The 72,089-nt window shown below is 38.4% G+C and overlaps 1 protein-coding gene across 1 annotated transcript; it reads right to left on the bottom strand.

Moving 5' to 3' along the window:
• Positions 1–12,139: 12,139 nt before the first annotated feature.
• On the bottom strand, positions 12,140–62,313 carry LOC124171884 (omega-amidase NIT2). Its single transcript, XM_046551268.1, has 7 exons — positions 62,202–62,313; positions 61,880–61,964; positions 61,520–61,666; positions 53,199–53,383; positions 39,916–40,084; positions 30,373–30,606; positions 12,140–17,693 (listed from the first exon to the last, which is right to left on the bottom strand). The coding sequence occupies exons 2-7, from the start codon at positions 61,962–61,964 to the stop codon at positions 17,602–17,604; spliced, it is 912 nt and encodes a 303-aa protein (XP_046407224.1). The 5' UTR covers positions 62,202–62,313; the 3' UTR covers positions 12,140–17,601.
• Between the last annotated feature and the right edge of the window lie 9,776 nt (positions 62,314–72,089).

Raw genomic sequence — 72,089 nt, 5'->3', positions numbered from 1 at the left:
TGTTAACTCAATAAAACTATTAATTAGAACGAAATATAATATTAAAATCATGGTCTCTCCCTCCTACTCCATGGCAATCTAGATTTTCAAAACCAAGCGAAGCGTAAGCAGTCGAAATAAGTTCGTAGATCTTGACAGATAATCAGTTGCTTTCCGGTGAATGCTCAGGCATACTAATGCCGGCCAAGCAGGTCTCTTTTCATCCGCGAATCGACTCATTTGACCTTACAAGATTTCTGGACACTTTCGAAATGCTAATCGCTGAATTATGACACTGACAAAGTGTTGAAAAACTTATTCCGACATCAATGAATATATTACTAAGGGACTTTGAAGATAATAAAACGTGACATGCAGCAGGGACAATGAGTTCGAATTGGCCCATTACCAAAATTTGTTGAGACGCAAAAGCATATAAAATTGGACGAAATCACCTGATAACATACAATCAAAGGCTATAAAGTTCACTTGACAAAGAGAATTATTTCCTTTTCCGATGATACCTATACTAATGAGAAGAGATACAACGCACTTCTAAAACAACTGTCACACCAACTAATGATATTAGTATGGTTTTTGAAATTAGGTACTAGGTAAATATATTCCTCAACTAAATCCATCTATTAAATTGAATTCAAATTGTGATAAATGAAATAATCCATAAAAATTTTCGTATTTTTCCAATGAAAGACAGTTTTTCTTGATTTCTGTAGCAATTTCTATCACCTACGTGTAAATAAACCGAAGCAGCTCAGTTTAAAATACATCAACCAATTTGGGGGACATTTTTACCATAATTTTTCACGTCGTTATTGACAGTGACAATTTTTCCGCGCATCATGAGCAATATCACGCCGTCTCAATATCAAACGCACCGTCGACGACTGCTTTGCCGCTGTAAACCAACATCCGAAGTAGCCGCTACATCACCAAAGGTAGTAACTCATTCGATTACTCAAATCGAAAGTCCTTTGGTTCATAAAGTTAGAGTTTACCCTTAAGTTAACTACGGGTCTGTCAGTCCCCAACGTTCAGTGTAGGGAGCCAATTCCTTTCCCTGGAATACCTAGTACCGCGAGATTTATGATGGGGAATTTGTATTTTGTATTCGTGTAAAAGCTTTGTGACGCTCTGTGCTAGATCGCAGCCTTTTTGACGAATCGCGCAGCTTCCCTTTGTATTTTATAAAGCACGTGGATTAAGTCGGATCCCATTTGCTCGCCGCCTATTCAGGACGCGGCTTCACGGGAGCGAATGACCATCTCTCTTTCACTATTTCATCCGAAAGCCATTCCTCTACACGCTTGACAAATCCTATCTTCTTCAGGGCTAAGCCACAAGTATTTCTTATACATGCTCCGCACGATTGGTTAGAAGATATCTGAACTTACAGATATTTGAATTCATCGGAAGCTGTTATGTTAATACCAACCACAATATATAGATGAAAATATTTGGACGTCCTACGCAAGAAATTTACTACCCTACCAAAATTTATTCATAAATCATGATAATTTAGTGATTGTAAATAGTAAAAAGAGAATAGAAATAGGGTAGTTTCCTTCATCAAAGAATTCGAAATGAATTGATTGTGTTTCCTTACCCACCATTAGTGTATTCATAATATACAAATTATTTAGTTTTAGAAATCCCAGTTTAGGCGAATGGCAATGGTCAATTTTAACCGCATCTGGAAAAGGCCAGAATGGTGCCCATGCGATGCCACTCCACGTGACGTCACAGGGACCTAGTTTCTATACGAGTAGATAGGAGTTCTACATCGTCTGATATTACCAATGCATGCATGAGGCACAGAGCTCAGGGAAACATCTCTCAATAATCACACATTAAAATTAGCTAAGTTCGAAAAGTTTTCTTCGCTTGATAGAGTAATAAAAATCCTTATTTAAACCAAGCGCTACCTGCTAGCAGGGTACTCTTCTACCTGCTAGCAGCCTGCGTCGTATCAGCGCTCAAAGCCTCGCCCCAAGGTCGTCGTCGTCGCGTTTTAGCGCGCTTGAAAATTTTCACTTTTCGTTTAATCGCGAAAAATAGATATCGTCATTCAAAAATCTAAGAGCGTGAAATGCGTACTCCAGTAGTAATAATCTTTCAATTTAGGCAATGAAAAAAGTACGGGAAACCGCCCTATTGTAATAGAAAGAAACGTTAGGTCAAAAATTCTAGCTAGGGGTTGCGCATTGATTTCAATAGAGCGCCTTCGACTGTAATTGTAAATCGCATCACTTGCCGCTCCGTGAGCAGTGGCTGCTGCGCATTTGTTTGGCGCAGCCCGGTCGCTTTACTCTGATGTACTCGCAGCGAGCTTCCGTTCGCTATCTTATCCTCTCGCGCCACTACCGCATCTTTCGTCCGCGATTCTCAGCATGCAGTCCAATCTTTGTTAAGTCTCTTTTCCGGATTATGCTTTCTGTTGAGGAGCTAACAAGTCTTCTTGATTTCTCAACTAATCCGAAACACAAGGCCATAAGGAAAAAACGTATTTTCTGTTTCCGCTCATGCGTTTTCACAGGAACAGAAAAGGTGTGCAAGATTTAAAAATCATGAAGTACGCAAAATTATGAGACGCACTGACGAATTGAAAATATTTTGGAATATTTCAATATTCTCACTCGAGAAAAAAGTAGAACATAAAATAAAATCCACATATTATTACACTAATATAGCAGTGAAAACTAAACTTGATATATAATTTCCCCTGTAAAAAATATTATCTGGCATTGCAATATGTGATATCACAATTTAAAAATTGATATTGTATTGAGGTTTGAAGTTTTATTGCCATACGCTGTAAAAATGCAGTTTTCACTTTTAACGTAAGGATTGAATAATCGTTTTACAAATTCACCAATGAAGGAAAAAACCTATTTTGCCCACCCCGAACAATATTGTTTCGCAACTTAGCTCCTTCCTTGCACACATATACAACTGGAGCTACAAATGGATAACTTTCATACAGCATGTGTTACAAACATGGACATGAAAGTAAGCTGAAATCACGAAAACAGAATAGAAATGCTGACTAAGTAAGATCACATCGTCCACGCAATAAACAGTTTCAGAACAGGAACTGTAATATAAACGGGAAAATTCATAAAGGAAAAAAATCATAGAGTACAACTTTACAGGAACGTTTCATTTGAAATAAATATGCATAATCTCAAACTGTGAAGTAATTATAACAGTGGTTTCAGCTACCAAAAGACACTTCCTTTCATTAATGACTTAATATTCCTAGGATCCGTACAAAATAATAAAAATGAAAGACAAAATTGTCTCCTTGTTACAAAGGAAGTACATAGTTACATTGTTAATTTCTTAAATTACATAAAAGGTCGTCAAAAGCTAATCAAATAAATGGCAGGAGATGCATTTAAATGTTGCTTTTTAAAATTTTTTTTCGGAGACCACTGCATCAACTAGAGAAGACCGTTAGAGCAGAACATTTGAAAAAATCACATAATGCATTCGCGTTACACAACAAATAAGGGTGAAGGTTTTATTCCTCAATATGTATGATACTCACAGAAAGTTATCATCGAATTTTCAATTCACGTTATCGTAATCTAGTCCCACCATCGTAAATTTATGCTCTGTTGTCAAAGGTACTCCTTTTGTAAATTACGATTATTGCATTATGTTTCATTAGATCAGATATCCAGCTTTTAGTGACAGCCAAAAAACAATTAAACGTAATTTTCAACTCTTTCTCCACCGGTTGAGTCGCAGTGGGCGATTCATCGTGCGAACGAACCTATGATTGGGCATCGGTGTAACCCTCCCTTTCTCAAGTCGGATGGCTTTCGATATTCAAGCGCGCTTGCATCACGAAATAAATGCTAAACTATAACGAATTATGAACCATTTCCGAAAAGATGCCATTAGTGGTCTCATGATGATGAAGTCAAGAACAAGAAGATAGCCTAAACGGCGAAATCGTTGCGTTAACGAAACAGAAAATGATAGTTTTACATTTCGGTCGGTAACTGAAATACCAATGAAAGAGATAACGTAAAACATCGAGTGGCTATTAAAAATATTGCACATACAGCATATGGAAAGAAAATTTTCATATCACAAAATGCGCTGACATTTAGTGCTCAAGCACAAAATGAAATTTATATTGGCATCAAAATATTTTTCATACCATCAATGACACACGATTAAACGAGGTACGATTTGATTTATTTTACCTTAAAATATAATTGGCCTTTGAGATACAAGTCTTCAAACTCGGGTGACAGAATTTTCCAACGGATAGTACCCACCATTTGAAGTAAGATTTGAAGCGCCTAACTTTTTTAAATTTGCAACCCGCAAGACACAACGAACTTGAAATTGCGTGGTGTCGCGGCGCTAATGGGTTTTGACTCCCCGTCCGCGAGCTAGTGGTCGAATAAACGGTTGCCTTGGTATCAATTATACATCTTCCGAGTGACTGAATATTAACGACTGCGGATCCCACTCAACACTTAAACCATAAACAGAAAATAATACAAGCCAGCATATGGGAAAGTAGACGATGCATCCGAATGATTCCACATATCAACACACAATGCTCGTACCATTTCCAAGGGTGCAAATTTTCCTTCAAATTCCGAAGGAAATCAGATTAATTAAACTATAAAATATCATTAGATCACATCCACTACTGAATTGGTACAGAGTATAACATGTCAATATCAAACAAGGCCGCCCCCGGTAAGAAATAGTCGCACTAATCGGTAACAGCATTTCAAATGACAATGGCGCACATTGCAGCTTAAGACAACATGACTAGGAATGACACCATTTTTGCGCTACAAACATTATAAAATTAAAAAAAAAAAGACTTGTACATGGTTTACTTAATAGTTAGTGTATTGACCGTTTATTTGGCGGATGCAGAGGCTTGTTAAGTGGCGGGCGCGTTCTTCGCTGGTACTCTCCCTCGATGCAAACTTTGTAATGGCATGATGGCTATCAATATTAATCCAAGGCATGATTAAAATAATATCCATAAATGAAAGAGATACATTGTAGGGAAACCTGAATATTTTGCACCTGTTGTGGGTAAATAATGTTATAAAAGCTGGTTTTCATTTGGCACCACATATTACCATTATTACCAATTTCTGGTCAATGCATTAATAGAAATTTCTACGGTTCGAAGTCATACCGAGGCAGTCAAGAAAACGCCTTCAATATCCTGGTAACACGATATTTTTTTCCAATAAATCCAAAAGGGACATGAATTATTAAAAGCATGAGAAAGGAGGGATTTTATGCTTTCCAATTTAAAAATTGAATAATCAAAATTTCTAGTCTTCCAAATACAAGAGATAAGATTTGCATACTATAAAAAGGTATCTAATATTGGTTAGCTCTGGCAAAAATAGAGTTACAGCAGAACGTATGTATTTATTATTTTAGACTAGAACTCACGGTTTTTTAAATATACATTTCCTCGGGGCATCACCACAGCAACCAAGGCCAACATTTCTAAATAAAATCGAAACTAAATAAACAAGCGTTCAATGTTTTTTAAAACAGAGAAAGGAATATCCAGAGTGCTCACTGCACAGCACGATAGCGTACGAAAAATGGAGCGAGCTCCGCCGCTGAAACGCAAGTGGCTTCCTATCGAGTCCGACGCCTAACATGCTTCTTACCAACACTACGGGGCACCATGGTGGCAACCTATGGAAACGTCTTTCTAAGTTGTGCTGTGACCTTCTCTGGATTTAGTAGTTGGTAGTGGAGCCACTAGAACCGTATAATCGTTTCGGGTTCTCCTTTGATTTGCTTTCGAATAACTCTTATTTAATTCTCTGCTCGTTACAAAAGTAATATGCCTGGTGACAGGCGAGTGTATGTACATGGGATGCGGATTACCTTCTCGGTCTTTCTCGCCTGTTTCCTTTCATCATTTTTCTCAAGGAGACGACGACCTCCGTGAGGAGTGAGGGTGTCTGGCGGCATGGGTGACGTTTAAAGTTTTATGTTAGGGGTCCAGAAAGCCTGTCGGGAGTTTTGGGGTATTCCGTAGTCCCCAAGTGTTCTTGGAATATTTTTTAAATATCCCATGAAAACAACATTTTAGGCATTATGTCAGACAAAAATTTATTTAAGTTTTTGATGCTTTTGTTTTCATTGTATTTGAATGTAGAGGTTTCGTACTTGTTTCGGACAAATCACCATTCAAATGAGGGGGCAGGCTCCCCCTGTCCCCCAAAAATCCGCCCATATCTGGCGGAAGCGTCACTCTGGGAAACAGCTCAAAGGTGTACGTCTCGTACGTAAGTGAGGTAGTAGGGGAGAGTTGGCTGCTTCATCTGCACTAGCAAGCACCCTCAATAAAATGAGTCAATCGGTAATTTTCTTCAACTTTCCCAAACCTGAAGAGCGATGAATGCGTTCTTTTCCACCCATCAGTGAAATTAATTTCTTTACCTTATAAATTATTAATTAATGATTTATATAAAGTTAGGAATGCATTACCCTTGATTGAAAACTTTATTGCACGATCCCTGTTCCCCTCCTACCTCTTTCCTGACAACGTACCTTCTACCAGTTTTCTGAATCATTTACTCTCCATTACTACATACATTTCTGACCACAGCCTCCCCCTTATCTCCTCCAGCATTCTCCTTCATTCACCCTTTTCTTCATTTGCAAGGGCACAAGTTCACAATCTGCAAGAGATGGGAAAACTTCAGGGGATTCCTAATCCATGCTTGGGTCCATTGATGGGTATTGGATGGCACTTGAAGAACCACACCATCTGTTGAATGAGACCTTAAGCCAATGCCTTCTAGTTACCCTCTATTAGCTCATCAGCTATGCCAGCTAGACTGTCTTCCACCAGAAAGTCTTCCACTCTATACAGACTCTTATTTCTGCCGGGTAAAACACAGGTAAAGGTTCTAGGTAAGAGACCCTTAAACCCCCTTTTCTGAAGGCCCACGGGGAAGAAAGGACCCCATCAACTATGGGACGGATTAGAGGAATTTTGGAAATTCAGTGAAATTATTTCATTGGGCAAAATCTACAAATAAAATATAATATGAAGTTCAATTGTAATTTTTGGCTTCATTTGATACCAAACACCAACAAAATCGGTTGATATGGACCTTATTGGTTCAAACTCTTCTTTGCATGTCATCTCTCGCATCCAGCCACCAGAGCACAATGAGAGCATAATGGAGGGACAGGCAATACCTCCAGAGAATGGAATGCAACCCATGACAAGCAAGAGAGGCACAATTTTGGGTAAGAAGGGAGGGCTGTCCCATTGACTCAAACAAATTTCTGGTCCCAATCCATAGGTCCTCGCGTATGGCGGGATCATATATATGCACCTTTGCCCGCTCATTTAACGCCCTTTCGGATGACCAGAGACGCGATTGGTCAAGGACGAAGATGATCCGACAGCTGGCAAAAAATGCAACGTGGCCTGACTGCATTATAATAGAAATGTATCTGCCATTATAATTTTTACTGATGCCTTTATTCCTTTATTTCCGTATTGATAACCTTGTAAAGAGAGTCCTGGCCCAAAGGAAGAGGGGCCCAAGGGAAGAGGGATTGTGGCCTCATCTAGGCCAGGTAAAAGAAATAAAGCCAATCAAATCAAATGGGATGCAGACTTTCCAACTTCTAAAATCAAGTCTAACTTTTTGGTCCAAACTGAATGCAATAGGGAATTGACTGAAGGCCACAGGCAGTCTGGTGACCAAGTCAAGAGTATTTCTGGTACATGCGGAACAGAGAAAGCAGAAATCCTTGAGGATTAGCGCTAATTAGTGGGTTGATTCTCTTAAGACAGCTAAATGAGTGTCAAGATTACCCCTATTACAAAAGCTAAAGAAAGAACTGAAGATCCACAGGATGAGGTAGTGGTCACCTGCGACACTTGCTCGCCTGGCCACCATGACATCTTACCATAGCTTATATTCTTTTGGATTTAAAAGTTCTTAGCAATTTTGAATGCCCTAGTTGAATTGAATAAAACATTTATGAAATTGTTTACAAGTAACCTTTGCAACTAAAGAAAAGATACATGAAGATATCGTACAGTCTACTTGTTTTAATTTCAAAACACACATCACAGTGCTTTGAAATTAAAATAAGTAGACAGTACGATATCTTTGTGTATCTTCTCACTGTGATGTTTTACAATATCTCCCCCGAAAAAGTGGAAATTTGTATCTGAAGGGTTTATTCTCAGCAAAGTCAAAGTCATTTTATGGTAGAGAATTAATTAATTAGCAGTTGTTAGAAAAGGAAGATCTAATAGAACCAAAGAATGATAAAAAGAGTAACGCATAAGAATATGGTGAATGTGAATGGTTCTAAATCCAAATATCAAAAGGTTAGGTACACATAAGAACAGACAAGCTGCTTAAATATCATACAAGCCAAGGTGTTTTAACCTGAAAGATTGGACAGTAAATAAATAATGATAATAAATGATGAATAATGTATAACAGAGTTAAAGTTGGGTATCAGGTAGAATACAGACTATAAAAGCAGGGAGCATTTTGAGTATTCATATTTCTCCCAAAGACAGGGATCTTTCATGCCTATTCCAAACCCTGCAAATTGTTCTAAGAGCAGAACTATAGAAGATGAACATACAATCAGTCCGATGGCATGTTGAAGTATGGATACCTTGACAAATATCAAAGCACCAGGACTAATAATATAGGATTCGGATCAAGCACACACTGGTATAAAATTCTTAATTCATAAGTTGATACTCCAAGTGACTATCTAATCCATGGAATATGCATAGGAAATTCAGTTTCTGGATATTCTTCCATGCAATCATCTCTCTAAAAAAGTATGTAGTTCCCTGTTTCATTCATCATTTTTAGCTCCACTAATATTTATTTTCAATATATGTATTCAGAAACTTAGTTTTTCACTGAAATTAATGCCAGCAACAGCATGCATACAAAGAATTTTAATTCTTCAATTAATTCACATTCTTCCTCTGCAATTATAAGGCAGTAATCTTCAGCGCTTACAAAGCCTTAATAGACTTCAGCACTTACAACCCCTCTCAACTCTTACAACTCAATTCCAGTGCATAACAAAATTTGGTAAATGAGTTTTGGATATGCATTGCAAATCAAAGAGATGGTGCAGCTCTACCCAGGGGCGCAGCTAGGAATTAAGGCTGGGGGGGATTTTGTGCAACTAATACCAGGGTGCGTGGGGGTATGGAGTGCCCACCAGGATAAGCGGTTGGTGCGAGATGAATAAATTGCAGAGTTTTAAGATAAATGGTTCAAAATGGTGAGTTTCACATCTTTCTGAGGGATATTTTATTAATCCTTACACTATTCTATTGGAATTATCAATCCAATTAAGTAAAATGGATTAAACTTAAAATTTCTCTGAGCTCTGGGGGGGTTTTGTCCCCCAAAACACCCCCTTGCTGCACCTCTGGCACTAGCAAAAGTTTAAGGCTAAACTAAGTACACTCTTTTAGTCCTTATAGTGCCAGCGGGCCGATCCACCGGCCCGGGAGGTATATGCGAGATGTGCCGAAGGCTGATCTATCGGGTGGGTTTTTTTTACTCCCACACGTCTTATTTTTTGTGCTTCATTTAGGTTTTTAAAACAATTTTGTAACATCTGTCATGATTTAACATACCCGTGAGTAGGGATGTGAGTAGTACTTTTCTCAAGTCAAGTTGAAAACTACTCGCGAGCATCAAGTTGAATATGGCATTTAATGAACTAGGCAATACATCCATGCATGCTCCAACATACTCTCTTTTTTCCAATCCCTTTTATCTATTCTGAATGCTTAGCTTTTTCTAAAAAGGAAAAGATAATAAGGAATTGCTTCACAGCATACACTTCAGGATACGATAAATGATGCTCCATTAAAAATTTGGATGATGGTCTTTGCATTTGAATGACTTATTCACTTTTAAACTATATTATTACCTGAGTTTCACAATAGTGCCTCCAGTCGGCAGATTTCTGAACATACAGATTTATGTAACACCTACTTGACTCGAATTTTCGAGAACTCGCACATCCGTACCCATAAGTATTGACAGCAAATGAAAAAAATTAGTTTCTGAAAATGCATACAAGGCTTTATATAAATATTTAAGCGCAAGCCTACAAAGTCGCCAAAAAAAAGTCCTGGCATTCTTCAGCATACCAGCAAAATGGGCTGGCACGAAAAGGGTTCAATAAAATGCAGTACAAATTTCCTGAAAAGCTGTTTCATTGAAAGGGAGAAAACATCATGAGGTTTAGCATTTGTATTAATTTTTGTCGCTGCTTATAATATGCTGATTGATGCCCTCGACCGTTAACCAAAGTAGGTTATAGAGGGAGTCAGTGGTGAAAAATCCCTGAAGGGACTACATAGGCATTTATTATTTATGCATACCATCTTGTTCTCACCATGGATAACTTAGGGACTCTATGTCTATTCCTCACTAGTTGACTTCTACTGGCATGTAAAAACTGATTGTTGCAAGTTCCAATTTTTATGCATCTTGTGATTTCCCAAGTAAATTGATACCAAACACAATACATATTACCATGCAAAGTAATTTTCAGTCATAGGGGAAGTGATCAAACATGCATAGAGCAATAAATTGAAAGACTGAAACCAACACCCCCTTGTAATTTCTGGAAAAAATGAAAAAATTGCTATCCTTATAAACTATCCTTATCTTGAAGAATAATGGCTAAAATAGTTTATGCATATCTAAAAGTCACTTGTCCATGCAAATCAGACCTCAGAGGAATTAATGCTGGAAGTTATTGCATACCAACATGGCAACACAGAAAGCCACGAATCACTCCAAAACACAACTTTAATCCACCCCTGGCAGAGTCTATCTAGGCAGATGAGTTACCTTCAGTTTAGAGTCAACTTATAGCATCCTAAAAGCAGCACCCCAGAATTCATTTTCTTTTGCATTGATGTTTATGCATAGTGATGGAAACTGGGGCCTCTTCATTTAGCTTACCCGTTTACAAGTAAACTAAATGTTTTATTTTCATTTTTTCGTCATTAACCCACAAGGAAATCTGATTCTATTCACCAGCAAAATACACAGGTTTATATAAGTAGGTATATTTCCCAGATTTCTCACTACGATTAATTTGAGTATATGGTCACATCATTTCAAAGGCTAAGTTTGACATCATCGTCAAGTAGAAAAACAATAGCAGACTTGGCCTCCAAAACATTGGGACCACATACCAAAATCAACAACCCGTAGAAAACCTGAAAAAATACTCCTGGAAACTAAAAACCAGGAAAAACTGAAATTTTAAATTGGTGATTATAAGACAACTAACACAAGGCTACAATGAGAGAAATTGGAATAAAGGGTCAAAGCAAATAATGATCAAATTCAACTCCTAAAACATTGGGGGAGGAGAGGCTAAGGTGGGGCGCAACATCCTCAAGGGAAAGAAAAGGCAATGCAATGACGTGGAAGGATTGAGTACACTAGAATGTTATCCCTGCAGTAGCCAATGAACATGCATGAGAATATTCCCAAACACTGGAAGGTTGATGAAGTCTGAGTTAACTCCTTGGGAATTATCTAAAGCATTAATGGTCATAAAATGAGTTACAATATAAAGCATATTTTCCCCTTTTTAAATGCTCACACAATTTCAATAGGTACTCATCGAAATGTTTCCCTTGAAATTTAAACTAAGAAGGTAAAATCAAGGCCAAATGCAGATAACTTATAAATGAACTTTTACACCAACTTTGCTAACTGAAAAACAGACCCCAAGCAAGGATTGCTATAGGATTATGGGAAAGCATGCAAAACTAATCACCATAATTCAAAACGGTTAAACTAACATTTCCAGAGTAATAGGAGATGATTACCTACTTTGCAAAATGACACAACTCACAGTCATACAACTTTGTGTCGATATTGAAACGTGACAATGGCTCAGAAGATCGTATGTATTGAGTAGATCAACTCCCAAGTCATTTATTACACTTCTGATGAAACTTTTAACCCACAAAAACTTCCCACAGCAACATTATTGACCTGATTCAGTCTATTACAAAAAAAAGGAAAGGCTTCATTAAAAACCGTTAACCAATGATGAACCAAAAGAAAATATGCTCTCACATCATCAACATTTATCACATTTTATTAACAGTTAACTACAAGATGCAGCCATAACTAGAGCCAAACAATAACACTTGAACACAAAGGATTATGGCACAAATTTTAAAAAATACATCATTGTATTTCAGTCATCTTAAAAAAAAATTAAAATCTGACCTCAGCATTAATAGCAAACCACATAAATAAATGTCAGCAACAACATAGAAAGACAGTATAATCAATTTAATTCATTTAAAAATGAAATAAATGGAACAAAATTACATACATACACCCTTGGAAAGCTATCGAGAGGCAAAAATAATGAAATACATATATTTTTCCATTGCATACATGAAACTACACCATTTGCTCAACTTGGAGCAAAAAATATACTCACTTTCGTGCATGCAATACCTGCACCTTTTTGAGCAATAAGAGCACATGATGTCATATATGGGAGCCAAATGCTTCAAAATAAACAGCTGGTCAAGAAAGAAGCATTCATTTACTATCTCCTGCTCAGCTAAATTTAACTACCACAAGACAGTCATTTTCACCAACTTCGATCCAGTAGTACATGTATCACATCCAGAGCATATTACACCAGGTGTAACAATTAAATTTTATAGCACAGGATATATACCATTTGAAATGTTGTTGCTGATACCACCACACATACCATGAAAATTTCCACACCACGTGAGATGAGCAAACCTTTAATAATATGAGCTGATGAAAAGTTTCATTCAAAGATAAACATATTCCAAAATATGAGCCAAATGCTTGGCCAAATTTCATATCAATTTCTGCTCACAAAATTTCGATAAAAATATTTTCATAGATTTCCCAAGAAAAACTGCCCAGCTTTTCTGATCAAATGTAAACCCACTTGAACCTCAAGCAATTCTCCACATCAATTAAATTACAGTCTCAATATACATCCACATAAAGCAATCTACTCGTGCATTAATGAGAGTATAAGAGTAGCACTTTAAAAACAAATTTCCAAATAACAGTAACAATATCTTCAATATATATAAGCAACTGCCTCTGTAGAAAATGGATTTTAACATTATAATATCAGATAAAACTAAAATAATAAGCTTGATGATATACTGAGCAGTTTCTTTTAAAGAGTTCATACAACAATTTCTCTAGACTTCAAATATATTCATAGACAAATAGACTACAAGGCTTTATACGGTCTACATTTAACATGTAAATCCAGATTATGACAACAATATGAGACACATATTATGTCACATTAGACGGCATAAATTACTTTTGGACTCCAGAAATATTATTTCAGTACATTAATTTTTATAGACCTATTTCTGTACGGAACCAAATCAGCATTATTTTTGAGAACGTATTTTATAATAGCCTTTTATCCTATCTTCCCGCATTTGATTTAATTTCAGCACACCAACATGGCTTTGTAAGAAACAAATCTACATCCACCCTCTGTGCACAGGCCATTAATGCTATCTTGTCTTCTGTAGATAATATGGAGGAAACAATTGGTATGTTCTTTGACTTTTCCAATGCCTTTGGTTCAGTTCTACATAGTATCCTACTCAGTAAACTTGATAGCTTTGGGATTAGAGGAGTTCCAAAGAATTGGTTGAGTTCATACTTGGAAAAGCAACAACAGTTTGTCAGTATTTTTGTAAATGGTAATAAGCATTACTCCACTAGTAAAAACATAACAAGAGGTGTTCCACAAGGATCTGTTCCGGGTCCAATAATTTTTTTTACTTTTCATTAACAACCTGCCTACTATAACTAAAACATACGATCCATACCATACAGCCAGTTCTCTATGCTGATGATACCAACTTTATCATTTCAGCCCCCTCATTTGATAATTTGGTACACACTTGTGAGCTTGTGACCCAGAATTTACAAAATTGGTGTACCATGAATTCCTTGGATCTCAATGTGGGGAAATCACAAATTATCCATTTTGGTAATATTTATGAGCCAACTAGAAACTTTTTGCTGGAAATTAATGGTAATTGTATAATGCAAGTGGATTCCACTAAGTTTCTTGGCCTTTACATTAACTCCCATATTTCGTGGGAGTCGCGTATCAATTATTTAGCTAGTAAGTATAGCTTACTCTGTTATCTCTACAGATTCCTAAGACCAATGGTGTTGGGAGAGGTTCTTTTGGCACTTCATTATGGGGAATTTTACTCAAGACTTGTACAGAATATTTTGCTCTGGAGCTCATCCCCGCATGCCACAAAAATATTCAAAATTCAGAAGAAAATAGTTCGTTTAATATCTAATGAAGGGTACCGTGCTCATTGTCATCCATTGTTTGAAAGGTTGAGAATTCTTACCCTTCCTTGCATGTTCATTTTGTACTCCGTTATGTATATGAAGCAGATTAGCAATGTGCTAGTGAAAAATTCTCTTATCCACAGTTAAGTCACAATAACCCATGATGACTTCCATAGGTGTTTTGTAAGGACCAAGGGTGCTACTCTTGGACCTAGATCAACTGGTCTTCAACTGTTTAATAAATTGCCTTTAGAATTGAAAAGGATTGATTGTTATAGGACTTTCGCAAAAAAATTGAAAGTGTTTTTGCAAAACAAATTGTTTTACTCTATGAATGAATTTATGCTGTGATCCCAATTTACTTGTCCTATGCATTTTAAATATCTCTTGGATTAAAATAAATATTATATTATATTATAAATACATTTGAATTTTCTCTCGGTGACTGAGAGTATGACAACATATGTTTAGGATAGCTTGAAGAAATAAACTCTTAAAATTTTTTACCATGAACACGTTATTTAGATTACAAATCAATTTTTTAACATCCCCTTACTAAAAATGCACCCAACAATGGGTAAGAAAAGGGAATATTATGAAGATACATAGGTGAGGATGTGATTACATATGATAGGCAGGAAGAGAGAATGCCATTTAATTACTTCCAATTCTTATTTTAATTCTGAAGAAGGCATAATTTGTGAACTGTCATTTTTTATAGTTCAATCTCCTCCGATTAATTACCTATCATCAATGGGAGTAACTTGTAAGTGCATATAGTGCCTGAATTTTACAAATTGATTTACAGCATACTCTTCAGGATACAAAAATTGTTGCTCCATTATATTTTGGATGATGTCTTTGTATAAGAAACAAATCTTAAAACAGATTTAAAATGCTACAAAAAATTAATGGTATCTACATTTTAGTTAAGCAAGACAAAAGGAAAGGTACCTTTCTTAGAAATAATTTCTTGTAAATTTAACTACACAAAATTTTTAACAGCCTCACTGATCTTCATAGGAAGACCATGCAGCAATTGCTCAAATCATTGCAAGTGGATAATGGAGTATGAAACTACTATGAGGAAAAACTATTCCACCATACTTTAGGTACAATACTCGATGAACAGAGAAACAGAGACAAATCCTACCATGCAATAGAAAGATTTGAGGAACATTGCTCAAGTTCACTGCATTCAGATTTAGAAGTTACTAATCACTATTTTCAAGTATTAACGTGATAAATACCAGCACGAAAAAGTGACATACTACTACTTGAATTAATGAACACATTACTCATAGCATTTAATTATACCTAGACAATAACTATGTGATGGGTAAAGGATTCCTAAAGTTGAAGAATATGGGTAAAACAGTGACTGTACTGCCTCACCTTCAATGACACAGGAAAACAGCCCTAAAATGTGTTTATACTGGATCCAATATAGTATCATAGTCATTTAAGTAGTCCTCGATTGGGAACTGAGAAGTCATAGCAGCAAATGCCACACATGAATGCATCAAAAACACCCATGGTTGAATGTCATTGATATTACGTCAAGCCAAGCACCATCTCCCCGAAGCTGACAATACCTGGCACCCTCCTCTGATGTTTTTCTTGCACAAAATAATCCATTCTTTCCCTCCACGCTAGATGCTAGGTAGCCACAAGAATAGAGTTTGAAGTTTTCAAAGGAGATACTCAAGAGAAGCTCCATAATGTCTTCAAGTAGTAGCAAAAGTGAAATGATCGACAACAATATTCGCTAAAATACTCAAACAATGTATCACACCTTTTCATATGATAGAAGATTCCTGCACTGAATTAATGAGCTACTCCACCACTAAAAATGCATATAAATCAATGAGTACCAGTTTCATATCTAGAGGGTGAGTGATCATGAGTACCCTGACATTGTGAGTAAAAAAAATAGATCCTAATAAGAAATGATGAAGTTCGTAGCAATATGAAGCATGTTTTTGGGATTAATGGATATCAACGGACATTAAAATAGTACAAAAACTTGTAAGTGCATACAATTCACACATTACTATCAGAATATGGCTTTAACATTAAACCTAGAGGCCAATAAAGAAAATCTGCTGAATTCACTAGGAATCCCATTTCCACTTGATGCTGTAACATTTTTTCCAAAGATAGTAACCAACAAATATTTACACTTAAAACAACATTTACTTAACATACATTGGCAAATGCTAAATTACTCCTTATAAATAGTTCAAAGTCTTTGTTTTTATTAGTATTTGAATTACTGCAAGCACCAAATTAATGAGCCAATGCTGATGAAAATAACAATCACATCAAAAAAATATATTGCAGTATTAAGATTAAAAATTATTGCATACTGCATCAACAATATTAAGGACTAGAACATTTAATCCAGTTAAAATACCAGGACTCCAAAATATCAATACTTAATTAGTCAATGAATGTGATAGTCCATACTGATATGCAGCATTTTTGTATCAGGATACTACAGTATATGCACTACCTTGGTTAAGCGATAAAGAATCTACAGGTCATCTCTCAATCTCATGCAGTTTCAGTAACATAGAAACAAATATCATTCAGTATTGTCAATTTCTCCAAGCAAAATGATCAAGCTTACGAGATGTATCTTGACCATATGCCTTTGGCTGCCTTTTTCCCCTGACAAAGGGTAGCATAGATAGTCTCTAGTCAATTTATAAAAAAATAATATTTTTTTCCCAGCTCTGTCTTCCAGAAGAAAATCAAATCATAGTAAAATTGGTCTAACAAACAACCATTTGGTTGCCTCACTAAAATTTTTCCCCATCTCATTGTTTATCACCCATAAAGTTGAATACAATTCCTATATGAGAACCAACAACAAAAATTATCTAGCCCCAATAACAATTATAATAACACAATCAGAAAGTTATTCTACAAAATTTACATTCAATTTAAAATAAACAATGGGTGAAAAAATTACAATCTATATCATACAGGGTATTGAATACTTTGCAGGATTTTATGAAGGAAATATTTCATCAGAAAGTGTACAAATTAATGAACCAGACATTTTGTAAATATATTTGGTGAAAGTTAAAATGAAATGCATAAATATACCTGCTCAGGACTTGTGTTATCTATAATTTTGGATATAATTTTCTCATGCTGTTTTGATTTCTTTGTCCACATCTAATTATAACTCCTTCTCAACAGTTTCATAAACATCAGTTCGCCGTTGTGAAAAGACTGGTATTTGCTGCCGCACTTTTTCGACAAGGCTCATATCTGAAAGTATAAAAAAGGTTAACAGAGTAAATGCCAAAGAATTGATGAGTTAAACAAAAAGCTTCAAGGAGGGACAAAAATATGATTAAAGCATATATATTAAGCAAATAAAATCCACATTTACTACAGAAAATCTATACTAGCAATGCATAAAAATAACAACAAAATTCAGAATATCTGGTCATTATCATCATCATCACAGGTTCATTGTACGCTTAAAATTATTAATTACAATTTTGTAAGCTATTTTTCCTGAACTAATAAACAATTAAACTTAAACATGCTATGAACCAGTGGCATATTTAGATCCTCATGCCAGCGAGGCCTCGTCTCACTTGACCCTCTCCCTTCTATTCATCTGGCTATATTTCATATCCAAATAAGGTGGTTTCCTATTTTTTTTTACTGCCTAAATCAAAAGGTTATTATTCCTGGAGTACATATTTCACACCTAAAGATTTTTTAAATGACGATTCCTATTTTTCGCGATAAAATGAAAAGTGAAAATTTTCAAGCGCGTGAAAATGCGACGGCTAATTATGAATGCTGGGAGATGCCCATGTGACGTCTGGCAGCTGCTGTGTGAGCCCACCTGGGTGCAAGGCTATGAACGCTGGAATGAAGGATTATTAATACCCAATCCAGCCCTAAGCCAGCCAAAGAGGATGGGGGGGGACTAACTCCATCTTTCTTCCATTCCCCTCCCATTGATAGCTAGGCCTAATAAAAGGAGAACATAAAATGGGAGCGCGGGGAGCGTACTCAAGGCCATAAGTCACACACATGCTTGAACATAACTGGCTTCAGGTGTAGTAGACCTGACACAAATTTGTATTTTTAGTTTAATAAACAGATATTACAAAACATAATAGTTAATGCCTGCTCAGCGGTGCATCACTCCCGAGAAATATATGTCGTAATACCGAGCGTATACTGTGGAAGGAACTTCTTGACCTCGTTAAATCCGATTTATTTTACATGTATAACATAGGCCATTTGGCAGTACAAAGACTATCACTTGCAAAAACGCGATTCTCGTAAAATGCAGTACTCGCAAAACTGGGCTTCCACTGTATCTAAATATGTCAGATTCACAGAATGTGTGCGATCAGGCCCGAAGGACCAAAAAATGTGCGCGTGGGGCTGAGGGTCCCCGGTGAAGAGGATGGGTGCATATACATGCTAGATGAGTCACCTACTAAGCCTGAAGATATCTAGATAGCTTTCAACAATAGGGCAGTTTCTAGAGATGTGCAAATAGTATCCGCGAATACTCGAATACCTCGAATACTAGAAAGTATTCGATATTCGAGATCTCGAATAGTTATGCCAAAAGTACCATCTCGAATACCTCGAATACTTTGAATTTCGCATCATACACTGTCGCTCGCACGTCGTTGGTAGTTGACTCGGAAAAATGAGAACTGTAGTCGTTTAGTGCATGCAGCGCCGTTATAGGCAAGCTGACGAACTACATCAAATTTTCGGGTTAGAGCGGTGAAAAGAGTTCGACGTGGGTAACCGAAATTGATCGGGTGAAAAAAATCCGAAAATCCCAGGTGTCCCCCATCAGGAGAACCTCAGTTCCGTGGGATAGCAACATTGGCGCATTTCCCACGATCCGCTATCCCCCTCCATTCAGCGTTCCCCCCACCCCCTCCGACGATTTCCTCTTCCCCGAAATCAAACAAAAGGTCCCGGCTCGTGCAGGGATCGTATTACGAAGACCAGCTTCGAAAAAAATATCAAGTTACTGGAAAATAATAGAATCGCGTTTCACCCTTCCCTCTTTCTCCCCACTGACCATTTTCCCGCATCCATCTTTTGATAAAATGAGAGGTGTTTGCCATGTGTCCTTTGTGGCTAATAACGACAGGCATTTATTTTGAATCTTCCCCAGGAGATGAAACTGCCATAGGGAGGAACTCAGTGCCGTGGGATAGTGACATTGGCGCATTTCCCACGATCTGCTATCCCCCTCCATTCAGCATTCGCCTCACCCACTCTTGAAGATTTCCTCTTCTCCGAAATCAAACAAAAGATCCCAGCTTGCGCGGGGATCGTATTACGAAGACCTTAGCTTCGAAAAAATATCAAGTTACACGAGAACAATAAAAACGTGTCTCACGCCCCCCCCCCCTCTACTCACCCACTGGCCTTTTTCTGCTCACCTGCTTCGAAGTTCCCCATTTCTGGAGGTCAACTGCTGCATGACTCATCTACTAGCCTAAAAGTTTTCTAACAATGACTTTCGGCAATTGATATTACACTTTGATTGGATTGAAATATTAGTAATTTGCGCGCAATTTAAAAAAGAATAAGACCAAACACGACATATTTATGACTTTATGTAAGCATTTTACGCAGGAAAATAAATACCGGGAAGACGAAGAAATACGACACAGGCTTAGCATTTTGGCATAATGCTCAAATAGGGTGGTTTCCTTGCCTAAATCAAAATATTAATACACCTGAAGTACGTATTTAACGCTTTTAGAGTTTTATAAGACTATATCTATGTTTCGCGATTAAATTAAAAGTGAAAAATTTCAAGCGCGCGAAAACGCGACGGGTAAGTATGAATGCCATGGGATGTCCACGTGTAGCAATAAACTTTGCACACCCTTCAGAGCGAAAAATCCTGTGCGATCTTCCCTATGTTCACCTCTGAGTACCGACACGAAGCTTACGAGTAAGAAACAAAAACAGCAGCATTGTAAAAACATACTAAGTGAGAAACTCCCCTGCCCGCTGCTTGTTTTTCACCTCGGGTTTCAGATGAATGACTCACGCTGTAAACTAAGGCCCCTTGGACTTGCAACAGGGCAAGGGGGAAGATAAGAAATTCATGTAAGAGACGCAACCCCATTTTTGGCTGCAATTTTTGGGAAAAAAGGTGTCTCTTACATGTGTTTATGCTGCACTTTGTTTCCCATAATATTCTCACCAAAAAACTTATTTACTCTGGTATTATTTTTACAATGAGAATAGATACCCAACTGTGCCACACAATGTATACGGTAATACACTTTTAATTCTTTAATTAAATTATTACAAGAATGATTCAAGCTAGTTTTTTCATGTCTCAATTTATTTGACATTCAAAGGAATGACATTTGTTTTGATTCAACAAAGTTCAACAGATTCAGGTGTTATATGGTGGAAATTCGACATATTTTAATAAAAGCTGGTGACCAGCTTACACTTTCTTGTCTTTGGTTTCAAAGTGGAGGATTTCTATTTCGAATGACCAGGTATGTCCTGCATCCAAGAGATGCTTATGCACCATTGACTGATCATCCCATTTATTGAAATAGGGTCTGTATTCGTTCACACGGGTGGTGAAACAACATCCCATTTTCCCCATAATCCCACAGCATAATCCACATGAGACCTAGCACACCCCTCTTTTTAGGTGGGTCTGTTTTGTCTTTTGGACAAGACAGTATTCTCCTAATATTAAATGGAGTAGAATGGCATTCAGTATTTTTCCCTTGGAGCAATTTTTTCAACTGGGTAAGGTAGGATTGATAAATGGTATTTTTCACCACCTGTGTGCATTTTTGTCTTATGGAGGATGTGTTTGCTTGGCTAGTAATTACTTCTACTGCTTTGTTTCTATTTTTTGTTTAGAAGGCAGCCAATTAGTGCTGCACTGTATGCATTGTGGGTCGAAATGGTTTTGATTGTATGTAATTCTTGGAGGAAATTTTCTTTGCTTAGAGGAATGTTCACCAGCCTACATCTACATACCACCCCACAAGCCACATCAATAGGCATGTGGCAGGGGGTGTTAGGACACCAGCTGTTAATAAATATGTATCATGGACCTGAAATTTGAATGTTGTGAGTTTAGGGATACTGAGAATTAAGGTTCTTAAATTTTTTCGGCTCTCAGTACCAGTCTGGTTCTCCCCCATTGGTTCTCGGTTCTCGATACTTGGTTCCAAGGATGAACTCTTATTCTCTGAATTAATGGCAAATTTAAATGAACACCCGCAAGAAGTGAATGAAAATAATTTCACAATGTAAATTAGCAGGAAAGCTCTGTAAAAAAAACTAAGATCATCTCCATAATTTTATTTGCCAGGTAAAAAAATTTAAATAACACGTTGTTAAGGAATGCATGATCGACCAATAAGTCACATTTCATCAGGCAGCCACTGGTTCTTTCTCCAGGTTTTGAGTTTAAAAATTCAACATTTTTACCCTATCTGGGTCTTATCTCTTCTTTTTTTTTTGCAGAAATATTGCCATGAACAGGCGTTCACTGAAAACAATAGTGGTCGATGTTGATTTTGAAGGGCCGTACGGAATATGCACAGTTTACATGGGGATCAATAGAGAAACTCGCTCAACTTCTGACGACATAATCTGTTAATTTGTTGTAACTTGTGAGTCAGTCAAAAATATATCTATAAGATGTACAACCTGATACGTAACTAACCACTCACTGATTCACTCATTCACGTATACAAATTCCTGACCGCTTACAGACGTGCTGGGACAAGGAAATTTTTACCGAAGGTGGGGGAAGAAAAATGATCGGGGGGAAAATCCGAAAACTCCACCTCCAATTCGTCACCACTGCAGTCATCTGGGTGGATTACGGCTGGAGGCGGCCTTGATCCTGATTTTTGATTGGTCTGGTAGACCTGGCACCCGAGTTTATTAGGTTTAGCAGGTAAGACGTCGCATGTTGCGGCTTATCTGTGCATGACTTTTAAACTTTTTTGATGTTTTCTGGGATCTTTAAAAAAAATAAAAATGACGCAAAAGCACCAGGATATTTGCTTTTTGATGCTAGGCTCTACCGGACATGTTATTTCTATTACAATTCCCTTCGTAAAATGCAATTATTTTATTTACTTGCTGACAAGGAATGTTTCAAGTCTACTTTCAAGTCTGCTCTAGCAGTGCTGACGACGAGCAGCGGCAGTAAAAAACCTTTCATTAATTTTAGAAGATTCTTCAATGGCTAACTAATTGCACATTAAGAGAAATGTTGTCCATGATCTTTAATTTTACATTTCATATTGCAAATGCACAATTATTGCGGTGGCCAGGCATTCGGTTGAATACGCCCCAAAGGAACCTGAGATTTCATCCGCGGACATATTTACGCCGTGACTAGCGAAGGTCAAACTGGAGAGGAAGGGAATAGTAGAAGTGGAGGCAGCGGAGGAAGTGGAATTAGAGGTAACATGAGTCATTTCCAGGCACTCGCCTGCGTAGACAATTTGCCTAAGTCCTGGTTTCCTCTGACAGCTGCTGTGCGATGACATGATCGTGTGCCCGTTGCCTTCACGGGAGTTCCGTGTTCCTGTTTTCCAAGCATTACATTGCACGATCGTGCTCAGTGATCAACGTGGCATGGTGCCTTACAGTGTAATTTCTGACGTCGCACAGTGGTTTTTAAGCATTCATGGAAACCACTTTTCTGAATCCGTGATCTTGCAGCCACGGATGCGTGGTTTTTGGAAACCAGGAATGACACGGAGCAGTAGGAATGCGAGCACAATCACGTTTTTGCCGCTAAAAAGATCACGGTTGGGAAAATAAAGCTCTTAATGATTCGGCAAAGCAATCTCAAATAACAGACAATGGGCATAAATAATTTTTAATCGTTTGATTCATATAAATAATGAAAATTAAATGAAAATCAAGTGAAAGTTTGGATTATTTGTATTTTCCGACTATTCGTGCTGCCTCTCCCCATCATTAGCCTGGATAGTCGGCAGTATGCTGTGATACATTTATGAGAGTCCAGAAAAGAGGAAGTTGGCTATAATTAGAGATTATATACATGTAATCATAAATTTCACTAGGAAAAACTCATACCATTGATGGGGTTTCCCTGTGATACAGTAAGTCCTTGACATACAATCAAGATGCATTCTGCGACCTTGTTTGTAAACAAGGCATTGAAAAGTGTATTTATCCTGCAGAATGCAACCTTGTTTGTAAGCAAGGCATTGAAAAGTCTATATATCCTGAAGAATGCAACACTGAATTACAATTTTGCATTACCTCACAAAGGTTACGAACTGATCTCGTACTGGTCGCTGCATATTCAACATGACTGGAGTTGAAAAAATTTGCTACCCACATGTAGGATGGGCGATGCCATGGCCTTCTTTAAAACTAAGTATGAGTGTTTTGCAGATTTAAAGGAGTTTGGGCATGTTTGAATTTTTTGAATCTTTCTATCTCCGAAAGTTTGTATGTCGTAAGTAGAGGACTTAGTGTACATGCTTAATGGTTAGACCAATCATGTAACCAAAATTTCCTAATCCACTATGAGCTTCAAAGAGTATAATTCAAAGTGGATCTGGAGTTCAAATTCCACGAAAAGTAACTAATTTTTAAAGACCGACCTGACACATTAGAGTATATCTCCTGAGCCCCACTTAAAGTAATCACTGATGTTTCAAAACCAAATTTTAATAAATCATACCTAAATCTTGAAAAAGAATTTTTATATGACCATTTCTTGGGCTGAATTTCCAATTAAAACCCTCCTAATATTCGATGATCATTGCAGCTACTTCATACTTTTCATAATTTCTTCATAGCAAACATCAGAAGTGTAAAATACCTGGGGTATGCATTAAATGCATTTTGCTTTGGAAAATATGTTAACAGTTTTTCTGAATTGATAAGAAAGCAAAATATTGAATGGCTAGGAAATAACACAAAAAAAATTGATAAGCATAAAAGAAAAAAGAAGGGTCAAGGTGTAAACAAGCATTTCTGGATTAACTTTGTAGAATTAGGCTTTATCCACACCCAAATTCAAATTCAAAAGGAACTTTTCACACAATTTTTATCACTTGTTTTACCACGATTTCCTCACCAGGCACCACTATGAAGGTGATACATCATTGCACCACCATGAGCAAAAAGAAATCAAAAAACCAGAGTTTGAAGAGCTTTATCATTCAAACAGAGCAACCTATTTCAATACAACAAGAAGTAGGAGAAAGTATGTATGTTAATTTCTACATTGGCTCACATGATTTTAAAACATCATCCACCCCTAAGAATCTCCTATACTTAATTTTTTTCTTTAAGAGGTACCCAATTTTTGCATATACAGTAGAGCTTGTTTAGTACGTTTCTGAAGGGACCACAAAAAATGAACATACTAACCAGGAAAACGTGCTAACGAGGAAAGTAAATAACAGCAGTTGGGGTAATTGTAATCAGTGGAAACGTCGTCATAATACAATTACTATCAGTACTTCTCGTAGGATCGCCTTCCTGAACTCTTTTCACATTTAAAATCAAGAAAATGAGCGCTACATTGAAAATTCCATGTGAATAAAAATCACAATGTTTCATAGATTTCCCAAAGACAATTACATGAAAACGGCGTCTGTCTCCTGTGGTATATCCTATATATATTTAAAAAAAGGAGGACAAGTGAAGCTAAGTCATTTTGTTCGGGCCAGAACAGCCTTATGTTTTTCTATTCTTTTGAGTTGAATTTCCCTCCTTTCTTCTCTTTTCCTGCCTGCCTTGGTTTTTGTTTCTTTTGTTCCTCTTTGCCTATAGAGGGCTCTAGAAGCCCAGGAAAAATTCATGCATGCCTTGCACCAGCGCATTCGTTCGCCTGTGTCAAGGCAAAGAGGAAGGTTTTGTTATCTCGCCGAAGCACGGGCGTGGAACAACTCGTCGACGGACACACAGGGTGCAGAGTTTGGCGGAAGCCAAGGTAAGGCGAGAATTCCCTTCCTTTTCTTTACTCCCCCTTCATTCCATCTTTTTTCAGTTTATTCAACATTTCTTTTCCAGTCCCTCATTTTTTATTTTCTTTATTATTTTTCGTTGTAAACGTAAGACTAAGTTCCGGCCCTGCATGGCTTGTATTTCGGGCGGGACACAACGGCCCCGTGACGCGACACATTTCTTCTTTCTCACAGCGTACTAGGAGAATATAACGACAACCCTGAGTATGTTAACTGGTTGTTTTTAAACATCATAAAAATTGGGCAAAAAATTCCCATATTTCCCATCCCGAACGCACTTTCGCTTTTAGTCACACTGACTTAGGATTTTTTTGTGGGTTCTTACAATCGTGCTTAATGTGGATGCAGGAATGTTTAATCTTCGCGCTAACTCCACTCGCTTTACGAGTGGTTTTCGGTCCACTTCCTCGATAATTTCAATCTTTTCTTAAGTTGTAATCTGCTTCACTATTAGTTTTCTCTCCATTTCAATTGTAATTAACTGCCCTCGCTATGATAACTTGTGCAATAGCAACAACTGCCCACTCGCAAAATTTGTGCGCAGTGGCAACAGAAGGTGAGGAGCTTGGGGTGGGGAAAATTGGGGCTTCTCATTGGCTGCAGTTTTGCATAGTCAGACATTCCCAAAAAATGGCCGTGTTTTATTATTCATCACGTCACAAGAATTGAGAAATGCATTTGGATAAATCACGGTCGTAGAAAAAGATGTGGAATGAATGCAAGAATGTTATGTAATGGGTAATAATAATAAATTAAATCATGAATTCAGAGGTTTACCACCCTTAAGAAGATACTAGAGAACGAATTGCGGGTTGTGTCACGGCAAGCAATTGAGCGTACTAACCAGGAAAGCACAATTTTTTCAAACTTACTAACCAAATACTTTTACCTGTATTTTGTTCGGATGGCACCGCGACCGAGAGAAATCGCCGTACTAAGGAGGAAAACGTACTAAGGAAGAACGTACCAAGTTCCACTGTATACTCAAGTTTTAAAACTTTGAGGGTTTGTTATTGAGGGTTATTATTTGTGTGCAGTTTTTGTTCCAATAACTTGGATTGAAGATGCATGTAGCATCAAGAATTCAGAGTTTTAATCCCATGGTTTGAATTTATATCCCGTAATTGGTAAAAATGATGCCTAATTATTATCTGATAATCAGATAACAGCAAAATGATTGAAACCCCTTTCTAAATCATGGAAAAAGTCATTAAAAAATCCAAAATCCCTAAAAATTGCACAACCAAAATTATGCTTAAAATTGCATTTGTAAAGTTCTAAGAGCTCGAATTCTAATCAATACGTTTTTTGCTAGCAGTAAAGAATGAATTTGGCTTGTTCTTGTCAAGTTTCTGTCATAGAAATAAAATTGATACAATGTATATTGTATCAATAGTGCAAATAATAGGTCAAATAAATAGGTCAAATAGCAGATTTCTCAAACTTGAATATCGAGTTCCAATATTAAATCATTGCTCAAATATTCGAATACCTCGAATACTAGAATTGCGCAAAGCATATTAAACGTGCGTTTTTCTTCTATTTCACCAGATGAATGTATAAATAAAAAGGTACACATCAAATACATTTTTATAATCAACTTTTTTATTTTGAATCAATTCCCCACATTGATTGTTACATTATTGCTTTACATCAGCAATTTTCGGGTGCACTTTTACTAAGGTATCTGTTTTTCTTGTGTGACTTTGTTTAGACAGACTTGTCATCTCCAAAGCCAACTGATTTTTTATCATCTCAACTTTATTTGAATCTTGGAAATCACTGATTTTGAATCGTACATCAAGAATTGTGGCAAAAGTGAATAATTGTTCTTTTTCCAGAATTTCACACCGACTTTTAATGGAAAACAGCAAATCAATGACGAAACCTTGTAGATTACTATGCAAAAACTTCTTAGTTTTTAGGGAATTGATAATGATATTTACAAGGGGGAAAACTTAAGAAACTGTGACTGCACTTCCACTTGCAAGAAATGTTGCTCCTTCAAAAACATTCAAAACATTAATTGATTGTTTGATAGCATCCCACTGTGGTGGAGTTATGTCTACATTAAAACTCAGGTTAGAAGCAGCTAATGTTATGGCTTGCTTCTGTTCCGAAAGACACCTCACCATTTGAAAAAGGGAGTTCCATCTTGTGGGTTCATCCTGGATGAGCTTAGAATGAGAAGTGGTGAAAATAATTTTTTGAATTCTGGTGTATTATTTGGGAAGCACCCAGGGGCATATGCCGATTTTTACTATTTTATGAAAATATCAAACTATTTTACTACTTTAAAAACAATATCAAATACAGTAATACCAAATATGGCATAGGCTGTTTTTTACTATTACATATTTTAATGAAAATTTCGATCCTTTTTCAACTTTGACGCATCATTGCAAAGCCGTCATTCGACATAAAGAAACTAAACCGACGTCATGGGAAGCCTGAATCCTTGCAGTCTTTGCATTCATGATGGTCTTTCTAATGAGTGGAACTGTTAACTAGCAGTAGCTGAATGCGTAACGGAAGGCACACCATTTGTAATTTTGTTGAGAGGTTTCGCGGGGGAAACTGGGGATTTTCGGATTTTTTCCCCCGATCATTCTCGGTTCTCTGCATCGAATGATAACCTTTTCACCACCTTTATCCACGACTTTGATGTATGTAGTTTGTAAACTTGCCTATAATGATGCTGCATGCACTAAACGACAAGAGTTCTCTACATTTTTCTGAATCAACTACCGACAATGTGCGTGCGACAGTGTATGGCACAAAATTCAAAGTATCCGAGGTATTCGACATCTTGCTTTTAGCATAACTATTTGAGATCTCGAATATCGAATACTTTTTAGTATTCGAAGAATTCGAGTATTCACGGATACTATTCGCACATCTCTAGTTTTTATCATAAATTACAAATACTATATCTTAACCATTTAAATCATCCTAATTTCAATGTCAATGAATTCTGTCCACTTCATTGAAACTTATACTGTACAAAACCACCACATCATAGTAAATTTGATGAAAAATTTTTAGCTTCGCAACAACAAATTTCACAAAAACAAATTTGCCATTTTTGGGTCCCTTGAATTTCCTAATAACGAAGTTCTGCTTCAATTATTAGGCACATGAAACATCAAAATTGTATGAGAACACAAACAATTTCAAAAACGAAATACACCCATGTCTCGTATAGCGCAATTTCGATTAGCGCAAATTCGTTCCTCGGGGAAAAATTGCAACGCAGAGTAGCCTAATCAAAAATCTTAAACGCTCTCGTGATAAAACGTGAACTTGCGCTAAGTACACATGAAATTTCTATCATTTTACGCATATTAATATTATTGCTTGCCTCAAATCTTCTTTTTCGTTTATATATTAATCGAAATCCATTGCTGTGCAATGGCCAAAAGTATTACTCGTCATTGGGTCCGGATAGCCGGCCTACCGAAGTAATTTATCTCGTCTCCTTAACAGAATGATAATAAATAATTTAGATCGTTAATTAAGCGTGGGGCTAGTGGAAATGATTTTTTTTTTCAGCAATACGGTTTGAGACGTATTTTTGCCGTCATAGGTTATCGGGTGATTGACTTCCAGGTAGAGGGTTTACGCTTAAGCCTTCAAGGTCATCGGTATTCAGCGGTGGCCGAGTTGCACATGAATAGCATCAACACATAAAAGGGTCCGCTATAGAGTCTCAAACACAATGGCTTCGTTCCCTCCCCGCAGTCGTAGTCCTTCTGCGTCTCAGGAATACAGTTCAGCAGTGGAAGGTGATTTAGATAGAGCCATACAGAGTAAAAACCAAGAGAATATGGCAAAAAATAGGAATGGGTTTAGAAAAATCAAGAATTTATCAAGAAAAACTATAAACCTAGAAGAGGAATTGAAAGAGGTCAATTGCTTTGAAAATGGAGAGCGTCAAAGCGATATTGCGCGGAAGTTTAAACGCACGATGCCTTATTCTGAATAAAGACGAAGTTAAAACATCAGTGACTCAGCCGCACCAACTTCAACCAAGCGGTCTACACATACGGAAAGTTCATAGTGAATCAGTACAAAAAGACGAGAGTGGTAATCGCTCCGAGACATTTAGTGAAAGCTCCGGTTGGTTCCAGAATGTAAACGGCAAGCAGGTATTTTCAGTGCGGCGATATCAGGTGAATCTGCAAGTGTTGATAGCGCAGTCACCGCAACATTTTCTGATGAACTCCAAGCTGTGATTGAAAGTGGCTCCTTTCCCCCTCAACCAGATTTTAGTGTTGACGAGACAAGAATGCAATCTCGTTCATTCATTTTCAGGGAAGGAAAACCTGGGTCAGGTTTCAAGGCATTTAAAGACTGTTTCATATAGCTGCTAATGACTCGGCGGACTTCAAATTAAAATGATTTATCATTCATAAACTCCGCTAGCTATGAAATGGCATTCGAAGTAGCATTTTCCTGTCATTTCGATGAGCGACAAAAGGGCCTGGGTGACACAATAGTTGTTTTTAGACTAGTTTGAAAAATCGTCAACTGCCGGCAACGCATTACGATCCCCTGAGATAGCAGATGTTAGCCCACCCGCACGACAGGAGGGAATTTCAAAAGCACGTAAGAATTTTTTTAAATGTGAATTTAAGTCTTTGAATGCGTGCATACTATCTTGAAAGATGTTTTAAACTATAAACATTAATATAAATAATGTTTTAAAATGCTTTTTATGGGAATATAGATGTTTTAGAGGAAATTCAGTACCCAAGACCTATGCTACCAGGAACGCATCCCTATCTTCCCAATGTTAAAACGCTCTCGTATAACGCAAATTCGTATAGCGCAAAGACCCCAAGGAACGCATCCCTTGCGCTATACGAGACATGGGTGTATGTGGTTTTTGTAATTTACTTAAATCTTGAGATAATTAAGTCACTCACCCAAATCAACACAAAAAACAGCCTCATCATGCTTAGCCTTGGTCACTACTTGTCCCATTGGGTCAACCACAGTTGAATGCCCCCATGCCTGGTAACTTGCTTGAGGGCAGTAAGCTCCAGAGACCCCAGCAACGTAAACTTGATTGTCAACAGCACGACCACGAAGTAATAGCTCCCAGTGAAGTGGCCCAGTTGTCCAGTTGAAAGCACCAGGATATAAGATGACATGACAACCTATTGTGGAAAATAACAAAATCAAACCAATCTAAGAAATTAATATGAAAAGACAAAGTGCATTGACAAATTACATGCACTTAAACTAAATCAAGAGGAAATGCAAATACGACCAAGCATTAACCCTCTACAATCTCAATTCATTTTTCTTTATTATAGATGCATGACAGCTGATTTGCCAACCTAAAATTCCCTTTCAAACACACCCGTAATTGTTTTAATTGCGGATTTTAAGCAGCATCCCAGGACTTGCACAGGGCGAAGTACCTATGCTGAAAAAGAGCAAGCTTCCCTGCACGGGAGCTGGAGGACATTCTGACCCTGTGTAAAATCCGAAAAGACTTTATCCAAGGTTAAGTATTGCATGGTTGTGATCCAGCATGAAGGAAAGCCTGTTTTGTTTGCCTGCAGACTCTCATGAAAGAAATGGCCATGGATACTAACTTTCAATTGAACCTAGCCGCACCTCTTTAACTAAGTTTGCTTTTCAAATGTGATGGTCAATTTATTCCGCATTAACACCTCTCTACATAGCATAAAATTCCCATGATAAAATAAATACAAACCAAGAATAATTTAAAATGCAAAGACATAGCTCCAAGATTTCATATGTGATAGGATTGGTACAGGTTATCCTGAACTTTCTGGCATGCTTAACTTGCGCAAGGTCAAACAATAACATTGGGATAGGCTCCACCAATTAAAAGCAAAGTATTTGAAGTATTCACATGGTTTAGTACAGAGTTGAGATTTATTTAGAATACTAACCTTACTTGAGGATTATCTCTTTCATAGACTTGAATTAACAACAATCATTATCGTAAGGAACTCTAATTCAGGAAATACACAATTCATCTTGCATATATTCTAGGGATGTGCGAGTAGCACTTTTTGACCTCGAGTTGAGTATCGAGTGGAGTTGAAAACTACTCGCGAGTATCGAGTCGAGCAAGGTAATTCTTGAACTCGGCAATACAGCAAAGCATGCTCCAACACATTCTCATTTTTTGCAATCCCCTTGTGAATTTTCTATTTTGAATGCTAAGCCCAATGTAAAAAAGAAAAGATAACGAGGAACGTTGATGATACTTGTGTCATAATTAGGAGATGAATGAACAATAATGTGTCTTAAACAGTTTCATTGGAACAACTGAAATGAATTTGTAACGGGTAAAGTGCGCCTTTTGGGCCCCTCTTGATTCGGGGCTGGCGCTCAACGCCTGAAGACCGGTTGCCTGGAGGAGTGAGGGCTGGTGAGCGGCGTGTAGGCAGTCAGCTGGGAGGAGCCGCAGGGAGTGGGTCGTGAGGAGCCAGGGAGTGCGGTCGAAGCTTGGCCGCGTGTGCACGGCACCGTTTTGTGATAGCAATTGAACTTGTGATTTTGTATCGGAGAGAATAAACCTTTTTTTTTGTTACATGGCGCCCGACGTGGGGGCTCGACATCATTCTGTAAGTACGAATTTACAATTAGTTACCCATTAAGTGTTTTTGGTGGGACTGCCAGCAGCTTCGGTGTTCTAATTAGTTTTTCGCTTTCCAAACCCCTCGTTCCTTTACCACGGTCCAACCCTATACCGTAGATTAATGCCCCGACGGACCTCGGAGGCGAGAAGTCATTGTACCTTTACCTTTATCCTTTTGCATAGGGAATTATTTTCAAATAATGGCAGTTCCACAAGGAACTAGTTGGATTAATGTCCTTTCGAAAGAGGACGCGTTGCAATGGTGTCACAGGTTCACGTTAGACCATTCCGGAACTTTGGACGAAGTCAGGCGGCGATTGAGGGATCGAGTGAAAGAAATTCACGCCGCGAGTGTATCCGAGGAAGAAGCTGGAGGGGTTTCAACACCAGTACGTGCAACAGACCAATTGTCACAATTGATAGAAGCCCTGACGCGCCTCTCTCCTCAGGGTCCCGATCACGGTGAAGCACGTTTAAGAGGGCTGACAAACGATATTGTCCGCTGGAATTTACGATTTGACGGTGATGAGGGTGAAGGGGTAAATCTCTTTTTGGAACGCGCCGACGCCTTTAAAGAATATAAGGGAGTTTCGGACGAGGAAATGTGGGGTTTAGTTCCGGAAATGATAGGCATGAAGGTGACTCAATGGCTCCGAGCAAACCTATTTAGTATATCCTCTTGGGGAGAGTTCAAAAGAGAAATAAGAAGGGCGTACTTGCCTGTCGGGTACGATATTAGACTAAAGAAGGATATGTTTGCCCGTACGCAAGGCGAAGGGGAGAGGATAAATGAATACATTACAGTGCTCAGAACGATGAATGCTAGGCTGGAAAATTCATTGGAGGAAGGGGAACTACTCTCCTTAGCGCTAGATAATCTCCATCCGTTCTACTTAACTAAGATAACATCGCTAAGCATTCATAGTTTTACCGAACTTGTTAGTGTGGGCGCAGAAATTGAGGCGCGACAAGAACGCTGTAAACTTTATCGCCCTCCTCCACGGCCCCATCAAATGGTTGATCGCGAGTTTGGCTATGTCCCAACGGGCGAACGCGAGGTGCAAGGAGGCTCTAGCGCGACTAAGGCTGAAAATTGCTGGCACTGTGGGAAAACGGGACACATAACTCGTTCGTGCCCTGAGCCGCGGAAGTCCACCAATATATCTAAGAGGTCAGTTGTCGCAAGCGTAGATTTAAACTAGAATGCGACTCTCTGATCACGGGGTCAGAGAGTCGCTACTCCAACCCGTCATCTAGAAACAAAGATTGGAAAGAGTGGGTGGAAAACGTTCGCGGCTTCATGAACTCTAAAGTCCAAGATCGTGTATGCTACGCGAAAGAGGGACGTTTTTTTGTAGTTGTCGAATTAAAAGGGCGTAAGGTGAAGGCACTATTAGACACCGGGGCATCTATTTCCTTAGTCAATAAAGAGATAGCAAACTATCTCACCAATATGGGTGAACTTGTCTCTCATTGCCATAACAAACGCGTCGAGGTTGCGGACGGTCGAATAGTACCTTTAGACCCACCGATATGTACGTCTGTAAAAATTGGCTCTTTTAAATGGGCAAGTAAGTTATATGTCTTGTCGGGGATGCCGTGCGAAGTTCTGTTGGGAGCAGACTTTTTTTTCGCATGTGGGCCAACAATACGTTTTGGTAAAGAAAAGTTATTAATTTTTGCTGATGGAACCAAAGTCCCGGTCATGACATTAAGAGAAGACCCGCCTCAAAGGGGGTTGGCTGTGAGCAACGACGTGGGAACTGTCGAAGTTAGTGACGAAACCTCGAATTTTTTGGAGCGGGAACTGGCACTTTTTCAAAATGTACCTGGGAGAACTGATGTAATTCGCCACCGGATCGATACCGGAGACGCAGTCCCCGTTAAGCAACGGTATTATCCTGTTTCTCCCAAAATTCAGGACGAAATCAATGCCCAGGTCGATGAAATGTTGAGGGACGGCGTAATTGAGCCTTCTAAAAGTCCATGGTCGTCCCCAATTATTTTGGTTCCTAAGAAGGATGGGTCGCGTAGGTTTGTGGTAGACTTTCGGAAGGTGAATACCTTGAGCCGGAAAGATGCCTACCCACTACCGTATATTGCCACTATCCTCGATAGGCTTAAGGGAGCTACGTGGGTAAGCACTCTTGACTTAGAAAAGGGTTACTGGCAAGTAGAAATGGAACAAGGGAGTAGGGATAAAACCGCGTTCACCGTACCGGGTAAAGGCCTCTTTCAGTTTCGGGTGATGCCGTTCGGATTGCACAGTGCCGGGGCAACTTTTCAGCGATTGATGGACACTGTAATTGGGGCAGAGTTAGAACCGTATTGCTTTACGTATTTGGATGATATTATAATTTTCAGCGAAACCTACGAGGACCATCAGAAGATGCTTCACCGCGTCTTTTCCCTGCTCCGAAAGGCCGGTTTGAAAATCAATTATCAAAAGTGTAGCTTTTTCAAGGAAAAGTTGAAATTCCTAGGGTACATAGTAGGCAACGGGAAGCTCGAAGCCGATCCAGAACGCATAGAATCCGTTCGAGGTTACCCCACCCCTAAAAATGCAAGTGAGCTGAAAAGATTCCTAGGTTTTGTAGGATGGTATCGTAGGTTCATTCCGAATTTTGCTTCAGTGGCTGAGCCCCTGACCTTCTTGCTTAGGAAACGGTCTTCTTGGCTTTGGAAAGTGGCCCAGGCGGCAGCTTTTAGCAAATTGAAAGAATGTTTAACAAAAGCTCCGATATTATCTTGCCCCGATTTTAACCTCCCGTTTACTATCCAATGTGATGCGTCGGAAGTGGGGGTAGGTGCGGTTTTGTGTCAAGAAACGGCCTCTGGTGAAAACGTGATTGCCTATGCTTCGCGAACTCTGAACCCGGCGGAAAGAAACTATAGCGTAACCGAGCGCGAGTGCCTCGCCGTACTTTTCGCTATAATTAAATTTAAGGCGTACGTGGAAGGTTATCGTTTCGAAGTCATCACCGACCACGCTTCGCTGATTTGGCTCTTGTGTTCCAAAAATCCCAAGGGGCGTCTGGCTCGGTGGGTCACGCAACTCCAACAGTTTAATTTCGGCATTACCCATAGGAGAGGAAAATCGAATGTCGTCCCAGATGCGCTTTCGCGCATCTATTTTGTAGGAACTCCCGAATGGGAGGGTAAGAAGGTTGTCGATCCCTGGTATCTCGAATTATATAAGAACGTAGAGGACAAGCCGGAATCAAATCCTGAATACGTCATATTTGATGGTCGTTTATACTATCACGGACACCAAAAGGTGGAGACAGGTGCAAAGGCCAAACTTGTTGTGCCCCTCGAGAGCCGAAAAACTCTTTTAATAGAAAATCATGATAAGCCCCATGCCGGACACTTAGGGTTTTATAAAACATATAATCGTATGAGAAGGTTTTACTTTTGGCCCACCCTAAGGAGAGACGTAGAAAAATACGTGAGGGGTTGCGAGACCTGCCAAGTATTTAAAACCGAGAGGAGGAAAGGGGCTGGTGAAATGAGAGCAAAAAAGGACCTTACCCCCCCCTGGACTATGGTCGCAACAGATATCATCGGACCCCTCCCTAGGTCGAGATCAGGAAATAAATACGTATTGGTTTTTCTAGACACTAGTACGCGCTGGCCGATCGCTATTCCCTTGCGCTCCGTTAGGGCAGACGATGTCGCTAAACAGCTTCTTTTCAATGTCATTAACCATTGGGGATGTCCAGAAATATTATTGTGCGATAACGGTCCGCAGTTTCGCTCGAGAATATTGCAGCGGGTTTGCGAGACCTATGGTATTCAGCTTGCGCATATCGCACCTTATCATCCCCGCGCAAACCCCACGGAAAGGAGCATTCAGACGTTGAAGTCCATGATCGCTATGTACTGTCGCGGCGCGCAAAGGACTTGGGATGAGGGTATTCCCCATTTTATGTTTGCCTTGAGAACAGCCAAACAAGAGACTACTGGTTTCTCCCCGGCTGTTTTAAACTTAGGAAGGGAGCTCAGAGGACCTAACGAACCATTCCGAGTTCTGAATGATTCTAAAGGCACTCCTTTTGAACCCTCGGCCTACCACAAGGAGTTGAAAGACCGATTATCCAGGTATTATGAAAGCGCCGAAGCAGCGATGCGAAAGGCGAGCGAGAGGCAAGCGCGGTATTTCAATTTAAGGAGGAGGGACGTAGAGTATGAGATAGGTACGCTTGTATGGAAACGTAACCACGTTTTATCAGATGCCTCTAAGTACCGCGCCGAGAAACTCGAGCCTAAATTCGAAGGTCCGTACCGTGTCACGAGGAAAGTGTCCCCAACGATTTACCGGCTCGAATCTCTGCGTAAAAAGAAGGAATGCACCGTGCACATCGAAGACCTCCGACCCGTTTTGTAATAGTATTGGTTTTTTTTTCAGAGGGGATGCTGTGTAACGGGTAAAGTGCGCCTTTTGGGCCCCTCTTGATTCGGGGCTGGCGCTCAACGCCTGAAGACCGGTTGCCTGGAGGAGTGAGGGCTGGTGAGCGGCGTGTAGGCAGTCAGCTGGGAGGAGCCGCAGGGAGTGGGTCGTGAGGAGCCAGGGAGTGCGGTCGAAGCTTGGCCGCGTGTGCACGGCACCGTTTTGTGATAGCAATTGAACTTGTGATTTTGTATCGGAGAGAATAAACCTTTTTTTTGTTACAAATTAATCCCTAGTAATATGTCGACAATTTAAGAAATGTATTTATCCAAACTGCAAGGAAGAGCTCTGAGTAAAGGAATTTGCACTGCCATAATTAAAAGTTACATACTAAGTAAATGAATCATGTAATTTTTGATCCTTTCAAAATCTCATATAAAAACCAATTGCTCTATATGCTTAGGCATCAGGTTTTGACGTCTCAATGTAACAGTGTTACTGTCGACAGAAAATTGCCTTTCGCTATGCACTTGCGTGGCTGCTCAAGTGCATACTTTCCGGCTGAAATTGCAAGCTTTGGGAACCTTGGAATTCTTATTTAGAATAATATCAATGATTTTTATGGATCTTCAATCTTCATGAAATTTAAGTGTACGAAGCAAATGAACAATAAAACTTAGCTTTAGCTTTGTAGAGCAAAAATAATTCTCTATTCCTCAAGTCGTTTAGTCAACCACGGGATCTCTTGTTTTATTTTCATTCAAGAAAAAACTAAATGCAACAAAGGAATAAACGAAAATTAACATTAAGGTGTGCAATAATCAAAAAGGTTAAAAGATGGCACCACTTGTGACGTCAAACATTGGGGAAAAACAGGCATTGTCCGCTTAAACCTCAGGTTACCATACACATTCTGTTTGGTCTCAAGGTCTGGACTGTTCAGTCCTGGAATGAGGGAAGAACTGACAGTGTGTGGCGATTCCTTGAGGTGGATATCAATATTTTCATCAGCTCGGTCCACTCCTCCCATACACTGATTATAGACCTTGATTAAATTTGGCTGAGTAAATTGTATATTTTATTCTGATTTTGGGAATAACGACTGACCTGTTGCAAAGGATTGATACTGACACCAGAAGATACAACAGTAACAACACTGTTATCATTCCATCCGCAAAAAATATTGCCTTTTCCAGCGATTCGGTAATCAAACGTGCCCCTATCTCTTTTCTTTAAGGATAGCATCAGATAGTGAAGGAGGTTTGTATACGCGATCTTTTATCGCTGTGCCTGATGCTGGGTGGCTCATTGAATGAAGTTTATCAAGGAGTGCAATGCTTGTGAAAGTTGTCGAACACAAATTGGTATTTACCAGGATGATGCGTTGTGAGTGCCTCAGTAAATTGAAAAACAATTGAAGCACCTACAACATTCTTGGTATTGAGTGTTCGGGTTTTTTCCTTCTTACCAGCAAATGTTCAGTTGCTCAATGAGAGGTCGCAGCTTGGAAAACTTGTCCATATGGTTCTAGTTAGAATTGTCAGCAACATGCAAATTTGAAAATATTGTTTCAAATCCGTCACATCTCATTACATTAGTAACTAGAGAATTATGCGAATCTGGTCTTTGCTCCCAAAACAAATGCCGTCTCGGAACATAGACGTAACCACTCTGGAAAATTATTCCCGAAAATCACCGACAGTCAGTTCAAGGTTTACGCCCTTACTTGCAGCATATAAATTGGAACATATTTGATCATCATATCAATAACTTCAATATCCAGAAAGAGTTCTAAATAATCTGTAGGGGTTTTCATTTTCGTGATTTTTTTCTTCTGAAACTCTATCTCCTACTGGCTGGGTAGTCATATCGGCTTTCTTCCATTTGTGCACAACTAAAAGGCTAAAATTCCTATTGTTAAGGTCGCTATACACGGTGAACGATAATGCAAAAGATCATTCTGACTGATCACGAGATCATTCACAGGATCATGCGAGCAAAATAGAAATTGGCCTAAGTTTCAATGAATGATCATGCGCATGACTGTTCATTCGCAAATATTTCCGTAATACACAGTGAATGATTTCATTCGCCGTGTATAATGGAAAAATCATCATCATTCAGCATGATCACTTGCATGATCATTCACCGTGTTTAGTGGCCTTCAGACACGGAGAGGGAAAGGAATAAGCATTACTCGGGAAAAGCCCTCTAGTGGCCGATATGGCAAGAGTAGGGGGCGGCGTGTCGCTCTGAGCAGGACAAGTGTGTATCCCGAACACTTACTATAAACTGTCTGCTAAAAAGAAAAGGAGAAGAATATTGGGTGCAAGTAGCCGCACTTTGCTCATTGATTAGTGTTCATGACGTCAATATGACGCAGGGGGCTTGGTCCCAAATGGAAGAGTGCACAGGGTGACTCAAATGTTTCATCTCTCTGTTCACAATTGATCAGATATCCATGTATTTATTCTTTCACTGAAATGGAAACTGATTATAGCCAAGACATAGCATAGTTTCCCTCAGTCACATAAAATCTAATTGCTTAAGTGATTTAAAAGTAAAGTCAATATTTCAGCGTGCCTGAATGCAGGCATGATAGTAGTGGATTTGTCTAGTGTTCCAAAAATGGAACACTGTTAAACAAAAGCTTATAACTAAAACAAAATACTTTGTTTCAAAATTTTCTTCTTAAAGCACTACAGGCTAACTATTGCTGAACATGCATGGAAAAATTTACAACATTTGGGCATCATGGCAAATAGTTATTAATATAACATTTGAGATGGTCTCAGAAAAACTGCCTTGAAAAAAAATACCGATATTTCTCAACACACTGGCTGCGATGAGTTGGCAAAACTGACTAATTCTTTGCACTATGTAATACAATATACTTTTATAAAGAGGTATAGAAAGAAAAACCATGGCATATTGGTGTATAATGAGTCATAGTCATTAAATTAGAAAGTCGCGTCAGGTGTTCCAAAAGTGGAACACTAGGCATAAATGGGTTAAAGAATATCACAATTACTCGCCAAAAGCATGCGTTTCCTGCAACATGGCAACCTAGCCAAATATTCCCGCATTGATTGTTTTCATGCATTCTTCGTTTTTTTCGTCCATTCCCTTGAAAAACGATAGATCAGGGTTATACTGTGCATAAATATGTATTCAAGGTTTTCTATAAAATGAGGCATAACAATATAGAAATTCAGGAAGAAGAGGATATATTAGACAGGCCACAATGATTCAGAAGTGATATTATTGGAAATCAGAAAACATAAATACAGGTGCATTTTTTAAGATAAAACTTCAGATCGAAAATGAATTGATGGAGACATATTAGAATATTAATAATAAAAGTGCCACAGTTTTGACATTTAACTAACATATATATAATACATTCAAATTCACCTTTCTAACTCAAATATAACTTAATTCTATTTTATAAGTCACCTTTATTGCGATATAATCTCGCTAATTCTTCAAATCGAAGATCATAGCATATTCCAATACCAAATTTCCAGTCGTGAGCTGTAAATGTTGTGACCTTGTTCCCAGCTTTCAAAGTGCTTGACTCTTGAAACTGAATGCCACCAGGAATGTTGATGTCAAATAGATGTATCTGAAAGATAATTAACACATTTTAACATCATGACAGGCAAGTAGTTTTTTATTAACTGTACCATGAGTATGAACAGTAAAAAGCTATATTGCCACAGTCAAAAAGTACAATAAATACATATATGAATAGTCCTCACAAACAAGTCTCTGTATAATACTAGAGCTAATTTTGCAAGTCTTACCGTAAAACTTAAAGGCAGGTAGGTATTTGGAGGATGCAACCAAAAGCTCAGATTTTTTGTACATTAGGGAATGAAGGATAGAGAGAAACCCAGCATTGGGAAAATTTAAAAAGTTCTGTATGGATAGAGTGGAAAATTTTGTGAGTCATTATGGATGGTTTTACATGCCACCCACAGTCCGCAAAGTATTGATACATGGTGCAGATGTCATCAAATCGGCTCTTCTTCCTAATGGAGAACTGTCGGAGGAGGCCCAGGAATCTCGCAATAAAGATACATATTAGAAAATATCACGAGCACCACGAGAGAAAAATATCTCGACTTCATACGAATGAGGATATTTTCCAGAGACTGAGCCTAACATTGGATCCTTTTATTAGGAACTGAACTGAACAAATGCTGAGGCCTTAAAGATCTTCTGCAGGAGGTTCGTTATCTCTTGGTCTTGCAAGAGTCTCAAAATTCTGCAAACGAATGCGAAGGGGAGGAGGATGGGTGGGATTCAAAGAATCTTATGCCGAATTATCATAATACATTAATGTAAAGTTATAAGGCATTAACCATGCTTATATGAGAATTAAGGAGTCCCTTAAATACTATTTTGATGCTAATTTAATAATTACTTTATAGTCCATACAGATGAACCTCACGAAATCTGGAAATCGACAGAAATGGCTTCCTACAGTGGTGGATCCATGAGGGGGTGGGCTATACTCCCTCCTTGGGTGCACAATTTACACTAGATAGAATGGTAATTTTTTCGGATCCCCACTACTGCTGGGAGATTATCCCCACTTAGCCCTCCCCCCTTGTTACAGGGGTGCAGATAGGAATTAAGGCTAGGGGGGATTTTAGGTGCAAAACACTGTGGTGTCTGAGGGCGTGGAATACCCGCCAGGGTAAGCGGGAGGTGCAGGAGCCCTCCCCTCGAAAAATTTTCAGATAAATGGTTGAAAATGGTGAGTTTTACGGCCTTCTGAGGGATATTTTATTAAAGTTTACACTTTTCTATAAATAATATTAATCCAATTAAGTGAAATGTGTTATCTTTAAAATTTTCTGAGCTCTGGGGGGGTTTTATAACCCAAAACCCTCCCTCGCTGCACCACTGAAGGGAACGTATTACATGAGCAGAAATAAATTTCTAGTTACCTCATCTTCATTATTGCTCATTCATGTTAATCCTATCCCTCTTTGGATTTCTTAATATAGAAGGTGTTTGGGATTTCAGATATGCTTAATGACCTTTATGACAAAGTTACACATTAGGGCATAAATAGTTTCCTAGTTACCTTATTATATTAATTATTGCCCATTTATGCTAGTCCCCTCATTTTGGTCTTATCATATGAATGTATAAGACTTCATCATCGATATTGTTCTAAAATTTGTATTACTCATTTAATGCTCTCATTTCGGGGAAGAAGAAATGGAACTGTAAGATAATAGGTGACTGACTGCCGTGGAAGAATTTTTTTCATCGTTTACTCACTTCTGTAATGCCAAAGCTGAGCAAGGGTTAAAGTTCCAATAGTCAGTGGCTGACTGCCCAGCTTTGCATGATCTATGAAACTTAGAGATCTCAATTTTCTCATCAGTCGTTAGGCTAATGAGTCCGTTTGTTTGAAGCAGCTCCTTGGTAAGGCCACTTGTTTGAAGAACATGAGCTATAATTTTTAATTCTTTGGTGAAGTCCCACTGTGATCACCAAACCCACTTTTAAAATGCACTTTCCTTCAACGATATTTCATTGACAGCAATTTCCACCCTATTATTGCACACTTTCTTTGTAAGTTACAAAAACTTTCATTGGTAAGGCCAACTGTTTCAAAAGACCTAGGGCAACAATTTTCAATTAAGACTTAATAATGATGTTTGAGCATGGCATATAAGAATGAATTTAATTCACTACCAAGGCGTTTCAAAGTGACCTGATTCCTTCTCATTTCTAATTTGAGTTATTCATTCTAGCTGCTGTTGTGATCCTTTTGTCGAATTTTATACTTTGGAATATGTACTTATTGAAATTGTAAAAAACATGAAATGTAATGAAAGATTGTGTAAATATTTATGCATATTGAATTACTAATTATTTTTTTTGGGATAATTTCTTGCTTGCAGTTTACGATATCACTCTTGATCTCTCCTCTATTAAATTTCCAACATACAAGAGGGGAGTTGTTTCAATACTTGATCATGCCCACTCTGGACTAATGTTACCCTCCTTTCTCTTGACCCCATATGTACCCAGATGCCAATGCCTCGCCCATTAAGGTTTTCTCCGTTAATATAATGCTCATCCTCCAGTTCTGAAAATATATTGTTGAATAAATAATCCCCTATTAAACGATTAGAATACTAAGCTATTATAACACTCACTCATCTCTGCAATGCCAAAGCTGACCAAGGGTTAAAGTTCCAATAGTAAGTGGCTGTATGAAATTATCAATTCGTAGATGTCAGCAATATCACCACATGGTTTGATATTGGTAATTACTTGTAACTAGGCATATGGCTTAGGTTACAAAATGAAAGTGAAAGTGTACATCTCCTACTTTTTGGATAGGAATAAAAAGTCTATCCCATGTAAAACTCACAATTGAAATGTAAACTATGGAGTTCATATTTTGAAGTTGTGGCTTTTAGTGCAGATTATGATACATTTGAATAATAAATTATATTGTTTTGGAATAAGTTGAATCCATTCATAGACAACCCAGTTACATTAGTAGCTGTGAGTGGTTAATCATTTTATGCTACGTTAATTTAACCTTTAGCATTCATAAATAGTAATGCAAAAAATGCCAATTTTTTACAACTAACTTATGGACGTGGCAGTGTTCATCAAGTCGGTGGCAAGAGTACCAATACAATTAAGGCAGAAGAAAGCTAATTTGAAGGAAGAAAAGACATTTAAGAAATAAGCAGTCTTAAAGGAGAAGTTTCAAGCCTCTTACTAATTTGAAAATAAATTAAATTTACATGAAAATTGTTACTGTTGGGATATAACTGAATGGAGAAAACCTTAACCAGGTCAGGGCAATGGCATGTTTACCATAAGAAGGAGCTGTTTTAATTATAGATCATGACCACTTTGGGCTACACTGACCTCTTTCTCTGGTACATATCCATCAATTCTCTATACTATGCCTCGAATTAAAAAAAAAATATATATAATGGAGTTACAGCTTCGATCAAAAACTATAATCAAGCCGTAAGATAATTAGTTAGATAGGTATTACCTAAACAATTCACTGGTCATATGTGACTGCAATTATACATGTAAATACTTAAAGGATTAAAATTGGGCCCACTGTAATAAAGTACAGAACTACTTGTATGAAATCATCAATTCATCATAGATGACAGCAATACGACCACATACTAACTCATAGGCAGATTTAGCCCCCCCCTCCCCAGACCAGTGAGATACTAGCAGCCCCTCCAGCTACAACCAATTAGACCCCTAAAGATTAGACCAATGTTTCTCCACAATGGCAACTGTTTCTCAGAAAAATGTGCAAAAAAAAGAAATGCATATATTTTATGTATGCCCATTGTTCCTACATGGAATACGTACCTTCTTCCCTCAAAAGGAGTATGGAAATGAAAAGAGGTCATTCACAGTAAGCTACAAGGAGAACATAAGAAATACATTCTAACACGCGAAAGAGTTAACCTTGGTGACATGGACAGCAAGCAACTTGGGTCTTGAAGGAGTTTAATGAAACAAGATATCAAATTTCATATCAGTCAATATATGTTTTCCAAAAAAGTCAGAGACATCAAATGGGAGATGTATACAAAGATAATACAGAAATGACATGATTAGCATTGACAAAATTATCATCCATGGTACACTTGATGTAGAAGAATGTGGTTTAAGTACATTATGAAACCATGGAATAAAAAAATATAATACAGTGCAATACAATAAGTAAAATACATATGTCCAAGTGGTGTAATTTCTCACAGTTGTAGTCATATCTGGGATGATTTACATGTTCAAACTAGATTTAGACTTCAATAACAGCCGAGTCACACCATGGAACTAATGTCATTCATCCCCCTTTTTAAGAAAGGCAAAACAATGCAAAAAAACAAATAAAATTACACTTGATATGGAAGAATGTGGTACAAGTACATGATGAAGCCATGGAATGAAAAAAAATTGTAATATACTGCGATGCAATATGTAAAATATGTCCTAGCATTACAAAGCATTATGCACTAGCCACTTCGGACATTGCGAAGGCCAGAGTTTACATGGAATGTGTGATCGAGACGATAAAAAGATTCAAAATAGCAATATAATACAAATGATTATTTACTCTCTGTTGGAATTATTTAATTACAAATAATTTAAATCTTTAGCCAGCCCCAAAGGTACTAGCACCTTTATCGAGAAATCCTAACGTACTATCCCAACAACTTTGCTCTCATTTATTGATCAACTTTATTTGCTGATGTGTATTAATCAATATAGTAGACTTTAGCAGTAAATGGAGCTCCGGTTGGGCACTGCATGGCAAAGTGTAACTTCAGCAATATTTCGTCTTAAGAGATCCTGCTCTTGGTGAATCTGACCCTTAGATATTAAAAATTACATTACATATACACTCCTTTATTACTTAAAGTTATTACTTAACAAAAATTTATCATCAGCCAACACAGGAGATGATAAATTAGTTAATGAGCATGCTATTAACATGATTTGATCAATATGTGGGAGCAAAGTTGTTGGGACAGTATCTGACAGGATTTTAAATCTTTTTAACCCTCTCGATAACACGTTCCACGTGAACCCTGGCCTTTACAATGTCTGAAGTAGCTAGCATGTCAGCCTTAGTGAATTGCTTTGCCTTCCTCAGATAAGGTGGATGGATGACATTATTTCCATGTGCCTCACAAATGGATTTTATGAGATATCCTTTATCCACCATCACCTCATCACTTTAATAACAAATAACAATAACAAATTAACCAATCCACTTTCCTCAAATATTTTTTTGTCTAAGGCTCTACCTCCATAAGCCTCACTCAGGAAGCTTATCACACCAGTGCACATCCTCACCTCTGTGCAATGTAACACAACCCATACCCTTCTAAACTTATCGAAGCACTTTGGCATTCGCTTTAAGACCTCCTCTTTGGAGGGCCACTCCAAAGCTGGCCTCAAGCAGTCTGCAAGGACCATCACAGTTCCTGCAAAAATGTTTTTGCAGGTGGTGGCTGTGCAACCAAAAAAGATTGCAAGCACAGCAAAGGATAGGTTTAGCTTCATTTTCATAAGCGTTAAAATAATTTTGCACTTGTTGTTTAAAAAGTACCTCATGTTGTCAGGCTAAAGTTCCGAAAACAAAGTAACTAAAGTGGCCAAATGCAGAAAGGAATCGAGGCCAGTCATCGTGTAGAGGTTCCTTTCACTGACGATCGTGTCAGCCACCGTCGAGTGAAAGTCACCACAAGTTACCTGGCACCCAAAATCCCTTGTCTCCTTCACACATTGAGTGCCAATACTACATTGTACACCCCTAACCTCTCCATTTCCAAGGGATATGAGGGCCTCAGCAGCTGCAACCTCTTGAGTCTCCATCAAAGAATCTCTAGTGGGCTCATCAATGGGGCTTGCAAGAATCTGGTGGATGTCGGCCTCATCACACTCAGCAACTGCCTCCATCAACCCTCCACTTTGGATCTAAATAAAAAATAACCAGATTTTAATGATTCAAAACAGTACTTGGCATTGGTAAAAAGCAATAACACAGAAATGATCCCTCATAGAGGAATGGTGAATGACCAATGTCCTCAGTGAAACTCTTTCCACATCTGTATGAATTAGGGCAATTGAGACAACTAAAACGATGAGGCCAAAAACAAATATTTTCCTGTTCCCCTTCCTTATTGTTTAAGGTAAATGACACATTAGAGACTTTTAAGTATAAATTCCATAAAATTAATGAAAGCTTTCAATGATCGTCATTTGTGAGTAGAACTGAGTTGGTTACTGTGAGACACATGAAATACTAACCCTCTTTCAGAACTAAATTTGATAATATGTACTGAGATAAGATGGGCCAAAGAATAACCAAAGATTTACTTTTCTACAGTAATATGGAAACAGATCTTTATCCAAATTATAAGAGGAGGCTACTTTGGTTGAAAACATTTTTTTAATCTGATAAGTTGATGCCATAGAAATTTAGTCAACAGATAAACAACTAATTGTATGGCATTAGTGGAAACTGTATTTTTGATTAACCATAAATACCATAAGTTGTTACTTTTCTAACCATTTCTCTAGTGCTAATCGCACAATATCTCAAGATTGACTGTTCCCATATTAATTTAAATTACATACCTCTAGTTGTAAACCTAAAATATTTTAATATAGAGTTGGACTGCAAGATTTCAAATCCATATACTTTTTTTCAATAGCTGCATCACACCGCGTTGATATAATGCAACCTTTTGCATGATGTATGCACTTTTATTGTTAGGCAATGTTTTTAAACAGCTGTAAGCCAATTGGACTGCATTTCCATTCCACAATTCATTGAATAAAAACACAACTTATGTAGTGTCCCAATATACTACCACAATCAGTAAATATGAGAAAGAAAGCCTGTTCAGCAGTCTTTAACAAAAACAGCCAATAACCACTTCCAGGTTACTACCCAGTTATGAAGGCAGTTGGCCCAACTATGTTCGCATTATTTTCAGTCTTAACTATGGTTATTAATCAACGAATTTTGATTTTTAATATACGGCTGGAGACTAAAAGATTAAACAATACATTCTTTTGAAATACCTACCTTAATTGGCTCTTCTTGTCATCCATGCCGTCCGTGTACTCCAACAGGAGATTTTTCTACAGCAGAGACTGGCAAATTCATAGACGGTACAGCATTCCTCTTCAAACATCGATGTCTTGCTGGTAAATCTAATGAGAAAGAACATATTAAAACATAGAAAACTACAAGGAGGTTGACATTTGCATCGACTTCACAACGTGGTCTCAGCCACGTTGAAACAAATTAAGAGAAAAAAAGTGAAATAGAAACATGTATACGTACCCGGTAATATATAATCATTCTTTACAAAGTGCAAAGAACACACCAGCATATTCTTCGTTACCTTTTTCCCGAATTTCAATCCCGATTTTCAATTTCAAATTCTGTCGATCGACCTTCTCCATCACACCCCAATCATTCCTGCGACAGAAAATATAGCCTGGCTTTGTAAATTCGTGGAATGAAACAACGGTGTCCCTATAGGCCTTGGAGGAGCACTGTGGCACACAGCAATTCTTGTTACATTTCCCTTTTCTTGGAGAAAAAGTCATCGGAATATTCTCCATTGTAACCAAACGACACTACTTCACCCAGAAGAACTTATTCTGAATGAGCCGTGCGCAAAAGTATACCCGGATCAGTGATTCTTCTTTTGCCCGGTAGTTGGCTGGAAATACGAATAACATTGATATAGAAAAAATATTTTTTTTGTTTTAGCGCTAGAAATAGGGGTGCCATAACCTGAAATAAATATTAGCACGGAAGGGAGAAAAAAACTAATTAATGATCAAATTAAATTCCTCTCAGGTCTTCTTTCTGTGTGGGTAAGATGCTCCATCTACCTCTCTGCCGACGTTTCAATTGAAGACTTTTCCATATTCATCATGGCCGATCATACCTACTAGGTAGGAGGTGCCATGCTTATAAAATTGTCTCTTTCTCTTCTCTGCAGAATTATCAATTGAATGAAGTTACTTGCCTCGACCTTTCCACTCTATGTACTATTTATTTATGATTATGGCTCAACTAATTTTTTGTGCTACCATAAGGAAAATCTTTTCTCTATATTAATGATACTTTGCATAATTTTCCATATGATGGAGAAAGAAACACAAAAACTATATGAGGTTATGGTACACGTTTCGGGGTATCATTTTTGGGAATCTTGATAAATGATAAAACGTGTGTTGCAGGATAAAAATGGATGTGGACAATTACGTTTCTCTCTTAATTTACCCAATAATGGAAGACGCTTCTCCAGCTTTACTCTGGTAGCAACCTTGCTCCTGTCAGCATGAAAGAAGAGAGACTCACTATATAAACATGGCACCTCACTCCCGGCATCAATAGCTTTGATGACAAATAAAGTCTCCCATTTTTACATCCGCAAAGATGATGGAGCACAGCAGCCAGACGGAGGGCCCGAAGAGAATTTACTTCAAATATTTGCCGGAAGAAAAAATATCCTACGTAATTTATGATCACAATGAAAATAATTAATTGAAATGATTATACTGTAATGGTTCAACCTCGGTTGCCCGGATGAAAACCGCGAAAACCACCCATAAATGATAAACCTCCTTAAGTTGCCAGTCAGGACGATTTACCGAAAGATTTAATTTAGCATTACAATAAATGCGGGGGATTCCCGTTCGCAGCTTGTTTCGCGGTGAAGAGATCCAAATTGTAGTAAGGCACGTGACGACTCGGCGGCAGGTGAAGGTAGATAAATAGGTTTCATAGGAATACCCAAAGAAATGCAAGGACCTTTTCATTCAGCATTCCCACAAATATATTCAAAAATAAGAAACATCTTACATGAAATTTTTAACCTGATGAGTGAAAATGATTGGGTTAGTGATGAATGGATGAAATAATAAATGATTTATGCAATGGGCATTTGAAATTACCATGAAACAATCTTTTAAAAAATATCTAACAAAAGCCAAAATGTATAGCGGACTTATTTCAATTATTAGACTTCGTTACACTTTTTATATCTGGGAAGTAATAAAGTCTGTCCCAGTTACACATTTAAGTTCCGTTGCTGACTAAGTCTGAGCATAATGAGAAAAATCACTGAGGCGTCGATGAATTGCACAAGGTGCCTTAACAGTGGCGTATTGCTGCATACGGGGACAAGTACTCGGACACAGGGGTGGTATCACTGGGGTCAGGGCAATATAACTTTACGTGACCTGGATGAACACCGGATGACTCCATTCCTTGGTGCCGTGGTTCGGGCTGGACGCAGGCTCGTCTATCTTTGTGCGGTCTCCTATTTTCTCGGAGACGGCAATTTGCGCGGCCTGTCTACCCCTGGAACCGCCATGGCGACCACTTTTGGATTCCGGAATTGATCGTCCGACTTGGTTTCGTTGTACACCGCTCACTGCCTTATGTCTTCTGTTTTAATTTCACTTTTCTCTTAGTGCAACCACCAACTTAACAACCACTTTCTGGATATCGCACAGTCAGTAACACCATTAAGAATTCTCTTTTTTCTTGCGGTGCATTCGGCTTATATACACCTCCGAGGGAAAAGAGGGGGTTCCGACGCACAGGCATACACACAAAAAAAATGGGGGATACCTTGGGCATTCGTCATAGCTGACCTTCACTCACACGGACTCACTCACATCCACTCCACCTTGCATACTTGGGTAAAAAAGGGGGGGGAGGATAGGAAACGGGTGAGGATGGTGATTGAGGGGGTGAAGGCCAGGGTTGGGACGGCCGCAACCATCACAATACATTCACCTGACAATACAGAAGGAACTACACACAAATATTAACCCACAAAGGTTACTTTGGAAACAGGCTAAGACCCTTCTCATTTTCTTGTCACTGAGCAATAGAGGGAGACATAAATGGTGGTTAGGCAGGCTGCCATTAAAATTTCGTTGGCATTGATAACAAATACCTCCCTTATGCATAGATAATAGCTGCTATTCGCTACTGACCACAAATTTCTAAGGTTAAATTCGCATGCAAAAATGTTCAATTCGTTATTTGATTGCATTTCATAAAATGGACGGGAATTTCTTAAGCACTAACATCGTTGATATTTAACTAAAAAGAATCAGGTGTTTAGGGTCATATGATTTTTTAACGATATTTCACAATATAAAATCAATATCATAGAGCATTTTTTTATTTCTAGGGTAAATAACCACAAAAAATATTAACAAAGGTCACTAAAGACAAAATAAGGGCAATGGAGGCAAAAGCAAACATTTTTTCGCGATTTATTAAAAAGGTTCGATACTAAGAAATTCGATATAACAAAGTGCAAATTTTCTGGCCCCCCTGACTACGTATAATCAGGAGTTAACTGAAGTCATTATAAAGGTGACTAAATGGTTCACCACTAGCCTGAAAGCGAGCGGAAAAGATTTAGAAAAGATTATAGTGGAAAAGATTTTACACCTGCAACAATTGATAATGGCCCGCAACCTAATTACTAGTTTGCCAACCTTTTTATAATCCAAATTGTTTGAGTAAGTTATTGCTTAATTCCAAAGATAAATTTGAAGCTCTAAATACTGGTTGTGTGCAGTGGCATAACTATGGAGGGGATTAGGGGATAGATCACCCCCCCCCCCCCCAAAGCCTCACGAGAAATAAATAAAATATTAAAAGCCACTGTGTACGAGGCAGCTGTCGTCTTCCTTGCCTCATTTCCTTTCCCGTCCAAAGTCAGCGATAACTCCTTTCCTTTCGGTTCCCCCACCACCCAACCCCTTCGGCGACCGGAAGTGCTTGCATGGTCACGTAAGGTAAGACATCTTGCTCAAGAACATGATCCTGCTATGCACCCGAACGAATACCTGAAACGCTGACCAGAGGAAGACGACAGTACCCTGGGCAGTCGACGTGTGTACAGTAGACTCTCGTTAATACAAACCACATTATTACAAAGTTCTCGTTATTATGAAGCAAATCGTTGGTCCCGACGAAAAGGCCTATCCAAGCTATAGTAAAAGCAACGCTATTACGAAATTTTCATTTTTACAAACCTCAGTCCTGGTCCCAGCGGTAACAAAATGAACTTTATTACGAAGTTCCACAGAAAAGCAACAGCATGTAGGTCGATATACACAATGCTACGTTCTCATCATTGATCTACGTTTAAGATCTCTTCTTGTACTGTGCCCAAGAGCTTCAATTTTTGTTCTTTCTTCAGTACCTATGAGATATTTCAATATGCATGCAACATCATATAACAAACTCCATTCCTGGTATAGAATTATGGTGACCCACTCATTAACACTCGTAAATTGTACTTACAGTAAGTCCTCTTCCTACGCACATTGCATTTATTAACTCTCAGAGATATGAACATTCAAAAAATTCAAGCGCAACCGAAATTTCAAATATGGCGCCTTTAGAGTTTGCCGATACAACACGACGTGGTGTTGAGGAACTCACTCTTTGGGCATAATCAGAACAAAATATCATTTAATATGGTGTGAAGTCAGGAACTGTTCAGTGTTTCACCCATTATTTCTTCCTGCTGACAGCAATTTTTTCGGCTCCAGCTACGTTCAGTCCATCACAATCGTGAGTTAACGCACGATTGTGATGCAGTATTGCATTCTGCAGGATAACCACTCTCCTCGATGCCTTGTAAAGGCTTATAAGCTTACGAGCAAGGTCTTGGAACTCATCTTCTTCGTATATCAAGGACTTATGCATAACTTAATCACGTATTTATACACTTTACAATGAAGATTATAAGTGTGGGGGATTGAGGAGACAAGAAATTTTGACAAAGTATAATTTTTTTCTTTCAATGATTCCTAAAAGAAACGTTCATATGAACTTCGTTATTACTCCCGTGAACTTCATAATATCAAGAGTCTACTGTATTCAAATGAGGGAAGAATGAAGTGTGATTGTTTCTGACATGAGTTCTTCTCTTTTTCTGCACAATTTTCCCTATCAATCCCAAGGCAACGACGACGAGAGGGCCATGGCAACTTACAACTGTCTAATTTTGAATTATAATAACTGCATCTGCTTAAAGTTAAATTTTTATCGCCAAAATGATGAAAAATGTATTTCCAGGCATGCCATTTTTCAAAAACTTTTTCCCGACCCCCTGTTATCTGGGAGGGGGGGAGGGTCACTCCAGGTCATCCCATCCCCCCCAAAGCATATTCGTAGTTACGCCTGGTAGTGTGTATTTACTGTGTTGTCATACCCCTAATTGCTCAGCTGTATATGTTGGTCAAACAGGATGTGCCATCACACCCGAATAAAAGAATATAAGCACTGTTTCATGACACATGATGTAATTTCCCAATTTGCAAAATATCTAAAAGAAGAAGACCACGATAGTGATTTCACACCAAGTTCTTTACTCCCCATGCAAAGGCCTCAAGCTGGACTCTCTCGAAAACTTAGAAATTATACTGCATTCCAAAACTAACAATGTAAATGTTTCATATGACATGCTCCCTTCCCAATCACCCCTCCCCACCTTACCTTTCTCCCCTTGCCCCCCGCCCCCCGTGATGCAATTCCTTTATAATGCTGCCCCCCAACCCCTCTCATTTTGGATCAGTCCTGCACTCCTCGCCTCTTCACTCCTTCCCCTTCCTCCTCTAATCCTCACTGAGCATAAAAGGGGCTCGCAGTGAACCATTTGGTCACCTTGATAATGACTTCATACTAGTCGGAACCCTGGGTTGAAACAATAAGTTTCTGAGGAACATTACTAAGTGATTTATTAAGCACATTAAGGGAGGAGTACATTGCATGACAGCATCTTCAAATTAGCTGGACATGGGAAACTATTGAAGATGATTAGGATAAGCCCATAAACCAAAATTCTATGAATGTATAAAAATTATCTATGATTTCACCAAAGCAATGAGGATTGATAAGCAAGACCACACATTCGGTGAAAAAATTATAATAAAAAATAATTTTCCATAAAAACCGTTACCTTCTGAATGTTCATGAATATGAAAAAATACAGGATGTGGGTAGAGTGAATCAAAGGAAACATTACAAAACACTACTTCTTAATGTCGCTTATATGCCACTCATATTTACATGCATAGATGGATATGGAAAAGATTCTCGCATTAAATTTGAATGGAAATTAGAAGTACTCAGGAAATTTTCTCACCTTCCTATGGCGACAGATAAGTTCACCATCAGGATTCCACACTGTAGAAGTGTTGAATAAATCCTGTCCTTCTCTTTCTGGGATAGATCCACCAACCAAATGGATTTTATTCTCAGAGGCCATTTCCTTTAGGAATTGGCTAGTCTCCCCATCCGGAATTTCTTCAGCATACTTTGGAAAGTAATCTGAGGGAAGAGTGAGCAATCAAATTAACGGTACTCAATTATAACTAACTGTAAGCATAAGTACAAATATTTGTACATCAACAAAACACAGTTGTACTAAATATCAAATTATAGGGATGTGCGAGTAGTACTTTTTGACCTCGAGTCAAATTGAAAACTACTCGCGAGTATCGAGTTGAGCATGGTAATTTCAGGACCAGGCAATACCACAACGCACGGTCCAATATTCTCATTTTCCAATCCCCTTGTAAACTTTCTTTTCTGAATGCTTTGCATGATGTAAAAAGGAAAAGATAATGAGGAATGTCGCTGGTAATAGTCAGAATTAGTAGAATGTGGCATTTTTTTAGTGTACCCCCCTCTAAAATTTCTGGTACCCCCCTAGAAATTCCTCCTAACTTCCTCCAAACTAATCCGCAGAACTTCTACTGCTAAGGACTTATCGCTCCAAGGTTTTTTGCGCAAAGGATTTTTGCCAAAGGCCCTTCGACTCAAAGGCTCGGAGACTCTTGTCTCCAAACTCTGTCCTTTGAACGATGCCCTTCGACGCTGCCCTCCGACCCAGCCCACCCGGATATCAAGACTTATATAGCTAGTACGTTGGAGGAATACCTACACCTGGCAATCTAGGGGAAGTGGGTGCTGAGGCATAAGAATGCAGTTTGGAGTGATAAGTACTCCACTTTGTCCTATCATAACTGTCTCTCCCTCCAATACCTCATCTTACTATGTCTTTCCCCTCCTTGAATTCCAATGGCTTGCCTCAACCAGCTATCACACCACTTGGCTACGTCTCCAACCCAGGAGATAGAGGAGAGGAAACCCAGCAGTACGCTGTTCTCCCCCAACCCCGGCTTGGATGACGAGACGTTTTCCAGAGGTTCCAGTCAACATGGGCGCCTACCGGGAGTTTTATACCGATGCCGCTAACTTGGACATTGCTGTATACCCCCTACTCCTTTGCAAAATCCTCCCCTCCACTCTGACACTGTTCGGCGGTCGGCCAGCTCTCTTCCCTCTCGGCTCTCGCAGCGAACACAGCAGTCGACTGAGAGAGTGATTTCTTATAAATCATTTTTGGTGCCGGCAGGTAAACACAGCTTTGTACTTAGTTTCGGTAATGTTTCTTATGAGATTATTAGTTATCATCGTTGCTTTCTGTAATAATTTTGATTTTTTAATATCTCAACTTGGAATACATTTTAATTGAAAATGACTCGTAATTTTGTGACAATTGTTTCTTTGACAGCTGATTATTCTTGTGTCAGCTGATATTTGTGTCCACGTTACAGTATTACTGCCTGCAGATAATTGCCTTTAGCTACATACTTGTGTGGCTGGACAAATACACTCCAGCAAAAATTGCAAGATTGGAGAACTTGGGAATTGTTATTAAAAATGATATCAACAATATTTGTGGATCTTGAATCTTTTTAGAATTTAAGTGGACGAAGTGAACAAAAGATAGAACGTAGCTTTAGTTTTATAGACAAAAAAATTTCTTAATTTCTCACTTTGTGTAATAAACCTCAGTAGTGGCATAACTATGGGGGGGGGGGGTGAGAGGGATAGATCCCCCCCAAAGCCTCAGTGAAATAAAAAACATATTTCAAACTATTGTCTAGTTTTGAAATTTAATAACTGCATCTGCTTAAAGTTAATTTTTAGTGGGAAAATGATGTGAAATGCAGGCATGTTATTTTTCAAAAATTTTCCCCAACGGGGATGGGGAATCGCCACCCCAGCCTATCCCATCCCCCCCCCCCCCAAAGCATAGTCCTAGTTACGCCACTGAACCTTATTAGCTCTTGTTTTTTAAGTTCAAGAGGGAAAATAAACACATCAAAGGAATAAGGGTCATTCCATTTCAAATCACCCAAGCTATTTTCAAAGATGTCATAATAACTAAAAACACCAGAATGTTCAGCATGAAAATATCTTCAGGAAACCATTTTAAAAACTTTTCCGTCATAAAAGACATTCAGTCAAATTCTTTCCATAAAAACTCAGGAAAAATTTGTCAATACTAACTTTTTAACACCATAAATTTTTATAAAGGAAACAAGACACACTAATAAAATGTTATTTCTAAGGTGTTTACTAAAAAAAACTACTTGCAGTATAAGTTTAAGTACTGAAAATGCTCTCCTTTTTTCCCCAGAGCTTTTCTAATAAAGATGGCACCATTTATGTTATCAAACACGGGAAAAACCGGTGTTGTCTGCTAAAATCTAAAAATTATGTATTTTTTAATAGAAATCTTAACAATTTTTGCATATTATCTCAAGGTTTGAGTAAAGAAAATAGGGTAAGATATAAATATGTCGCATAAGAAAGTTTGAGCAATGCAGCGGTCCACTCAGATTACCTCGACTGCGCTGCCGGGTCAGAAGACGGTCGGCTGCCGCCGCTGATGAAAAGGTATTCAGCGCCTACGTCATCAACTGCTATAATGGTTGACTGCTACATACGTATACAGCAAGCTGAAACTCCCAAGCCCAGGCAATAGAATGGCTTATCAATTTTAAAAACGATATTATTACATGAGTTTCATGATAGCCCTCCGTGTCGGCAGATTTTTGTACCTTCAAACCTCGACAGCTCCGTAACCAAAACTACTCGACTCGACTTGAATTTTCAAGTACTCGCACATCCTTATCAAATTACCAACATCTACACTGTTCGGTGTTATTGCACTGACACTGACTGGATGGCTATTTAAAAGTTGATTACATGAGCTTAACACATTCAGCGTGGAGCATGCCAATTGACGTGCTCTGCCGGTTGGGAAGGGAGCCCACTTCTCCGCCTCCGTGCGCAACTAATATCCACTCCCGAGTCTTTCAACCGTATGCATGGCCTTCAGCAAGCTTCCCTCTTTCAAACCGTGTGCGCTGTTTTTAAATAGCACCGGTTGAACGGAAGTTATGACGTGAAAACCTCCCTCTATTTTTCATCCATATTTTGCATTCCAAATCAGTATGTGTCATTATTTTTTAGCAATATTAATGAATGAGATACTTATAATATTGTAGTTTATATGTAACATTTCATCTTTTTCATTTTTTTCACGCCAAATTATGTTAAATACACATTTTTAAACCATAAAGTTGCATAGTATATTCTATGTTTTTAGTACTTTGTCTATTGCTTATTTTATTTGTAGAACTTAAAGAACTAAGAATAAGGATAGCTCTTAATTTTTTGAGCCCTATAAGTATTAATTTTATTTTGCTGCCTATGTTAACATGTTAGGATACTTTATTTTTCTACAAAAAAATTGTCATTGAGACCTCAGGGACAGAAAAAATTCTCCATAGCACATGGCAAGGGAGGCAGTAAATTTTCATTCCAACTTTGTCAAAATATTATATTTATTATTTTAACTAGTTGACTGCCTTCATATTTACAGTGATTCACAAAAAAGTGCCAAAAAAGTTAATAAATATATAAGTAGGTGTTGCATCAAAAGAATAATTCATAATGAAGATTTCATCTGCATGCCTGTTAATGAAAAATATGCAAACGTAAATGTTAACTTTACCATGACCTCCGCGTGTGATCTGACTTTCGATGTCGTAAATTATTCAGTAGTCATAATATCTGCCCATTTTTGTCTATCTACGCGTGCATAGTATTTAACAAGCCACTTTAAAGATGTGTGGCATAGGTTTCCTATGGCAGGCATTCACTAACCGTCAAACATTATATAATAGTACCGCTGCCATGCATTGTTGATATGTGTTGCTAGCTATCATTGAAATATAGTCATAATTTTCTTCGATTTAATATTAGGGGAGTAAAAATTTTTAGGTTTCTTGGAATTCTAGGACTTTTTAATAAACACATATTTTTTTAGGATCTCAACACTTTTTCTTCTAAAAAATAAATGCACTTTCTCTCTTCGCTGCAGTAACATTCTTTACACTTCAGTGAGGCTTCCTTTTGAAAATGAGACCAATATGGTGACAGAGATAGACTCTGAGGACATTTTTTTCTTTCCTCAATTCAGCAAATGAGGGAAAACTGGATGTAGAGAGCGGGCTGAGGATGAGGTAGAGGAAAACGTAAGGGACCCATCTACGAGGGAGACAATGGTTTTTGCAAATCTGTCTTTGAGCCCTTTTTCTGGAGCCAGTGGTTCCAGTATTCCACCCTAAACCACAACCTCCACCTTTGCTTCTTCCTCCCCTCCCTCCACCCTCCCAACTCCTTCTCCCTTGCCCTACCCCGACCTTCAACACCCTCTCAACCAAGCAGTATTGTGTGGGTTGATAATCTGGTGGACCCTCAAAATATCCCTTTTGGATGTGGGACAGGCCGCAAAATTATTTTGATCTCCTATTTACGGGTAGTTTTTTTCAGTAAGTTGTCAAGGAAACAAACATATTTGCGGAGGAACCCTTTCTTAAAGGTCCCTCTGCAAGAGCTTGTATGATGGACTGAAAAAACCCTATGAGCAGGGGAGTTCAAAGTTTTCCTGGGACTTATCTTCCCCATGGGGATTATTTGTCCACACCAGCTAGCCGACAACTGGAGTACTGATGCAAAATTTAGGCATCATTATTTCTCTCGTATCATGCCATGGAACTGGGGACATGATAGTGAGACATGTTCTGAATTTCAGCAGAAATCCGGTGGTTGGAACATCTAAGGAACCCATTTTCAAGATTAGGCCTATTGTGTAGCACTTTCACCATATTATTGAAACAGAGCATTACACTCGGCAGAATCTATGTATAGTTGAGTCAATGGTGGTTAGGAGAGGAAGGCTTTCATTATGTCAGTACATAAAATTGAAGCTCGTACGTCATTTGTTTCCTTTGAATAATTCCAAATGCTCGGATTAGATTTTGTGAAATATGTACATAATACAAGAATACCTGTAAATCGAGGTAGCAGCTGTCGAAATCAATTCATTCTCGTGCATAAAAAAACCTCATTTTATTGTTAGTCCAGTATAGGTTATGCTTACTGAAAATACTTCATTTCATTTGATCCGGGATGCATCGTCATACGTGGATTTCATTACTCATAGAAGTGGGGCCCCATAGTACAGTCAATGTCCTTTTTTTTCTTATGATAATCCCCAACACCAATGACAAAAACCCAGCGCAAATAGCTTTACTGCAAGCTTCGTGAACATCTGTACTTATCCTGAAATATAGTCATCATGCTCATTTTTTAAGCCCGGCGATATTGAAAAACTTAGCACATCAATTGATGTGGTGGTATAATTTTTGAAAAAATTATAAAAAATTACTAAAATCATGCATTAGGAACTGTACTAAACACAAATGAAGGAAAAAAAAATTTTATCGGCTGATTCTGACGACTTCCATGAAAATCGGTCCAGCATTGAATGTGCTAAAATCTTGAAAGAAACTTGAGAGAAATTGGAATGCTTTACAATGACAGAAGGATCATCTACAGTTTATATAAAAACCAAGTAGCCGTGATATAAAATCAAAGAAAAGGCCACAAGAGTGAATAAGGTGTCATATTCATGGATAAAAAATTAGCATACTAAAATTTGCTGATGACATAGCTGTCATAGCAGTGACAGATATGGATTTGACGAAGATTCTGATACAATGAGTAGGGTAATGGGTAAATATCATCTGAAAATAAGCATAAAGAAAACTAAAAAATCAGAAAGCAGCAGAAGAGAAGATGTCCGACTATCATTAAAATAGGGAAACAAAAAGTGGAAGAGGTGGATGAATTGTGTCAATTGGCAAGCAGAATAACAAGCGATGGGAGAGGCAAGAAAGAAATTATCAGTAGAATACCTTAAGTAATGACAGTATTCTACAAAAACGATTTACTTACAGTTGGAAATAGAAACAGAAAGAACAAAACAATTTATCAGAGCTTGAGCATGCTTCTCCATGGAACTGAGGCATGGACAACAATAGCAGCCTACAAATCAAGGGTGGAGGCTTTCAAAAAGTGGTAGAACAGATGAACGAACCTTAAGTAGAGTATGGAACAACCTTATTTGGCATTTCTTGAAGCATGATGGCCCAATGAAGACAATCGTCATGAGAGAGGTGGACAGTAGGAACAGAAAATACCTCAAAGAAAATGATGCAACAGGTGAAGATGGATGAGTAAGAGAATAAATACATAAGCATGAAAAGATTGCGCTCATGCCCTACAGGATATCCTGAAGGACTTGTACCCCATTCTCTCCAAACATAAATCCACCTCCCAGATTTTCCCTTCTACTCCACGGATCACTTATAAGAGACCACCTAATCTAAGTACCAGCCACCCGCCCTGTTCAAAAATCTCAGTCGGTCACCACTACCCCACCCTCACCATGCAACCGTCCCAGATGTAAAGCCTGCACTCCTCCTTCTCTCCACCCCCAGCCTCTTTCCTCCCCAAACTTAAATGCCCTCCTCCCCCGAAATCTCATCCTAACCCCCTCCCCATACACCTCTCCCCCTTTTCCCTTGTCCAACGCACTCCTTTACTCCCCATTCCGTCTCAGGCTGAGGAAGAAGTCACTACTTCGAAAGCTTCAAGTTTTATTTTCCCGCGTGAATATTTCTTTTTAATCAAAGCTCCCTTTTCTGCTTCATTTCATCTAACTTAGAGCAAGATTTAATCCTCATCTAATGGAGAATAGGAAGCATGACATAAATCTACAGAATATTCCACATTCTTGAGTTGTCACATGGGAGCCTATACTTTTTCAAGTAATCTCCCATATCTCTCTTACAACTGCCCACCTTAAGGCATTCTTATTTTATTAATCAACCCATTTCATTCAATGAAAGTGAATGAATTATAAACTTCTCAGAGAAGGCTGTGAAACTACCAACAAGGTTAGAATGGCAGTAAAATTAGTTAAAAAGCTTGCTGCAAGAACAGCTTATTTGCTCCCAAAGACAACATGATAATGCTGAACACCATTAACATATTGACTATGAGTGCAGCAGCAGTGATTCAGAACCACAAAAAAAGTAAATAGCAAACAAACTCATAACCAAATCACTGAAGGAAATCATGTTACTCCCCCAGCCCATTTTAGACGGCAAGGTATAGAATGAAAGTCAAAAAGGAAAAGTCAACAAAAAGTGAGGAAATCCCTATTTCGCGAACAAAATGAAGCAATGGGCACACACTATTACTCCATCACTCCAATCAGTTCAAGAAAAAAGTGACCCCTCCTTATCTTAAACATTTTTATCACCTTACAGGGAAGCAATGGCTTATCAGAACCATTCAACACTCCTCAGTTAGGAAAATAAAATCACCATAATTTATTCACAGGTGTATGCATTAGATCCTCACAGATATGCATAGTAAAGCTACTGTCTCGCACTGGCAAACCAGAAAGATCAACTAGGAAAGCACAGAATTGGACCTCATACCCTATGTTCCGACAGTAAAAAAGCAACACTTGATAGGATATAAGTGATAGCATTTGCTACACACATCATTTAGTGCGCCAAGAAGTAAGGCAAAGAAACTGGAGAGCCATCTAAAAATTGTTGATTATTAAACTTTTTGTGATGCTAGGGCCAATTCTTATGTTGGTTTGTGATGGATGGGATGGTTATGAACTCTAGCTCCAACTCCCTAACCCTTAGACTCTGAGGTTACTTTCTTAAAAGAATAAATGACTTGAAAGGATCATAGTAAGTAGCTTCGAAAATACTTACATTCTCTGCCTGGTTTAGTTCTTTGAAGTAGATACACGCAAGATCCACAGCCAAAATTTAGGCTAAAGAATAATTAGTAAAACATTAAGGGACAAATAGAGTAAGATAATAACCTTTTAAGGTTTTTATTTCCTTATCCTTTCTTCCAGTAAAATATCATACGCCATAAACGTACATTCTGAAATATTTTCACCAGCTATACGATGAAATAAAGCAAACAGGAAAGCCAAATAGCTGCAGGTAAACAATGCAACACGTGAGGAATGAATTCGGGAGGCAATTTGAGGACGATTTCGCTCGGCGGATCACAAAGGAAATACAAGAGATAAATCAATCCTTTCCACTTATGATAATACCCCTAGCATTAGATGGAGCCAGCAGCTCATTTTACTAATTAAGGTTCAAGCTACAATAAATTAGAGGGAGCCCTCCTGGCATCAACAGAAGCAAAAATATTTACCTGTGCCGTAAGGCGAGTTAAAACATTCAGGCAGCACGATGATATCACAATTTTTTCTTACAAGCTCTTCAATCTTCTCCTTAGCCACTTTCAGGTTTTCATTCTTGTCCTCCCTAGCGATACTCTGGACAACTCCCAAGCGCAGCGCTATAGACAAAATGAAGCATAGCTATTTAATTTGAAATCGACGTTAACCATACACCACTTAGACGCATATTAAACATAAACGAATGGAACGACAAACTTATTAGAGGGAGTTACTCCTGACCAAAACTTCGAATTCCATCACAAATGATGGTCAACACAATAAAATAATTACACTAAACCTATTTAAAATCTTAAAAACTGAAGCACGCTTACACAGTTTCTCCATACTGGCCCAGCTACTGAATAGAGATCTAGACGATATGGGGGAAAGCCTTCGCAAGATAACATTTACGACCATCTGAAATACACAGACATGATAAACAACGCTGCTAACCGCTTCACTCATCTATCACTTCATCATTCTTAAATGAAGTTTTCTAAATACGAAAGTGCCATCTAATCAGGCGGTCCACTTGTTAGCAAAACGTAAACAAAACATAAGTGAGGCGACAAAATAAGAGCTATAACTAAAAATTATGAGATATTTGCCATAAATCAATGCATTAAAAACTATAAACGAATAATGGTAACATACAATATCAGGTAGAGATTCATGGCATGTTTATGAAGAACTGACTGATTTTCAGGCGAACCGACGAGGCATTGGAAAACACGAGAGACGGTAAATAAAGCGCAACTGGTTGGTCACGAATATAAAGGAAGAGCATCTCCAACACGTTAAATCCTCTAAAAGTGCTGTCCATCACGGCGCATTAAAATAGGTTTACAAAAGTCGCCACTAGTGTCGCTGATGGAGAAATTCATCCGAGTATCACGGGGAAAAAAGGTATAATTGGTATAATTAGGGGTGTAACTGAAATTCACATACATGATTCTGTGATTTATCACATTCATAGCTTTTAAATGCTAATCCTCGCAACTGAAAAGACTATACTGCAAAATATTGAAAAAAAAATGGATCGCATTACACTCATCAACGCGCTACGGACATTTTTCAAAGCCGATTAAAATGCGAACAAAGTGGCGACAGAAATAATCCTTACATTTGATGGAATCGAGTCTCCTGTATACATTCCCCGTGGATCATGTCGGGAAAATATTAAATTCTTGGCGGCAAATACGTTTGAAACTTATTGTTAGTTTCGAATAGCAGCCACAAGGTGCCGCATGGGTATTTCTAGGATGTGCAAGTTGTGCGCAAGGTTAGCGTAGTTGCTCCGTTCGGCTACGTTGCAAGGTATTGCCTATATATTATTAATTGCTTTCCCGATGCAGAGAAGGACGAAGAAGACGAAATCATTCTTATTTTTCTTATAGAAATCTGTATATTAATGTATTTTTATGTTTCTTTTATTTCTGTTGTTTATTTTATTTTAAATACTGTAATAATAAAATCATGGAAAATATGGGGAATACACTTGTAAATACTAATAAATTAATTTATTAGTATTTACAGGTACATTAAATTAAAATCATCACGACCAACTCTACACATAGCTTAGGCTCCAGTGCACAGCTTTTGTGCCACTCACTGCCAAGGCCTGGTAACACGATACATAAACACGTACGGGTTAATGTATGAACGCGTGAACGAACATGAAAATGCACCGTGAAACCACCCAACTTGTGCGAATGCATGCACAGAAAATAGAACCTGTTCTAATTTGGTTCATGCATTCGTACATGTTCCGTTCCGGTCCACCAAAATCGTTCACGCAAACGTACATTAACTTGTACGTGTTAATGTACCGTGTAACCAGGCCTTTACACTCTGGGAATATTCTTTTAACTTTGTTAGGCAATTGTGCGATCCCGTACACAGGACTTCCGGTTTGCCTCTTTCTCTTGTGCATATTACAGGTAACATTGCTCTTAAATAACTGAAGATGATGTATTGATTTATAAGAGAGGCCAAAATCAATGTAAACTTAGGCAACTCATTTAAAATAAGCACACCAAGATTTTTTTTATTTTAATATATAATGATAGTATGACAGAGTACCCTTGATGCCCAAGAGCATTTCATCTCCTTGCATCCACCAAAAAACTAATACGTACATACTGAATTTTTCCGGGAAAATGCATTCTCGAAACAACTTTATGTCTATGCACAAATGTATACGCCAGTGGCTTTCAAATTTGGCGGCACTGGTGGGAGGGATTGTTACAAGGGGATAATAACTGCTTCTTCGAAACAAACTCTCCGAAAATTACTAAACAACACTGCGATTGTTGTGTTTTTAGTTATGGATGTCAATCAAAATTTCTGCGATAAATATGAAAATGGCCCAAACTTTTCTCCGTCAAGTCAGACTTTTTGCAAATTGCAAAGTTAAAAAATTATTAAAATTATGGGAATTCAAGTACTACTGAAAACCTGTGATAGTGTATTCCAGTATTGGCAGCTGTGTGTATTTTATAGGTAAGAAGTAGAGCAGTCAGAAGCAATGGAGGAGTGGCTTATTGTCCTCTTAATTTCCATTAAAATTGCCATAATATTTGCCTAAATTTCCATTTAAGCATAATTAAAAAATACTTTAACAGGTGTTATTAATGTTTAAGAGGTACATTATGCCTTTGGAATTAATTTCCTCTTTTCTCATACCCTGTGTGACGAAGAATGTCAAATACAATTTTTCTCAAGGTTCGAAATTAATTTAAACCAATCGCGCTCCGGTTCGTGCTGTTATTTACAAACCGACTGGAAACCATCTGAGGTAATGATCGCTTACGGGACACGGGAGCTACCTTACGCGGAGGTACCATGTTGCGCGAGTCCATGTTCCTGGAAGTTCCATGTTCCAGAATTATTTACGATGATTACCTTTATCTTCCCGGATTAGCATTAGCCCTCTAATTTTAACCGCGTAAAAGTGAAACATATATCGATATCGGCAAAGAAGGAATTGATTCTGAAACCGCGTACATTAAATCCTTGAAACCGAAAGCCGCGCGATCATACGCAAAAGATCTCACTACTTTGCCGTAATTTTTTTCCGAGAACCTATTAGCTACCAGATGAGAATATAATTTTGATAAATGGCATATCTATAGTCCTCCCTGATCTATCAATATTCCCCCTTTATTTCCCGAATCGCTGATTTCATCCCCTGAGTCGTAGTGACACCCGTGCAGGGTCGGAACTAGGAGTTATGCCGGGGGAGGGGGGGGTGCAAAGATGATCCCCCTCTTCCCTTCCTCCCCTCCACCCACAACTCAAGTCTAATACATCCGCAAGCTATTTTTTGAAATGCGGTAGTTGAAATCACACACCGCATGTTTGCTATTAAGAAGTTTTATAAACATTATTGTTTAATAATTTAATTAGAAAAATTAGATGGTCTTCTAATAAACTCTTCAAATTTTTCCGCTCCCTGGGATCTGGCGCCCGGGGCACGTGTCCCCTGCCCCGGGCCTGCACTCGTGTCTGCCGTCGGGCGGTGGTGGTCGTAGTCAGAAAAAAATCAGGGGGTGATTCGGTAATTCCTAAAAGGGATAGGAAACATTTCGGGGGACTCGTTTAATTATTCGTTAAGGATTCCACACTTAATTCAAATTAAGTAGACCATAAAATCTTGATTGAGTGCTTTCTATTCTTTCAACAACAATTATTTCTGCCAATTCCTGGACAACTCAGATGACGCAACGTTCCTGTTTCGACAGAATCGTAGGATTCTGGTTGATTTCTCGAAGAGCAACAGGAATATAAACTCAGTTTGGGGTGTTATCTTGGCTAAAACATTTACAAAATATATTTTTTTGGTACCGCAGTATTGAGGTGGTATTCAGAAAAGAAGTTAATTTTTTCAAGCAGTGTCGTCTATACGATTCCGGAGAAATGTTTACTTGGTTCAAATTTTACGAGATATTTTGATTTTTACCGAATTTGCCAACGTGAATCTGCCATAGAAAGTACGTGGTCACTTTGAGAGGCGAAAATTAGCGACAAAAGGGCTGGTAATAATAAGAGTTGTGCGGTTTGCATAACCGAACGCCTTATTTTAAAACTCTTGCACTTTTTCTTCATTTAATGAAATATTTCAGGGATGAAATTTAATGGCCTCTTCACAAGCGCAAATGACTAAAAGATTGAAAAAAATTACCAAAGAATTACTTTTGGAAGACAGCGGTGCTCTTGAAGGTGAAGTATAACTTCCTTCCATCGCCTATGAGTCTTCTTACCCTTTTCCTTCTCGATTTACCTTCAGTACTTGGGTTTACTTTTCTACTGAGCAAAGTATTTCGGGTGAAATCCTGACTCCTATTTAGATGCTGCCTAATGATCACTCCAAGGGCAACACTACGTCTGTCGAATGGGACATTAAGCTTGGGTCCTCTGGGGCGCCTATCGTCCAATGTAGGGTAATGCCAACCCCAGTTGACCTACTTTTCCTCCCCATCATCCTCCGCATCCAAATGACCTACTTCTATCAGTGGATCACTTCTAACATTAAAATGCAGATCATGACTGCCATCGACTCCACAATACGAGAAAGGGTATAGACTGCGCATAGAAGTTGCGGACACAAAAAAGGTTAGAAGGCAAAACTTATTTGAATTTACAGTCCTTACACGCTTACACGCCTCTTTGTATGCAAGTGAAACTTTTTAAGCCGATCTCTTATAATCGTTCACTGATTCGTAAGAGAATATCATTAGGTTTCATAAGTCAGAGGTTTCTATTAATCGATTCGGATCGACTATCTTTCGTGTAGGCTTCAGAGGCCTCGTCATAGAATTTTTTTTTACTATTGGGAAGCTCTCCAGATGATGGCTCATAAATGAGAGAAAATCTATCGGAGCTAAAAATTTTTACGAGGGGTCGGTCAGATGACGGATTTATGACCATGCATCACAAACACGCAGTAAAGACCGGCAGCGTCCCAGACGCCAAATTCGGTCGATTCGTGGGAGGAAAAAAATGTGATAACGGCATGCGTATAGACAATGACGACATCTAATATCGTCGCTAGCTCCCTTGCCAGCGATTTGATCGAAAACGATTGTGGAATTGGTATTAGTGGGTAAATTTTGGGTTTAAATTATCGCTTCAAATATCATACGTAGGTATTACCGAATCAAAATTATATCTAATATCTGAATAAAATACATTTTCTAGTATTTACGACCATATTCCCTCGAGATAACCACTTAAGGAAGTGCGATGCATTATATGCCATGCATTAACATGAATTTAAACGTATTACTCATTGCCTTGAACAAAAAGTATTACGTCAAATTCAAGTAAGGCCAAATTCAACAAACAATATGTATATGATTTTTTATGCAAGGAAAAGTTCATGACAATCAATGAAAAATTTCATGCTTCAACAGGATGTTTTTATTTTAAAATAAACTTGCCTGTAAAATAAATGCATTTACTAAAAATTAATATGATAATATTTTCCCCGATTTTAAATTATTTTCACTAGACAAAACTCCTTAGAGCCGTGAGAATAGATCAGGTCGAAAATTATGGTATCCATATCTCCCCCTTTTCCATGAGGCCATTTATTTTAAACGGTTGGCAATCAACTCAATGATAATATGAAAAAAACATGATTATTTATGTAGTGAATCATTTAAGATAAAAAATTGACAATGCCGACGAATAGTCTTGCAAATAATATATATTTTTAACTGCACTGCTGCCTGGCAACATCGATTTATATTATCTTCTGCAGTTGAAAATTAGCACAGCGAAAATTGTTAGCACCCAAAAGTACAGCAGGTCACGTAGTGGCGTAGCTATGGAGGGATGATGATAGGGGGGATGAGGAGGATAGATCCCCCCTAAGCCTAAGAAAAATTACAAACATATTTTTAAACTATTATCTTGTTTTGACATATAATTAATTAATTTTTGAAATAATGATTTAGATTTTTCAATGCTATGATTTAAAATTTTGGTATAATTCTGAGATTTGATATTTAAGAAAAGTTAATTGACAATGTTTTTTAGCATTAAAACTATAGCAAAAATAGGAAAAGCCATATAATGATTTTTTGCATATTCCGTGTCTTACTCACATTTTTATCTTTAAAAGAAGTAATAAATCAAGGCTATACGAAAATTTGGTGGTGATATAGAGGGGATTATATGATTCAAGGCAGGTTTTTTGCATAAATAAGAAAAGATTAAAAGGCGCATAAAACGCATAAAATATTTTTCGGTATTTTGGCATTTAGTTGGAGTGGACAAATAACCATGCAGAATGTTCATCAAAATCATACACTCAAAGTAACAAACGCTTATTTCACTGAGGTGTAATAACCCTTATAAAAATTAACCTGTCTTGCTAGCGGAAACGATTTTTCAATTCAATTAAGGAATTTCCTCGGTATTTTTGAATACGTGAGTGCGCATGGGAGAAGGGCATCATCTTTGGATATTCTTGTCGATTCCGCAGAGTAAATAACCAATCACTCGATGATTTGATAACCACCATGTCCTTACAGATTGATTAAAACTACTTACGTCAATGGTTTTCACAGGTAATAAATACCCTATATTTATGGAAACCTGAAGGTTTGATAAAAAGACGAAAGCAATTATCCGTAACAGATGGCTTTCGGTCATTGGTTAGGGAATATTTGATCGTCATCCACGAAAGATAGAGCTGACATTATGGTGACACGATAAAGCGTAATGATGAGAGTTAATATCACAGAAAGTGAGAGCCTGCTTCATGAGACAGCTGGTAATTGTTATCTGAACGGGAAACTGTTGTTACGAGAATTTTTTTATAATTAGAATATCCTACGTGGGTAACGTTAAGTGTCGGATTTATTTTTGATCGATTGAAATAAAAAAACATATATAGATACCTGAGGGAAAAATTCTAAGCTTTCTAGGAAAAATTTGCCTGCTTTTACAATGGCCTCTAGTTGGCTCATACCTTTCTAAACTGTGGTTGAAAGTTATCCCATCAACTATCACAAAACGATTGGAGTTATGAAGCATCTGGTGCGAATGAAAGCGAACAAATTCACTACTAAAGATGAAATCTATTTCACCATGGTGAAATCTTCTCAGAGTAAAGTTTTATAAATACAGTTTCTGCATGGGTGAGGTTTTGTCATTCATGAAATATTGAAGAAATATTGGCAGATAAACAAAACGGTTGTGTTTTATGACAGCAAAAGAGCACGGTTTAAAACAATTTCTTGTACGCCATTTGTCATCAAATAAAAGTTGTATGAATAAATATGAGGCAGCAAATGGCTTTGGGAGAAATAGTCACCTTCCGAATATAACTACGGACTTTATTAAATAAGCTATAAAACCCATTTTTCAATTGATACGTTTGTTTCCTGACATTATTGAATAAATTGAGCCCTCATCGAATGAATTTCTAAGCCTAAATATCTGAAATTTGGGTGACTTTCAGCCGGTAAATTACTGCGTTAAATCACTGCGTCGAATTCTGCAACATACTCACCCTACCAGTTATGGGAATTGGCCATCCTGGCGATTATTTTTATCCTTCTATATACGCAACCCACCATACACTTAAAATTTCTTTGTATCTGCTTGATCTACATTTACGGCCAGGGTTATAAATAGAATGAGAAACTGTAGTCGTATATTTCATTAATTTCAATTAAAATAAAATTTTATAATGACTGCTAATTTCCGGGTTCTCCAGCCGCGTCTGTCGTTTATAGTTGACTACAGTTTCGGAAGCCATCCTGCTTCCGTCTTCAGGTCGAAGGTGAGAAGTGTTCATTTTTTTGCCGTCTTATATAGCACTGGCCGATCTCCTCCTGTGCGCTGATTGGTCAGAACTCTCTTCCAAACGTTGCTGATTGGGTAGCCGTTGTCCCTGTTAATATTTTGCCTTTTGTGGATTTCAATCGCTTCCCTAATTTGCCTTGGGTAGTAGCGACTCTCTTTTGCCACTATCTTCGCTTTTTCAAATTCAATGTTATGGCCGGCCTCACTCCAAACATGCTCTGCAATGGCTGACAAGTGCAGTTGTTTTTTATTGGTAGCCCTCACATGCTCCTTCATCCTTGTCGCCATTCCTCGGCATGTTTCGCCAACATATGATTTTCCGCAGGAGCATGGCACTGTGTACACGCCTTCGCATAGTGCCTGCGGGATACGATCTTTTGGTCCAGGTACAATGTTTTGTATCTTGGTCACGCAATTGAACCTTGTGACCACGTCATGCTTCCTTAGTATCCTAGCAATACACTCTGACACTCCTGCTATGAATGGAATTGTAAGCCGTGCTGCAGGTTTGGTCAATTCCTCCTCCTCTGTGGCCTGGCGTTCCTCAGATGGTCGTGAGTGCATCTTTTTGACCTTAGCGGCCCTTTTGAGGACCATTTTCCGGTCGTAGCCATTCCTGATTAGTGCTTTGGTCAGGTGCTTCTTCTCTGATTCTAATGATTCGGCGTCGGAAATGGTGAAGGCTCGGTGGAGTAGAGATGTTACCACCGAGGCCTTCTGGGCGGGATGGTGGTGTGATGCTGCGTTCAGGTATCGGTCCGTGTGCGTTTCCTTTCTATACACCGCATGTCCAAGACTGCCATCGTCTTTCCTCTTAATCATTACGTCCAAGAAGGGCAACTTGCCCTCGCATTCCTTTTCCATTGTGAAGCGGATCCTTCGGTGTTGTTTGTTGAGATATATCAAAAATTTGTCCAATTCCTCTGCACCGTGTGGCCATACGATGAACGTGTCATCAACATACCGAAGCCAAAGCTTTGGTTGCTTGTGGTAGGTATTCACGGCCTCCTCCTCAAACTTTTCCATAAAGAGGTTGGCCAACACAGGGGAAAGGGGCGAACCCATCGCTGCTCCGTCTGATTGTTCATAATAATTGTCATTCCACAGGAAGAAGTTGTTCCTCAGGCAATGCTCCACAAGCTTGGGGAAGTCCTTGGGAATTCCTGAGCTTGTCAGGTTTTTCACAATTTCCACTGATTCTTCAATGGGCACGTTCGTAAACAGCGACACTACGTCGAAGCTCACCATGATGTCTTCTCTCTCGATGGTAATGCCTTTTATCATATTCACGAAATGGGCTGAGTTCTTCACATATGAAGAGGTGTTTCCCACGCAATCCTGTAGAGTTTGGGCTAGGTATTTGGCGAGTCGATAGGTTGGAGCGTCAATTTGGCTTACAATGGGCCTCAGTGGTACACCCTCCTTGTGTAACTTCGGTAAGCCGTATAGCCTCGGTGGTTTCGGTGCGGACGTAATTAGCCATCTCTGTTCTTCAGTCGGAATAGAGGACCTCTTGATCATGGCTCTTGTCTCCCGCTCTGCACTTGTCAGCCATTGCAGAGCATGTTTGGAGTGAGGCCGGCCATAACATTGAATTTGAAAAAGCGAAGATAGTGGCAAAAGAGAGTCGCTACTACCCAAGGCAAATTAGGGAAGCGATTGAAATCCACAAAAGGCAAAATATTAACAGGGACAACGGCTACCCAATCAGCAACGTTTGGAAGAGAGTTCTGACCAATCAGCGCACAGGAGGAGATCGGCCAGTGCTATATAAGACGGCAAAAAAATGAACACTTCTCACCTTCGACCTGAAGACGGAAGCAGGATGGCTTCCGAAACTGTAGTCAACTATAAACGACAGACGCGGCTGGAGAACCCGGAAATTAGCAGTCATCGTGAACGACGCCGCGGAAACCTACGCACTAATAAAATTTTATAATTTACATGCTTGGATTAATTCATAAGAAATGGTTCAACGGGGATTACATTACTGGGAAGAAACCGTCGGGAGAAAATTACTGACGGAAGATACCTGACGTCGGGTAATCCTTAACCTCCCATATCATATATTCATTTTAAACTGTTTGCTCAATGCTAAAGCATAACTCATTCTTAAAATAAACGGATTAGCTATGCTTTTTTCTGTAACCACGTGTCCACAAATAATGGATGAAATAAGATTTTAATCCGCGACACTTTTTTCTCCGAGGTCCTCGGGTGCAGAAAATCACACAGTACGCCATCTTAATGGTGCTTCGGGACAAAAAAAAACATTTAAGCGTCAAAAATGAACAACCAAATATTTCTGATGCTCCAATGGCACTCAATTTAATTTTGGCACCGACATAGTTTTTTTCAGGGAGAATTGGTTCCAGAACACCACAAAGATGGATTAATGTGCTATTATGCATCCGCGGGCTACATAAAAATTTTTTCGTAGATTTAAATCTTATTTCATGCAATGTATGTTGAGAACTATCCATTCATCCTAATGCTTCAAGTAATGATGAAAATACCTATTATGAACGCTTGTGATCAAATAATCTAAAGCTGCGCATAGCTAATATGAACTCAAAAATAATTTGTTTTTAAATTGAAAGCTAAATTGGTTCATACTCAGTCTAATACAAACTCTAGAATAGAGCATCGAAACAAAAATAGTCTCACAATCTCAATACTGCACAAAAAACAGACGAAATGTGAATTAAACGCGTGCGGGTGCGC

The sequence above is a fragment of the Ischnura elegans genome, chromosome X (assembly GCF_921293095.1).
Source record: "Ischnura elegans chromosome X, ioIscEleg1.1, whole genome shotgun sequence".
In the NCBI taxonomy this organism is placed as follows: domain Eukaryota; kingdom Metazoa; phylum Arthropoda; class Insecta; order Odonata; family Coenagrionidae; genus Ischnura; species Ischnura elegans.
This window is presented reverse-complemented; position numbering and strand designations above follow the sequence as displayed.

Bases quoted from the DNA above. Each gene is read 5' to 3' on its own strand.
- LOC124171884 (XM_046551268.1), bottom strand. From the start codon at position 61,964: ATGGTCGTAAATGTTATCTTGCGAAGGCTTTCCCCCATATCGTCTAGA. The intron at 61,667-61,879 runs GTAAGCGTGCTT...TTTTGTCTATAG, and splicing joins GGCCAGTATGGAGAAACTGT to CGCTGCGCTTGGGAGTTGTC. The intron at 53,384-61,519 runs GTAAATATTTTT...CTCTTCCCTCAG, and splicing joins TAACTCGCCTTACGGCACAG to ATTACTTTCCAAAGTATGCT.